This window comes from Ixodes scapularis, unplaced genomic scaffold, assembly GCF_016920785.2.
Source record: "Ixodes scapularis isolate PalLabHiFi unplaced genomic scaffold, ASM1692078v2 PGA_scaffold2__306_contigs__length_199485367, whole genome shotgun sequence".
Lineage (NCBI taxonomy): Eukaryota > Metazoa > Arthropoda > Arachnida > Ixodida > Ixodidae > Ixodes > Ixodes scapularis.
In genome coordinates this window covers 192630665-192702753 of record NW_024609857.1, presented here as the reverse complement: position 1 = coordinate 192702753, position 72089 = coordinate 192630665, and the positions used below count along the sequence as shown (strand labels likewise).

The 72089-nt window shown below is 45.2% G+C and overlaps 2 protein-coding genes, 1 long non-coding RNA gene and 1 pseudogene across 3 annotated transcripts; 2 read left to right on the top strand and 2 right to left on the bottom strand.

Moving 5' to 3' along the window:
* The first annotated feature begins 417 nt into the window (after positions 1-417).
* LOC121046340 lies at positions 418-7007 on the top strand. The gene is made up of 4 exons (XR_005798107.1): positions 418-662; positions 1365-1784; positions 2679-2922; positions 4920-7007. It is a non-coding gene; the product is annotated as an uncharacterized LOC121046340 (long non-coding RNA).
* Positions 7008-30602: 23595 nt separating this feature from the next.
* On the top strand, positions 30603-31532 carry LOC115316892 (sulfotransferase family cytosolic 1B member 1-like). The gene has a single exon (XM_029976414.2). It carries the CDS (start codon positions 30603-30605, stop codon positions 31530-31532), a length of 930 nt encoding a protein of 309 aa, XP_029832274.2.
* Positions 31533-49199: 17667 nt separating this feature from the next.
* Positions 49200-50203, bottom strand: LOC120838851 (annotated as a pseudogene).
* A 13321-nt stretch (positions 50204-63524) lies between these two features.
* On the bottom strand, positions 63525-64477 carry LOC8053635 (sulfotransferase ssu-1-like). The gene has a single exon (XM_002436251.5). The coding sequence runs from the start codon at positions 64470-64472 to the stop codon at positions 63525-63527; it is 948 nt and encodes a 315-aa protein (XP_002436296.2). The 5' UTR covers positions 64473-64477.
* Positions 64478-72089: the final 7612 nt, after the last annotated feature.

Genomic DNA, 72089 nt, shown 5'->3' with positions numbered 1-72089 from the left:
TTTGTCGACGAATATTCGAAAACGTAAGAAACATTTCCTTCAATATGTTTCGCCATAAACAACGCATAACTTTCCCGTGTCCCTTCCAGTCTGGCAACGCCGCTGCTGTAGTCTCGTTTTTGTTCCCTGCGACGCACGTTTCGACGATTCCTGCTGATCTCAACTGTTTGCCCTCTATTCCGTTTGCCCAACCGATCCACCAATTAGCCCACCGACCGACTGCGGACTTACTAACAACTGATCTGCGGAGATATATGTACTTTGATAACGGAAACGGTGTCGAACGGGACGAGGCGTCGACGTCGACGAGACCACGCGTACGCGCAGTACGCTGTCGTCATGCTGGGACGACAGCGTGTGTTCCGGGACCGCCTCCATCCGCTGGAAGAATTCGACGAGGATGTGCTGCAGCAACGATTCCGGTTTGGTCGCGCGGGAATTATGTTTCTCGCGGAGACGCTGCGCCCGGACTTGGAGCGGTCGACGCGTCGCAGCTGCGCCCTGTCCGCAGAGCAGCAGGTGATCGTCGCTCTGCAATTCTACGCCACAGGCAACTTCCTCATCACTGCAGGCGACTACGTCCACGTGCAAGTCTCTAGTGCTTGAGGTTCCGTGAGGCAGGTCACGGTAGCTCTGGCACGTCGTGCAAGGGACTTCATACGGTAAGACTTCATACGGTAAAGAGTTACTGAGCGTTCCGAGTCAAAAAAAAAGAAGAAAAGTCAGATTGTGTTGAGTTTGTTTATGAGTAAAGCTATACGCACTTCGTCGTGCACCTCGGCCGGAAAGGGCTATACGCACTACGCGAAACTGCCCTCCAGAGAAAAGGGAAAGAAGGAGCTACCCTCTTATCAGGATCCTCCTTTTTGCCTTCCGGGTTTGCACAGGCGTTGCTATTCTCCTGCCAGATGATTAGAGAGGATTAACTCGTTACTCAACATTCTTACAAAGGCAGTTTCCCTCTCCTCCTTTTACTTGGTGTTCAAAAGTATGCGATGTGACGTCAGTGCAAGGAGCCTATAACACGAATGGTTACAACGTGTTTTATAAGCGGTGGCATAGCATAGGCTTAAAAAAAAAAGAAAAAAAGAAAAAGATGGCAAAGCATAAGGGCATACACCGTGCATAGGGGGTAAGGTGTCTGCTTCATACGTAAGTGGACAGGGGTTCGATCCGGGGTGTGGGCCCACGTTCTTTTTCTCGAACATTTTGTTTTGTCGAGGCATTTGGCGATATTTACGTCATTTTTTTTACGATGAACACTGAAAATAGAAAAAAACGAATGTTGTTGGCTAAACTTTGCAGAAATGTGCATGCTCGGGTATTGTGCTGGAAATTAACTTGTGAATGTATTGGCAATGCAGGTGGCCTGACGTCGCAGAGAGTGCTGCCTTGCAGGAGCAGTTCTTTGACGTAGCCGGGTTCCCTTGTGTCGTGGGTGCTGTTGATGGCACCCACATTCGAATCCAGGGACCGCGTGTGCACGAGGAGGTGTACGTGAACCGCCACCTGTAGCATTCCATCAACGTACAGGTGGTAGTTGACGCATCCTGCCGCATACGCAATGTGGTTGCGAGATGGCCAGGAAGCACGCATGACTCCCGGATTATCACCGAGAGCACACTATCAGTCAAGCTGGCCGATGGCGTCTACGATGGCCTATTGCTCGGCGACAGCGGCTACACCTGCCAGCCGTGGCTGATGACGCCCTTCCTGTCGCCATCATCAGCAGCAGAAGTCAGGTGCAACACGGCACACACCACGACAAGGAGTATTGTTGAAAGGTAAGACAAGGTCACGCATCGTGGTGGGTTACTGGGCTGCTATATTGAAAAGAATGCCAATAGACAACGTAATGTTTGGTTGTCATAGCACAGAAGACACTGTTAATTGTAACTCCCCTACATACAGTTTTGTGTTTTCTAGACCAAGCAGAAAACAGTGGTTTCACGGAATTTAAAGAGAGAAGAAAGAAAATACTATCCCAAGAATATATATTTATTCATTGTACTTTTCCAGTGCCCCTATACAGCCCAAGGGCCTCCTGCGTAAGGGGGCACCGTAGACATATATTTGCAGTGTTGCATATAAAGCAGACACGCAAAACGCATGCATAGTATCAAGAAACAAAAACGTGAAATATTCTCCAACATATTTTTTGGAGAACATATCACATTGTTCGTTCGTTAGGGGCAGAATTTGTTACATACGTGTGGAAGGCAATATTTTGGTTCAACCTGGATACAGAAGAGCAAAAAGATACAAATGCAAAGCCGTGTTCTTTTTTTCAGGCCCCACCTTTACAGAAATTACACGCCTACTTGTCATACATTCTAAAATACTCCACACTGCTGGGACTAGCCGTAAAAATGTGACAAATTGCACCGGGCTCGGGTTGCTATAGGAAAGTCGTTGACAGACATCTTCGGACTGCTAATGTTAACGACTGTTTGTATGAAACTGTGTTTCGCTTACACTCAGCTATGAGGAACATTTGTCGAGGGAAGTTTAATATGGTGTACATGTAAACATACTGTTATATATCTGGGCAATGATAAGAAATGATTGCCGGGTTTTCGGTAGGCTACAGCATTCAGAAAGTATGAAATAGTCTCAGCCCTAATATATTAGTGTTATTTAAATAAATAATACTCATTCTGTCCATATGATGCACGCAGGACAATAGGCCAGCTGAAGCGCAGGTTCCACTGCCTGCACGCCGAGCTGCGCATGGAGCCAAGCGGATGCTGCGACATCATCATGGCATGCTGCGTGCTCCACAATCTCGCCAAGAGATACACCTGCGCGATGCCAGGGACTGCCATCCCGCCTGAGGTTCCTGTGGAGCCCATGGCAGCCGGCCGCGGAGAAAGCAACGAGGCCCGGCGTGCCCTTGTCGACCAGTTCTTCTGTTGAGCGTAGGTATGTGGGTATGTGGTCTTTCCAATTCAAACTGATTTTCTTAAATGCGAGAAGCTTACAGAGATATTGTCCTCTCTGTGTGTTTACCAGGCTCCGTAAATGGATAACCACAATAACAAGTTGAATGTGTTGCGCGATTTCATATAATAAATTTTCTTGAATGCTTCGTGGCATCTTTTGACTGTGGGTTTACCAGCAGCTAATATAAGGGGCTGAACCAACCCCAACATATTCCTTGGAGAACATAGATATTTTAAATCTTTATTAAGCACTCTTCATGCACCGTTTCAATACGAGGGTAAACACTGCAGGCTTTGCGGAATTCACTCGTTGCAAAAGAATGGAAGCGTTGGCAGATATTAGAGCAAGCAGATGTTGTGCTGCGACTGCTATCCACCTTTATTTGCAAAAGCGTCGCTTGGAGACGATGCAGCGACCGGCGTATGCCGCTCAGGCGTCCACCCTCATATTGAAGACGTCTGTACCCTTTCCTGATTCCGAACATTGTAGCAGAAAGAGTGCCTCAAGCATTGCAAACCATATTGTCTCGCAAACCCTCTTCATTGCAGCATGTTTTTTGTTGGTTGCAACAATGACATGCACTTAAGATGTAATGTGGCGGTGTCCAAACAAGGTAACTCTTCTGAACAGCATTGCAGGCACGGATCAGAATCATTCTCGCCTCATCCAGTTTCGGTATGTAGTAACAAATGCCCAAAGATTGATTGACATATCTTGCAGCGTACCTCATTGTAAAAGGTTAGAGTTGGTCAAGCAGCATAATTGCAACTGCGTTTAACAGTGAAATTGCTGCATGACCCATGGAACCACATACGCAAAAGTCCTGCAATATATTGCTGTTGTGTGCCTCGGTCAACAGTGCGTGCGACTTTTGTGCGGAAAGCTTCGGCCCACTTCTGCGTGTTGGTCATCGTGCTTGCCTTCGTACTATAGGCTACGCGATCATCAATGCCCTTAGTGCGAGTAATTATAGGGGTGTGCAAAATAATAGCCTAAAAAATAATACCATTTCATTTTTTTGCGCGTCTGTCCTATAGGTTGGTACCATTATTACCATATTTAAAAGTATTCTACAGGTGAGAGGAGTCAACCTGTATGCGTCACAGTAGTGGCCTGATTATAACAGCCACTAATGGGTCACGTACATAAGAGGAATAATTCTGTCATTGGTTATTTCACTTAGTAAAAGAGTAAAGGGTGTATAAAATCGCTGTCGAACAGCGTTGAAGTATGTTAATGCCTGTTTACTTCGGGAATTGAACAAAGAGAGTACTGAGTTCCTGAACGGTGTAAATTCCGCGACACACTCTCCTCGAACAAATCAGGCACGCCGAGTGGTCACACCAGTAACCATGCATTTAAACGTATAATCACTGTTTGCGCCGTGCAGGCACTTCCTAGGTTATTTGCTTACTTGCTGTTTTGTTTTGTGCAGGGTCGAATTGTTAGGCTTCTGTCCTTAGTGCCCAACAATGATGTGTTTGACGCGTCGACAGGCTTGCGCACATGTATGGAAACTCCGCTGGTTAGATTGTCGCTGTTGTCGGATACCAATGTGGTCCTCTGGAATACTGGGGAGGCGATAAAAATATTTCATTATTCGTTAAAATTACTTGCACCATCTTACTGGCTGTCGCATAGGGTCGAGTGTTTTTCTCCAGGGACGACTACCCCATAACATACTGAGGTTTTCACAAATCCTTGCATTTCAAAATGTACTTTATTATTTTACATCCGCCCTTGGTTCGTCAATCTAAAAAAAGAAAAATCGTAGAACTTAATGCCCCCCCCCCCCCCCCCTTGGTCTGTTCTGATTACTCCTTTCCCAATTGTTTTTTCAAAAGCTCAATTTGAAGTTCAGCCTGCAAGGTTTGTAGCCTCAGCATTTCAGTTTAATACTGTTTAGCAGTATCTGCTGCAGCGATTTGCGCATTCGAGGCATCTATGGCTCTTTTTGTTGCCTCCCTATGCAACAGGACGTTCTCCGCCTCCATCCGCTGCTGGTCCTCAGCTTGCAGCTGATACCTCTGCGCAGCTTCCCGGCACCAACGTCTCGTCTGCAAGACACGGGGAGCTGCTGCCCACTCTTCTGCTGCTGCCACCCTTTGGCCGCTTCCTGACGCCCGAGGCTGCGGCGCTGCTGTTTGCCTCAAGCTATCGCTGTGGCAAATGGATATGCAGCAAGTGATTTGCTGTAGTTATTAGAAGTGTGCAGGCAACATAGTATAACATACAGTGTTTGTAACCCCGACATGTTGCTGGAATTTTGCCACAGTGTACTTAACTGTAGAACAGAAACTCTCTGATGCTTCAAGCATCTCCGAGTGGACCACACACATGGTGCTCATGCAGAAATCCATGCTCACCGTTATATCCCGAGAAATTGCCCACCCAAAACTGAGACCACATTAGGTAAAAATAAGGGGTAGGCTAACATTCGGTGTTCACAAGGTAGCTCAACTTGAGCCATTGAAAAATAGAAAGTCCTGCTACAAATCAGGATGGGCTATCTGTTGGGGATGGGTCGTCTCTCGGGATATTACGGTAATATTCCTTGTACCGGTTGCAATTTTCAGTATTTCATTACCTTTAGCTTTCTTATAAATTTCTTAAAATTGCCGTTTATTTCACCTAAGGATGTTGTGAAACCAAACATTCAAGTCTCGTTGTTTACGAAATCCACGATGCTACAAAAGAGTTTTCGCTTGGCTATGTAGAGTCAATATCGCTATGGCTTTCGATCCTCCTGTTAAACCGATAACTGATGCCATCAACGCTACCTCTTTCCTTTTTGCGTTCCGCACTAGTTCGTCTCAGCATAAACAATGAGTTTGTTCACTCATTCAACAACTCATCAAATATCATGCGTAACAACAGGGGTGTACCTCTTTTTTCTTTAAAAGGAAGCATAGTGTCTGAGATGTTGCACCTGTTGGTTAAGCGGTTAGAACTAAATATCACCACCTTGCATTCCTTCAACCATCAAAAAGTGTACTACAACTCTTCTTTGTTCGGATATCTGGCTTTTGTAAATCGGTAGTTCTGTTGTCTGGTTGTTAGCAATATTAGTAATGAGCAGATTTCGCTGCATATCCTTCTGTGTGTGTGTTTTTGCAGGTTGTTTGTAGAGCAATTATGCTGCCCTATGAGTAAAATGAAGAGAAATTAACGATTACATGCTTGTCATAAGTGACCCAAAGGCAGTGCAGTGTGTCCGCTATCCTGGGCTTCCTATCCCTAACCTGCATCACGCAGTAGTGATACATGAAAGTGCGCTGATTTCCAATTAGATATTGTGTGTATGGCACTATGACAATTTTTACAATCTCCCTGTTTTCACGTCAGTTTCTTAGGGTCCCACCATTAATAACAGAGCTCTTCTGCATGCCTGGCACCCAGTGCTGTTGACTTGTCATACAGACTGATGTAAGAGTAATCCACTCACTCTTCCGTGTCACCCTCAATGACATCGAGCCCACACAGGTTCGGCGAGTCGACGCCGATCACGTCGAGAACTGCCTGAATTAGGGGCGTCAGTTCATGGGGGTTCGGGCCGGCACCTACCAAATGAATGCACACTATTTTCATTCCGTAGTCACCCGGGCCCCACAGGCATTGCAGAGTGGAGGGGGATCAATAACCAACTACCAAGCTAGAATATAAACAGCAGAAATCCAACGGCATTATGAAGCATGAAATGAAAGCATAGTAATTTATACTGTGTGGCAGAAATGTAACTTCTTAACATTGCAGTGGAGTGATCTCGCACAAGTGACCTTCCAACATGCACATCGCTGCGTGCAATTGTGCTGCAGTCAACTTTGTACATAGTGCTTTCTGTGTGCCTTGAGGATGCAGTAGTGTAGGGTATTCAGCGACGTGTTCGATGAACAACTATGCCCTAAGTTTTAGGACTGTTTTCTTAAAAACAACAGAAAAGGCACAGTTTAGGTGGTGTGCTTTCAACATTTTGATCTCCTCTGTCTCAGGTCTACCACAATTTTTGTTCTTTCATGCGTGTCTCGGTTACTAAAACACGGTTAAAGGAAATTTCAATAAATTGTTTTGAGATGTTGCCTCTTTTGATTTTATTAGTTTTCGAACAGGGACAGGAATGTAGTGGAAAGTTACACGTCAACACTCACTTTTATATCTGTCATCAGTCATGCCACAAAAAAAAAATTAAATGCTAACACGGCATTATAATCCATGGCAGAAAAGGTTCTGTTTATTTTATGTGTACCTGCCCCCCCCCCCCCCCACACACACACACACGCTCATCTTTAAAGCGAACAATTGCAAACTAGTTTGTTTCTCGAAATGTGCAAATTCCTGCGACTCACTTGTGCGCCCTTCATGCTTCTTGCAGGCACTGCAGACCTTTCTGCATTTTTGCAGGAGGTTTTGCCACGCCTCCTTTAGCTGCTTTGCGGTTCTCTGAGCTCCCTGCTCATTCATTGCATCGGTAATGTCGAGCAACGCCTACTATCTCGTGTGTGCAGTTACTGCAGGACCGAATTTTCCCATAATTTGTTCCCTTCTTGCCCCAACTTCCGCAATTAACTTCAATCTCTCGTCTAATGTCATAATTTTTTGCCTCTGTTCGCAAGCCCTCGATACTGACGCTTGGTCCATTTTCAACCGACGTTTGCGGACTGGACACTATCGTCTGCTACCTTGGTTTCTCTACCCGCACACCTGCGTTTTGCTATATATCGCAATAAGACGCAAGATAATCCTAATATCACTTTTAAAAACGAAAAAAAAAAAGCGAAAGGATGATCTCGTCAACTTTCTTTGTGGTAAGTGTTTGTTTATTTCTCGTTTCTGCGACCTCTGCAGATGACATCGGCAAGGTTGATTCGTATACCGCGCTTGTACCATCTTTTCCATTGGTGGATGCATCGACCGACCGTCGCGGTCAGAACCAGACGCAGCGGCACTGCTTCAGCGTATAGCTAAGGTTCTCGTCACCGTTGAATTGCTGGCCACCGGGGATATGTAGAAACCTCGATGCTGTCCGCATACTGTCGGCGCACTGCAAATAAAAAAAAAAAAAAAAAACGGTACAATGTCCCAGGTGTTCACTCGGAACGAAGACTTTATCGAAGATAATTCTCTTTCTCCGCAAAGTAATCACTGCTCGCGAGTTGGCGTGCATAGTGTAACAAATTAAACCCGTTCGTATACCAACGCTTGTTCGCAAAACATTTTTTATTCACCATAAAAACACTTGCAAGGCTGATGTACCGTCATATGTCCTGGGTCCCGGACTGGTGCAGACTGATGCGTTCGCGGAATGCTGCCGTCGGTTAGCTTAGTAGTCCCTCTGAACTACCGCTTTGCTTGATGTGCTAATAGGTTGATTGTGCGTCATTAATATAACAGCCGGATCCAAATGAATGTTCGGCAGAACCAAGCAGAACTATTAGCCCTCATTAAGCGACGTCGCGGCAAGTTTGCTTGTAGGTACTGCTTCTCCCTCGGCGCCCTGCTCGCCCAGTCACGTGACCTAAAATGCCCCGTTCTAGGGACAATAGTTAACTTTAAACCACGGTTTGCGTTCGAGAAAACGGGCCCTGATGTCGGAGAAGCGCGAGAAAATGTGGCAGTTGCGCCCACTGATCTCTATGGCAATGGACTTTTTGTGGAAATACGCGGTGCGCATTCGCGGAGTATTTGATGCGCCTGGGTTCGAGAGTATCTGGTTCTAAACAATCCGGCATCTTGCTTTTCTCGCCTTTTCGCGCCTTGGAGACCATCGAGACTCAAGTTTTGATGTTGCGAACAAGGTGAACACGAGGCATCGTATTGACGACGCCCGTTCTAGATTACGACGTGCACCACAATCATGCCGGTGAACTGTGTAGCCTTCGGCTGTCGGAACTATTATCGCCCGGGTTGTGGAACTAGTTTTTTTCGCTTCCCGTGTGCTAAGCTTCATCCCGTTAAAGGCGTACTCCGCCGATTTCTTCATGGTCCCCGATTTGCTTGAAATTTTGCTAAACTCGCCAAACAACATCGCCAAAATAGTATCCCAAATATTAGGTCAAAATAATTTTTTTTCACGAAGTTATTGAATCTACAATTTTGGTCCTCACCGTGTTTTTCAAACTGAAAGTCTCTACTGGCAACAACGAAAAAGTGACGTCGGTGGAAGTGCAGGGGTTCATTCTTTGGACTGTAGAATTTGTTCCCAACTGATTCGAAGCAGTTTCATGGTGTCAAATGAATGCTTTGGAAGCTCGCTTCAGTCCCCGCGCTCCAGCAAGGAACAAATGATTGGCATATTCTATTTTTTAGACTGCTCGCCCGACTGGCAAGCTTGCCTTCCACTGACGTCACGGCCCTGAAAAGGGCGGGTATATTTGAATGTTTGTTTTTGCATCATTTTCATTTGCCGATTTCACAATAACTATTATGAATTTCACGATACTAAATAGCATACCAGAAAGGGTAAAGGCCGGGGAGTCAGAAAATATAGTTAGTTGAGGTAGCTCAAAAATCGCCGGAGTACCCCTTTAAGCGGGCAGCCTGGATTCGTGCCGTCAGGAAAGTTGACAAGTTTGACCCCTCGAAGAACTGGAAGCCGAGTCAGCTGTCCAGACTATGTAGCGCTCATTTTATTACAGGTAAGTTGACTTGTAATTTTTGCAAGCGATAGAGCTTTGCGAAGTGCGGCGATGATCACAGCCGGCGTTAGACAAGGCACACCCGGACTATGCCCCTACACTGTTCAGCTACTCGCGTCCACGGCCGTCAGCCCTCGGTTGGTTTCAACGCAGGTCCTCCAGATCATCAACCCAAGGTGAGAACCTTTTGTTGGCAATCAGGTCAGCTGAACACGAAAAAACAAGGACGCGAAGGAAAGAACTGGACAAAGACAACGCTGATTATCAACAGAATTTTACTTTGTCTTCTTCCCGGCCTATGCCCTTTTTTTCTTTCTTTTTCTTCGTCTAACGGAAGAATAAACACTTATAAAAACCTTTTAGCCTAGTATTCAACGGGATATGGCAGACCACAATCTTCTCCTTTTTCTTCGATGGCCAAGGCCTCCAGCAATTCACGCGCGAAGGAGTTCTTGTTCCTATGAAGGACGCTTATGCTGGTGAGCCCGGCATCGCATCCACAGGCCCGGCAATGAGCTTACAAATGTCCTGCTGATGTGCTTCTCACTGAGGCTGTGTGCTCCCTTGCTCTATCATTTATACATCGGCCACTTTGGCCGATGTATAAATGCGGGCACCGAAAGAAAACTAAGAGCAGTAAAAAGAAAATGAACCGGTAGCCCACAAGAAGCCTAACGTAAACGTTGTTTTCTCTACAAATACTCTTCAACCCAGTGCGCCTCAGGTTCGTCCATCGCCCCATAGGTGGCAGCTCATATTCGCCAAAAGGTCCATTGCTGGATCGCGCTACCCCGCACCGAAAATGAAGCCACCGTCGGTTATCTAACGAGATATCCTCTAGCGCTGCAGTGCCAAGCCTGGACAGTTACCATGGTTACCGTGTGTAGGTCACGTGGCAACAGACACAACCGCGGCCTTGAAAACGCTTCCGCGGAACCGGTAAGATGGCCGACAGGTGGCTTCAATCCCGCAATGGGCTCGAAGCGGGGAAGCGCGACCCAGCAATTGTCATAGAGATCAGTGGTTGCGCCCAGAGCCGTATATGTAGAGAGTTCGGTCAATGGGAGGCGCGGGCACAGCCAGGACGTGCGGCAGACTCGGAAAGAGGGCTTGGCATGCTCTCTTGACCAACCAGAAGCAGAAAAGAGTCCCCTAGCGGTGGTAGCGAGAAACAGTTCTGATCAAAGGTATATGTTCGTATGTGGTTTTAACAAGCGCTTAAGAGTGAAGTGTAGTAACCCTTTGTGGTTGAAAATAGGGTGCACGTGTTGTTTTGAACATGATCATGCAGAAAGATGTAAGAAACGAATGCGCCGCTCAACTCTGTTTTGCGCGGACAGAGTGTGACCACTCGGACGGCAGATTCCCGGCCCTTGGTGCTTGGCGTACAGATTATGTCGATCGTTCCGCTAGTCGCACTCCCCCACCATCATTTTGGATGAGCATGATTGAAACATCACGTGTACCATATTTTCAGCCATCGAGAGTTACTTCAATGCAGTTATCAGGTTTGTTTCTCGCGACCACCGCCAGGGTATTATTTCCGGCTTCTGTTTGGTCAAATTCGAATTTCTGAAGACGCCCTGGAACACGCCCAGCCCGCTTGCGGCCAATGGCGAATCCTCATTTGTCTCCTATAGTTCCCAACGAATGGCCAAACTCTACATATACGGCTCTGGTTGAGCCTATGAGTCAAGCACCTGGAATGCGCCGGTGCCCTGGGACCGGAGATCATGCAGTGTCTCCACGCGCAGCGCGGATGCCTTGAAAGGGGAGAGGTGTTCACGTGCCAGGACAGGGAGCACGCGGGCCAATCAGCGCGGCCCTCGCGCCTGCTCGAAGCGCCAGTCGGCGTCAGCGACAACTCCGGGAACAAAAACAAAACAAAAAAATAAATAAATAAAGGGATTTGGTGCGACGGTTGGAACTTAAGGCGGTTGGGTTTTTGTTTGTGGTAGTGATGGGACGAATCTTCATCCGAATCGAGATTCAGAGCCGAATCTGAAGATTCCGAAAGATTCGAAAGAAAAGCCGAATCTCAAGCGATTCGGAAAAGTTCAGAGAGATTCGGAGCATTGCCATGGTTGCCAGATCACGTTGATCAGTGTTTCAACTTTTTGTGATTCTGCAAATTCTGCAAACTGCACAACATAATATGGTGGTATAATATCATAGTAATCAATAAAATGTTCCACTTTGTTTATATTATTTTGGATGTTTGTCGAGAACGGTAGCCAGACATCGCGGGACAATTGGTTTCGGTTCCGGATTACGAGCAAAATAGGCATGCTTGGTGCACGTGGAAATACAAGCGTATGTTTTCATCGCCGTAGGAGATTGATGCTGTACGTGCTGTTCGGCACAGACACATTTTGTGCTCATAATTACTGTAATAGTGGCACACACCACAGAAGTGAGGGGGGATCGGTGGCCGAGTGGGCTAAAGCGCGCACCCAGCTCGACGCGCGTGGAGCGAAAGCTCGTGCTGCAGAACCCAGGGACCCTGGGTTCGAGCCCCACCTCTGCCCGTTTCGATCTGGATGAGCATCCTACCGGCGTGCGGTCGCGTATCACTACTGCGTGGTGCACTTTAAAGATCCTAGGGTAGCAGTGGCTAAATTGCTCATCTACGCGAGTGACTCGTCGCAACTTTAAGTGGCAGACCAACTACACTCTGTATGAATATCCCCACAACCCACAGAAGTGAGTACGTTCGATTCGATTATCTTCAACGCGTGTCCACTGAGGTATTGTATCGAAACACGTGATACAATCTGAAACTGCTTGCGCCGTACTATTACACAGTCTCCTGTACTACATCTGTACATTTATGGTTAATGATATCCGATTGAGTGTTTGTTTCTGAACAATAAAGTTGCGTTGGACACCCGTGTGTTGAGTTTCTTTTCCATCAAATAAAGGTTCACGCACACAAAACTTGCTGCTGAGAACGGAGAAACGACAGTGCAGATTAGGGACGTTTTTCTTCGCCACCGGTGCCGGTACGCGGTCGAAGTTGCGACGAGCAACAGTTATCTCGCTGTGGCGACAGGTATACAGACATACACAGCTCTAGAGAAGGAGACGAAGCACTTCCTTGCATGAATATATTTATTGTGCGTTGCACCACATTATGTATAATACACAGCATTTCGCTACATTCTACCGATCACCGCGAAACCGCACAGAAACGGAGACCGTGCATTGGTTAGGTGTACGTGAACCACACCGATCAGCTCAGCTGGTGCCAGGGTTTAGAATGACTGTACAGTGCATATCATACATTGTTATAAACAAGACAGAATCTGGTTATATGCAGTAACAGTACCTAAAAAAACAGAACTAACCGCATTCGCCAGGCTTACGACAAGGTTCACGCTGCCATTTGCAACCAGCGACGAATCTCCGAATCTGACGAATATTCGTCGCGGGAAGTTGGGAAATTTCCGAATCTAGGCGAATCCGAATCTCCGGTGATTGGTCCCCCCGAAGAAAAAATCCATCAATTTAACGCTGTTTGGCAGTCAATGTTTTCTAGTGGACCGCTGACTGTGCCTGACTGTACGTCAAGCATGTCTGATTGGCCAACAAGTTACCCTGACCGACAGTCAAACTCCAGTCAGACCCCGCTTGTCGGCTTTCTGATGGTTTCCTGGTGGCAGTCGGCCGCCGCGAAATGCCATCAGGATGTCCTGGTGGTGATTCTGACTGTACATCGATTGTCTCTGACTGTACGTCAGAAAGCTTTGACGTGCAGACAGAAGTACTGTCAAAGGACGTAAAGTTCGTTCGGATACCACTATTTCGTCAAATCTATGAATACGAAAAGTAATCTATGCACGAGAAAACGATTTCGGGACGTGAGACCATAAAACCGCTGACGTTAGAGATGTGGCACGCAACCGACCGACAACCTTGATCAGAAGCCCGCCGAAGCCGTCGAACGCGACACTTCGCACTTCGCTTCGCCCATGGAGGCTTCGCCGAGCTTTCATGAACGATCGCTCTCGACTCGTTTTGTTTGCCCGCTTGCTCCAACCTGTCGATCCTGCCCGGGCTCTACAATGTCTTATGTTTTAGTAGAATTTCTACTCGACAAGACCCAGCCTGTTGCGAGTTCCGACGATGTAAGGGACTTTAGCGGTGTAGTTAAAGACGACAAGGTGTACCAGGTCTACTGGGCCGATGACGCGCGAACAAAAGGATCATTCTACGACGCGAAAGTACTCTACATGGCAGGTGAGTAGAACTGAAGTACGGCGAGTGATGTACGAGTGCTTTCATGACATGCTGACGGCTTAACTGCATTTGCAGCCGAAGCATCTCGTATAAAACGAATAGTCAAATCGAGTTTCTGTAGCGGTGGCGTAGCATACCGGTCAGTGTTTCCGATTTGTACGCAAGCGGTCGCGGGTTCGATCCGCGGTGGTCCTGCTTTTTTTTTTTTTTTTTCTTTTTCTCGAACATTTTGTTTTATCGAGGCATTTGGCGATATTTATGAGTGCCTATAGCTTTACTCTTATATAAATGCTGCCCTTGGTGATGAAATTCCCTTGGCAGTGGCAGTCAGACGTCATCTGATGGACCATCAGATGACGTCTGATGGTCCACCACGTTCCACCAAGGCTGCTGACTGGCAGTCAGTGTCCCAAATTACGTAGCTTGATGGAATTTTCAGGGAGGCACTCACTTGATCGAATGACGTTTTAGCGAACGCCCACGTTTCATCGAACGACACTTTAGCGAATAGTCGGACGCCGCGAAGCGGCGTTTTCGGGTGGGCCAAGTGAGTTCATATTTTTGTAATGAGTTGCCGCAGACTGTCGCCGCGAAGCGGCGTAAAGCGCAGCGCGACGGATGGGTTAACGCGCTCCCCCGTTATTCGCTAAAACGACCATTCGCTCAAATGTCGCCGTTCGCTAAAATGTCATTCGCTCTTGTGATATGGACCCGAATTTTCAATAGGGCCATCACTAGTTTGGGGCCGCTGTTCAACTTGGGGAGGTTACAAGTTGTCTTTAAGCTGTGTTTGCATAAGATAGTTTGCCTGAGCCTTGAGCGCTGCCTCTGCCGATGGTTCCTGTGACTGACGACGTCCTCCACCTGAGTTCCACTCGCTCGCGAGCTTAATGGCTGCATCGCAGAATGGCGTGTCCGGAATTCGCTCCGTCCTCATTGCGGTGTGGGCAATGGCTGCCTCTGTCTCCGCGCCAGCGAGTCAGGTAAGCAGGCTCGACAATTTGAATTCATTTTCATAATCAGGTGCATGTGCATGGCTGATCCGCATGTAACCCGAAGGAAAAATCCATCAATGTAACCCTGTTTGGCAGTCAATGTTTTCTGGTGGACCGCCGACTGTGCCTGACTGTACGTCAAGCATGTCTGATTGGCCAACAAGTTACTCTGACCGACAGACAAACTCCCGTCAGACTAGGCTTGTCGGCTTTCTGATGGTTTCCTGGTGGCAGTCGGCCGCCGCGAAATGCCATCAAGATGTCTTGGTGGTGATTCTGACTGTACATCGATCGTCTCTGACTGTACGTCAAAAAGCTTTGACGTGCAGACAGACGTACGGTCAAAGGACGTAAAGTTCGTTCGGATACCACTATTTCGTCAAATCTATGTATACAAAAAATAATCTATGCACGAGAAAACGATTTCGGGACGTGAGCCCATAAAACCGCTGATGTTAGAGATATGACACGCAACCGACCGACAACCTTGATCAGAAGCCCGCCGAACGCCCAAGACGCCACTTCGCTTCGCCCATAGAGGCTTCGCCGAGCTTTCATGAACGATCGCTCCAGACTCGTTTTGCTTGCCCGCTTGCTCCAACCTGTCGATCCTGCCCGGGCTCTACAATGTCTTATGTTTTAGTAGAATTTCTACTCGACAAGACCCAGCCTGTTGTGAGTTCCGACGATGTAAGGCACTTTAGCGGTGTTGTGTAAGACGACAAGGTGTACCAGGTCTACTGGGCCGGAGACGCGCGAACAAAAGGATCGTTCTACGACGCGAAAGTACTCTACATGGCAGGTGAGTAGAACTGAAGTACGGCGAGTGATGTATGAGTGCTTTGCATAACATGCTAAAGGCGTAACTGCATTTGCAGCCGAAGCATCTCGTATAAAATGAATGCTCAAATCGAGTTTCCAAAGCGACTGCATAGCATATGGGTTAAGGTGTCCGATTAGTACGGAAGTGGTCGCGGGTTCGATCCGCGGTGGTCTGGCTTTTTTTTTTTCTTTTTGTTTTCTCGAACATTTTGTTTTATCGAGGCATTTGGCGATATTTTTGAGTACGTATAGCTTTACTCAAATATAAATGCTGCCCTTGTCGATGAAATTCCCTTGGCAGCGGCAGTCAGACTGATGGACCATCAGATGACGTCTGATGGTTCATCACGTTCCACCAAGGCTGCTGACTGGCAGTCAGTGTCCCAAATTACGTATCTTGATGGAATTCTGAATAGGGAAGCGATTAAACGAACGACGGTGATAGCGACGAGCGACGGAAATTTCCCACGGTCGGTCGTCGCGTCGCTCGGTTTTTGAATTTCTAGAAGAGTTATCGTCGCTCATCGCCTTGGTCCCTTGCTGCCGTCGCTTTCATGCGGTTTGTCTCGTCGCTCGTCAAATCACTTACATGCGGTTTATACTTGATTGCCGCTAGACTGGCACTACATGTACGGTTGGCGCACGCTTCCATATTCCCTCTCATACTGTTAATGATAGTGCATATTTTTTATTCGTGGCATTTGTTACATACCGTTTTAGAACAGACGGGTGCAAATACACCTGCCATGACTCTAATTACTGATGTTTATTCTTATTTCAGATGCCTTGGGGTACAATGTTATCCACCATCGGAACCCCGACACTGGAGATCTGGTAAATCTCGCCGACTAGCTGGAACACATGAATAATGTGACATATTTTTTACATTGTAATTATGTTTTTATTTATTTTTTCGGTCTGAACTGTGTGTATTTTTTGTGGAAATAAAGTGAATTTTATCAGTGTACAACATGTGTTGTCAATATTACGAGTTAAAGTGGTTTAACTGCATGGAGTGGACCAGTATACACAGTTGTACAGTATTACCAAGACCGGTATGCACAGTTTCACAGTAAGACCAGTTTGCGCAGTTTCCATTCGTCCAGTTCAACCAATTTAACCAGTGGCAATAAGCCTGTTTGAACTGGCCCAGTTTGAAAAATGTTTCAATAGGGACGTATTAAACGCCACAGTAAGACAATCAAGGTGTTTTTTAGACCTGCAGCAAAACCTGTTTTATTTTTCTTCTAGGCTTTGTTCGTACATTAGCTATTTAGAACGTTATAACCAACAGCTATCAAGCCGCTCGTGAAAGTCTGTATCGCGAGCTCGACGTGAGTATGGGACAAGGGTTTTACCCCTATAACCCCCTATCCTTAAGAGTGTACCTGCTTGCAGCTTTAAAAAAATGCCTTAACGCACGCTAGGACGGACGTTCTTTTTACACGTTTCAGAGCATCTTGTCCCGAACCTGTCGAATACAAAGCTCTATATACATTCGAATTGGCCGGATAACATCAACAAGGTCCAGGTACAGTTTTTTTGCTAGTGACTTCACTCAGGTATTCCAAACAAAAGTGTGCTCTCAAGAATATGTACGCTCCCACCCCTTCGAGTATATGACCAAAAATACATACAACACCTCCAAACTCTGGCGGCATCATGAACTCAGGCGGAACATTACACAATCGCACTTTACAAAATGTGCTCAAAAACGGGTCCTTGACTTTAAGTAAGAAAAAGAACCTGTTCAAACAGCTGATTCAAATTTACCAGCTCCGAGCGTAGCAATGGTTACGCTCGTAGCTAATCTGAAACGAAGTAAAGGGAAATCCCAAGTGCTTTTGTGCGTCACTAAAGGAGGCCACCATTGGCCAGATAGTGAACCCAACTAATGTGTCAGTATCAGGCTAAGAGTCGTGTTCTCATTGATCGGACACAGACTCCTTGCCGAACGCTGACGCCGTAGTAGGGTCCAATATGTGGCCTACGGCGGCCTTCTTTGGTGACGCAGGAAAGCACTTAGGATTTCTTATTACTTCGTTTCAGCTTAGCTCCGAGCGTGTAAACTGAGATGCGGTTCAATAAAAAAAGGGTTTCCGAGAGTCAATGTGGAGTCGCTCGTGATCTGGAGGTCATCAGAGCTCAGCAGACGATATGTTCTTTCGCCTTTACCAACACATTTACATGGCTTCGGGCGCTTGTACAGAGCAGTTCTGGGCACGCCTTTGCTTTCAAGTTCAGTGAGGGCTTCTGTGATGAACTAAAACTCGGAGCGTGTCGTTCATTTGTTGAACGTGTCGTTCGTTCATTTAGCAACTGAAGCAAGGGACGTGGACAGAGCCGGAGATGCTCCGGCACATTTGATTTTCTTTTTTTTTAATGAACGTTCAAATTCTAGAAAGTTAACGATTTGATCTTCAAACACCTGATATAATAATCGAAGCACATCATAAAATACTCGGCTTCAAGCACCGCGTGCGAGCTTCAATATTCATACTTTTATGTTCTTCTCCCATAGACTTCCCTGTATTGCATGGCGTCAAGCAATGACCGTTTGTGGTGCCACTGACTGGCCCTCGATCCGTGGTACAGCCTTCTATTTTACAGATATGTGTTGCCACAACGGCCAGAGAAGCTGAAATGCGATGCGACCATCTCGCGCGTATCACGTGTGCGGAGCGTCTTCGCCGAAGACATAACGGTAACACCTTCCGCGGTTCGCGCGGTTTCGCCTTTATGTGGTCAATTTTTTTTATGTGTAACCGCCGGTGTACCCAGAAAGCGCGACAAGGTGTCACAAGAACCGCTTAAAAAACTGTCAAACGCCCACGAAATATAGCGAATCAGGTCCTGCTAAGTTTAGAGCTGCGGAATGCTTTAAAGAAATGCTAAATGTGACGGGCGAGATTGCCCACCATATTTAGCTCACGATGGTCACGTGACACCAGCGAGGTGTTACTTCATCAGCATAACGTCGTCACGTGGTACCAAAGATGTGACAACGTCGCGCGATATTACAGAATGTACTTGACTTTACACAATGGTGTGGACACTAAAATGACGATATCAAAACAGTATGACGTCACTCTACACTGCGTCACGTGACGTGGCGTCATGTGACACCACGACGCGACATTGTGACGTCACGTACCCCAACCACGTGACCATTGGACATATTGTACGTAGGAATTGGTTTAGAAAATATCATTAACAACACCCAGCGCAGCCCAAAACACGCTGCTCATTTTGTGTCTGTAGTGTGCCCAAAGAAAGCATTAAGGTTAATTTTAATCAATTATATAATGGTGATATGTAAATAACTCGTTCAAGAACGGCAAGTATATATGCATTCACTTGTAAACTTGAAAAGCAAATCATTACTATAACTGCGTCATTGAAATCCGCGTACTCATTTTTATTTTCGTGTGCGCGTTGATAGTGCTACTTGATATGATTATTTTTTTTATTTACCCTGATTCGTGAAGTAAGATGCTATATTTTATGTTCCTTACGAAGAATGATTTTACCTCGCGGCAAAATGTTCACGCTCCATCGTAAAACGAATTCGTATTTTCTTATATTTTATATTCAGGAACCCCAGGTGCTAACGCCGGGTTTTGGTAAATATGTTCTAAGAATGATAACGCACATCTATGCTGTACTATATATGATATTATTAAGTCATTTACTCTTCCTTTATGCGCGAAGAACAGCTTTTTACTGCTCCAAACTGCCCAGAATTAATTTGGAGAAACCCTCATTTTGTTCTTCAACTAACCCGGAAACTCTGTAGAATTGAGGGATCGCAAAGAAAGTAGAGCCAAGATATCGCTGAAAAGCTGGAGCTTATATGACCGCAGAAAAAAACTCGAGATACAAAGTCGCTAGTTTGTAAATTCATATTAAACGCAAATATTTCTCTGTACATCGCCGTACTCTCACAAGGATAATGAATTTTGTTCCGATTTCCAGTCGGCTCTATTCCTCTTACTCATACATTATTTTAATTTAGCAGGGCGAAAAAAAATGTATATATTAAAAAAGTCGCTAAAACAAAATAACGCAACAACAAAAATTTGTAAAAAGAAAAACAAAATATTTTGTTTCGTTGAGTCCCGCCACCCCTGCCGATAAATGGCGCAAGTAGTGTCGGCGCGCTCTAGTCTGGGAATCTTGGGTATGCCTGTCTTTTCGCTTACGAAAGTAAACGAAACATGACTATTGACAAACTTTTCGGGAAAGAACTTAGTAAATAGGTATATTACTCTGTCGCTATTATGAACTACTCACACGGTTCATAACAGTTGTAGCTTGCAGAATTGAAGTGTCAATAAATATCTATAAATGACGTGTAGAAGCATATATGGGTTTTACGTGACGAAATAAAGCATACTTTTCAGAATCACTCACTCATTGTGCTAAAATTGTTTTTTCCGTGGAATGTTTATTTCTTACATTCATATTTTACCTAAAAGATAACATTGAGGTTGAGCGTTTTTTTGCGTTTTTTTTTGTTTGTTGTTCAGTTGTTTTTTTTTCCTGGCTTTCAGCAATGGATTAGAAGGGTTGCAAGATGAACTTGTCAGGTCACAGTGAGTCATTTTCGCAATGCATCTACCTACCTTTATATTCTCTTTTAATTTTAGTATCATATGTCCCATCTGGGCGGGACTCCGATGAACTAGCTTTGGCATTTAATGTAATGCCATTACGGTAGAAAAGAAACACCTGTCGCCTCGCTTGTATTCAGATATGTTTTTTTTTATGACTTGATATTACATCCGCTCATCTGCGCGCCAGAAAAACTGATTAAGAGGTTGAGGTAGTATATCTTTGCAGCAATCTATGCCGACGTGGCTACAGTGCCTATGATGAAGACGCATTTTCATAACGGATATATACTGGCGTAAATTTCTTTCAACTCTCGTCGTGAATAATTTGCCGATCAGTGTTTTCTTGCGAGGTAAACTTTTGCGACTGTAAGTGATGAGGCAACAAATTACTGAGTAAACTGAACGTTTAATGGGGCGAACTTGTGCCCAAAAATAAAAGAAAAAAAGAAAGATAACAACAGAGCGTGGCGGGCGTCGAAGGCGGCGAAGCAGCAAGATCGAACGCTGAGGCTAAACTGACTTGACAATGTCGCGGGGGGCATCTTATCTAGAGTGAGTCACTATCTCAAGATTCGGCGGAGAAGGTTCGAGCGTAGCGCGCTCGGGGCGAGAGTGAACACGCACTTCCTAGAACAACAAAAGCAGTGGCAAACGATAGAAGTTATGTCCGGAGCAAGAATAAACGAGAAAGTTCTAGAAGTCCGTGACCCTGCGCGTGGAAATATGATATTAAGTCATTTACTCTTCCTTTATGCGCGAAGAACAGATTTTTACAGCTCTAAACAGCCCTGAATTAATTTGGAGAGACCCTCACCTTGTTCTTCAAATAACCCGGGAACTTTGTAGAATTGACGGATCGTTAAGAAAATAGTGCCATACATCGATGGAAAGCTGGAGCTTATATGACCGCAGAAAAAAACTTGAGATGCAAAGTCGTTAGTTTATAAATTCATATTAAACGCAAAGATTTCTCTGTACATCGCCGTACTCTCATAAGGATAATCAATTGTTTTTTTCGATTTCCAGTCGGCTCTATTCCTCTTGCGCATACATTATTTTAAGTTAGCAGGGCGAAAAAAGTATATATTAAAAAGTCGCTGAAACGAAATAATGCAACAACAAAAATTTGTAAAAAAGAAAAACAAAATATTTTGTTTTGTTGAGTCCCGCCACTCCTGCCGATAGATGGCGCAAGTAGTGTCGGCGCGCTCTTGTCTAGGAATTTCATTTCATTTATTTCATTTATTTATCCTTAAGGGCCCGGGTGGGGCATTACATAAGGGGGGGAGTAGACGAGAACTAAAATACACTTTGACACTTGAAAACGACAAAAATAGGAAAAGAAGAGAGTCAAAATAACAATAGTAAAAAAACACAAAGTACTGATATGGTTTAGTCGGGAATGGTTAGTGGTTGTGTAAAGAGACTTCCTGGCGAAACCTTATTGGGTCAGTGGTGACTACAATGTCGTCGGGAAGGGAGTTCCAGATGGCTATTGCATGAGGGAAAAAGGAAGTGTTGAAGGCAAGCGTTTTGCCTGCAATACGCTTGATGCATTGACTGTGATTAAGGCGTGATGATACTCGGTCTGGAGGAGCAAGAGGGGTGGTATGGGAGTATGGATAGTTATAGTAGAACTTATGCAATAAACATAACCGAGAGTTCAATCTTGGACTGGACAGTAAGGGTAGTTCTAGAGTTTCTTTAAGTTGGGTTACACTGATGTCATGAGTATAAGCTGATGCGATGAATCGGGCTGCGCGGGTTTGTATGCGTTCCAGGTTATCAGAGAGGTAAGCTTGAGAAGGGTGCCAGATGGATGACGCATATTTAAGCTTTGGTCGAACGAATGTTATGTATGCAAGTTTCTTAAGGTGACTGGGCGCGGACTTTAAATTACGTTTCAGGTATCCAAGTGTGCGTGATGCCTCAGCTATAATATTATCGACATGTAGAACCCAAGAAAGCGTTGAGGTTAAATTCACTCCTAAGTACTTATATGAAGTTGAAGTATTAATTGGGGTGCCGCCGAGTGAATATAAATACGTATCTGTAGATTTTCTCCGGGTAAACGAAACTACTTTACACTTGTCCAGGTTCAGAGGCATAAGCCATTCTTCACACCAGGTATTAATTTGTGTTAGGTCGTCCTGCAATATGAGATGATCTGAATCATTTGTGAGTGGGCGATATATCACGCAATCATCGGCGAATAGCCTAATTTTCGAAAGGATGTCATGAGGAAGGTCGTTTATGTATATTAAGAATAGTAGTGGGGAGAGTCCTGCACCCTGGGGAACTCCTGATGCTACTTTACCAAGGGGTGATTTGTGATTATTAGCCAATGTGAACTGAACTCTTGAGGTGAGAAAATCCTGAATCCAAGCGATGATGGTCGAATCAATACCAAGAAATGAAAGCTTGGTGAGTAGATGACGATGCGGAACACGGTCGAAGGCCTTCGCGAAGTCGAGAAATATTACATCTGTTTGGTAATTATTATTCATGTTAACAAGTAGGTCATGAGTAAACTCTGCAAGTTGGGTTTCACACGAGAGACCTTTACGGAAACCGTGCTGGAGTGGGTAGAAAAAATTAATCGAGTTAAGGTGACTTATTATGTTCGAGCTGAATATATGCTCTAATAGTTTGGAAGGAACGCTTGTTAAAGAAATGGGGCGATAATTAGATACAAGTGATCGATGGCCACTTTTATGGACGGGTATGATTTTTCCAATTTTCCAGTCTTTTGGGCTTTGGCGATCTGAGAGTGATTGGGAGAAAATTAGTGATAGATACTCACTTGAAACAATATTGGTGCTTTTAAGGATTTTGGTGCTGATGTTATCCATGCCAGCAGATGATGATAGTTTTAGTTTGTCAATTAAGGCACTTATTCCAGTAGATGAAATGACAATAGGTGGCATGATGGCACTAGACAATGAACAAGGAGATGCTACTTCGCCAAGGCCTCCGTCCGTGAAAACAGAAATGAAAAAGTCGTTTAAGGCTGTCGCGCTTTCGTTCTCAACGACGGGATCTTTATTGCTGTCTGTCAACGACAAAGATTGGGAGTGATATTTAGGTGACAGGAGTTGCCAGAATCGGGTTGGGTTAGAACGAAGAATGGAAGGCATGTCGGAAGATAAAAACTTTTCCTTGGCCCGTTTAATATTTTTTGCATATTCCTTTGAAAGTTGACTGTGTGTGTCCCAGTCTTGAACGTGACCAGTGCGCTTAGCTTTGCGATACATACGTTTCTTTTTGTTTCGTAGTATTTTTAGTGTCTTATCAAACCAGGGGTGGTTCCCGTCGGATTTAATAAGGACTGTTGGTATAAAAATGTTGATGAGACTGTTTATTTTATTTCGAAAAAGGTTCCAGTTTTCTTCAACAGATCTGGAATAAAAGTTCCTGCTGAAGTTTGTGTAAAAAGTTTGTAGTTCATTATTGATGGATTCAAAATCTCCTTTATTGTAATCTTTAATGAATTTTTGAGTTGGCATTTTGCGAATAATAGGTAATGACATAGTCATGCTTAAGAGTTGATGGTCGCTTAATCCTGGTGAATGAATAATGTTTCGAATATACTCGGGAGTAGTAGAAAAGACGAGGTCAAGCGTATTTTCGAGTCTTGTTGGACGACTAACTACTTGAGTGAGGGTGAAGTCGAGTGTGAGATCAAGAAATTTTTTTGATTCATTTATGGCACTTTTGTTCGTCACCGTGAGTGAGGACCAGTTAATGCTTGGAAAGTTAAAATCACCAAAGAGAAAAAAGACTGCTCTGGGGTGACTGGTTTGAAGCTCGTGAAGAGCATCCCGCATCTTATCAACAAAAGTATTATCGCTCTCGGGCGCCCTGTAACATACTCCGATTATAATGTTTGAGTGAGGGGAGCTAATGCGAACCCAGATTAGTTCCAGATTGTTGTTCCGACTGATACAAAGCGATGAGATGTTGTTTTTTATGGCAATGAGGACGCCGCCTCCCCTTCTTGAGCAACGATCATGACGATATACATTATAGTTCATGTGAGGAGGGAATATTTCAGTATCATGCACGTCATTCGTTAACCAAGTTTCTGTTAGAATGATAATGTCGGCTGTGCTATCATCAATAATACTATGTAGGTCATCTCGTTTGGACATGACACTGCGTATGTTAGTAAAGATTATAGAAAGTTGTAGAAACTTTTCCGGTTTATTTACAGGAACTATGGGGCTTGTGACAGTCAAGCAATGGCCTAGTTAGCTGCGAGTTTCAATGACTTTTCCTGATTTAGCATCGTACACATAGCAGAGATTACCTACAAAAAGTTTATCGAGTCGTAGTTTAAACAAACATTTCTGAGGTTTGACAAATTCGAGCAGTTTGTTGCGGGCTAATCGCGTCGCTGGTGCAAAGTCTTCGCGGATTGCAAAGTCTGTTCCTTTCAGTTTTCGTCCGCATGCTAAGATGGATTCCTTGTCCTTAAATTGATTTAGTTTAATTATGATTGGGCGATTTTTATTTGCAGTGAACGTCCCTATGCGGTGTGCTCGTTCGATGTTGTTTGAGTCAAGATTGAAATCTAAATATTGCGCACAAAAAGCAATCAGTGTTTCTTCCGATTGCTGCCAAGATTCAGACTGCGAGTCAGCAATTCCTAGGAACAGAAGATTATTCCTACGCAATCTGTTATTTAAGTCCTCGTTAGCCGCTTGGAGGACGGCAATATCCTCCGAGATTGCGTGAGTGTTAACTATTGGTTCTGTGCCCCCTGAATCTGCTGAGGTGTTTTCCAGCACCGTAAGTCTTTGCTTAAGTTCCTCCGTAGTTTTATCTGCAGAGTTGTTTTCCAGCACCGCAACTCTTTGCTTAAGTTCCTTTACGGTTTTATCTGTAGTCTCTTGTCGCTCTTTCACTGTCTTAATTTCTGCAAGTAGGGCTGCTTGTCCCTGCTCGATCCTTTGTACAATGGCTAGAACAGTTTGTTCTATTTCTGTGGGACCAGGGTTCGTTTCTATGTCACCGGACAGTAACAACACCATGTGCGATAAAAGGACGTTGGCATACGAATTTAGGCACAAACACAAAAAACTACGCCATCTCAAGTCGTAGGGGCACGACATCGCAAGTAAACAATAATCACTACTACTATATTCTTTAGTACAGTCGAGGTAACTAACCTGTAGTAGAAGTAGAGGTGAGTGCATTGCGTCGTTGGCGATGTCGTGCCCCGACGAGTGGGCGTATACTGGTCGTTTATATAGCGGGCACAGTGTGTTCCCGCCGAAAAGCATCGACGATCCAGGTTGCCATCCGTGTTGGAAGGGTGGCTCCACTTTTGGCCAAGTTTGCGATGGAGCAGGCGGCCGGGCTTGTTGGATCCCGTGCAGATCTTGCGGTGTCCATCGTTGGCATGCGCGACCGTAGTCAGTGGGCTCAGTGGGGCTGCCGGCGAGCGACAGCACCTGTAGTAGAAGTAGAGGTGAGTGCATTGCGTCGTTGGCGATGTCGTGCCCCGACGAGTGGGCGTATACTGGTCGTTTATATAGCGGGCACAGTGTGTTCCCGCCGAAAAGCGTCGACGATCCAGGTTGCCATCCGTGTTGGAAGGGTGGCTCCACTTTTGGCCAAGTTTGCGATGGAGCAGGCGGCCGGGCTTGTTGGTTCCCGTGCAGATCTTGCGGTGTCCATCGTTGGCATGCGCGACCGTAGTCAGTGGGCTCAGTGGGGCTGCCGGCGAGCGACAGCACCTGTAGTAGAAGTAGAGGTGAGTGCATTGCGTCGTTGGCGATGTCGTGCCCCCTTGGGAATCTTGGGTATGCCTGGCTTTTGGCTTACGAAAGTAAACGAAACATGACTATTGACAAAATTCTCGGCAAAGAACTTAGTAAATATATATATTACTCTGTCGCTATTATGGACTACTCACACGGTTCATAACAGTTGTAGCTTTGCTGAAATGAAGTGTCAATAAATATCTATAAATGACGTGTAGAAGCATATATGGGTTTTACGTGCCGAAATAAAGCATACTTTTCAGAATCACTCACTCATTGTGCTAAAATTGTTTTTTCCGTGGAAAGTTTATTTTTTACATCCATATTTTACCTAAAAGATAACATTGAGGTTGAGCGTTTTTTTGCGTTTTTTTTTTGTTTGTTGTTCCGTTTTTTTTTTCCTGGCTTTCAGCAATGGATTAGAAGGGTTGCAAGATGAACTTGTCAGGTCACAGTGAGTCATTTTCGCAATGCATCTACTTCTACCTTTATATTCCCTTTTCATTGTAGTATCATATGTCCCATCCGCGCGGGAGTCCGATGAACTAGCTTTTGCAGTTAATGTAATGCCATTACAACAGAAAAGAAACACCTGTCGTCTCGCTTGTGTTCAAATAATTTTTTTATGACTTGATATTACATCCGCTTATCTGCGCGCCAGACAAAATGATTAAGAGCTTGAGCTAGTATATCTTTGCAGCAATCTACGCCGACGTGGCTACAGTGCCTGTGATGAAGACGCATTTTCATAACGGATATGGACTGGCGTAAATTTCTTTTCAACTCTCGTCGTGAATAATTTGCCGATCAGTGTTTTCTTTCGAGGTAAACTTTTGCGACTGTATTTGCATGCCGGAATTTGCTACGACTGATATAAGTGTTCTCCGCTCCGGAAAACGTTTTCAAATTCCTCGGCATCCAAACTCAAAAGGCAAAGAACTTGAGGTAGGTTTAATACGACTCTCTCTGCAAAGCTCTTTGTGTTGGACCAGTTCAATATTTGGGGCATCGAACGCTGATATATTTTTCTGGTTGCAAAAATAGAGTAGGTTAAAGCAAAAATTAAAAATTTGTTTATGTTATGTCAAAGGTAAAGGCTAATAATGTATTATCTTTATTATTGTATTCTTACATATCTCAACATATATCGCGTATCCAAAAGTTTACAATAGAACACCGATTACGCGTCCATCAAAACCAAGAAGAAATTTCCGATAAAAGTAGCAGATCAAAGCTCTCAAGTGAAATGAAATTTATGGCATGTACAAAGTTAAACGACGCCAAAACGAATAGGTGATTGTTAGTTTATTTAATTTTCTGCCTTGAATGCGAGGCGTCCCTCAAAACTACGAGTTTGTTGGAATACACTGACCTGGTGCAAGCCGTCAGAAGCCAAAATTCCATGTTAGATAGTGGCATTTTGTAAATAGGATGCAAGTAAATTTTATGGGCTGCTATTCGAGAAGAAATCGCCCTTTGATTCTGGCGCACATACACATTCAGTAACCCCGTAAAATTTGTTCATGCATCCGTTTTGATCCTTCGTTTTTTGTAAATCATTAGACTTCCTCCCAAGTGGCACAGTAAAAATAAACGTGCCGATTTTTTTTTTAAAGAAACTTGTTGTGGCATATAGAAGAAGAGATACAACATTTTGTTGAAAAAGATAGGCTAGGGCTATCTAACCTCACAGGAGCACCTGAATCTAGTGTATAAAAATTGAAAAGCGCGAACACCAAGGAAAAAAATAGGGGACAAGACAGGGCGCTTAATCCAACTGGAAGTTTAATGCATTACCCGAGGAGGACATAAGATAAGAATCAGGCATGTGAAGGTAAAAATGAAGAAGAAAAACTATTGTTATAGTTTATAGATGCATTAAAAAATTTTAAACTATATCTGACTTCACCCCTTGACACTAGCGAAAAAATTCAGAAGTATAAACCAAATCAGCAGGTCAAAGATAAGGTTAAAAACATTAAAGCGACCCGCGTTAAGAAAAAAGGTCGAGGTATCTCATCTCTTTCTCGGACAGCGCTATTGATGGTGCGCTTATGCAAGCTCCCCCGAGTGACAATATGGTCTTCGCTTCATAGAGTTCTCCCGATCTTTTTTATGGTAATGCTTGAGGATCTTAGTCTGTTGGAATATGGGTGTGCAGTGGCAGTCCCGGATATGTATGGCGAGATGTCCCGATGGTGATGACTTCAGAGAAAGGTGATGCTCTCGAAATCCCCTGTAACTAAGTGCCTGCATGCTGAACATCCGCTTGGACCCCAACTGCAGCTGCAACCCAATAAAAGCCGCGTAACCAGTTATGGCTGCGTAACAGCCAGCCCAGCGGCCCAGCAGCTAGGCCCGGTTCGTTAGAGCGAGACCTCTTCCTCTGGCCGTCGTATCGGCGCGGCCACGGAGGAGGGTTTCGCGACATGATTCCCGGTTGAACTGTAATCACAAGTGTCGGACAAAATCACTAATACAAGCACATCAACGCGAACAAAGACTCAATAATTTTCCGACGCAGCTCTGCAGGCGACGTCTCCGTTGGCAAGATGTCGCGCGTCCTCCGCTGTGTGTCCCCTGTTCCGTGCCAACCATTGCTCCCAGCGCTCAAGACAAACCGTTAGCGCAAGCACAACAGGAAAGATGAGAGCTGTGAAAGGCGCGTCAAGGCTGAGCCTCCCTCCCCTCCTGAACTCTAAGAAGGGCGAGGGAGCGCTGACGTTTCGGCCGCCAATCAGACAGCGCGTGATATACGAGGGGTGATCAGAAAGTCTAGTAAGTCGCATATAACGAAAGCTATCAGGTCTTTGAAAAGAAAATATTTTAACATAATCCCCCCTCACACTAATGCACTTCTCGTCAAGCCACTGCTCTGTGGCACTGCGCAGTGCGCTCGAGTCTTCGAACCTTGTTCCTTTTAGGGTTTTTTTCATATTCGGGAATAAAAAAAAGTAACTATAGTGGCCAGATCAGGCCTTTAGGGTGTTTGGTCTAGCTCTTTGAAAACACACTCTCGAATGACAGCCTGGGCAACGCGAGACTTGTGAACGGGGGCGTAGTCATGCAGGAGGAGGACGCTTCTTGTCACCAATCCTCATCGTTTTTCCACAATAGCCTTACGCAGTTCGCGGAGAACGCTGGCATAGTATTCACTGTTATTGTCGCGGTGTTTTTCATAAAATCAATCAGTAGGATCCCCTTTTGCCTCCCCCAAAACTGTCGCCATCACTTTCTTCCCCGAGCGTTGCGTCTTGAATATTTTCGGAGGGGGGACCCTGGATGCCTCCACTGCATACACTGCTTTTTTTGTTTACGGGTTCCACTGGTAAAGCCACGTTTCATCCCCAGTCACAAGGCACGCGAGAAAATATTCTGGGTCGCTTTTATAGATGCTCAAAAGCTCCCTTGAGAAATACAAGCGGTGCTGTCGATCTTGCGTAGAGAGGTTTCGTGGCACCCATTGTTCCGAGACCTTAGACATACCCAAAACGCCATGGATGGTCGTGAAAGCACTGCCATATAAAATGATCAGTTCTGTAGCAACTTGGGATACCTTAATTCGGTAATTCTTTATGACGAGGCTCTTAGTCCAGGCTGAATGATCCAAATCAGTTCAAGTGCTGGGCCGTCCTGACCTGGGGTCGTCTTGCACGTGAACACGTCATCCCAGCTGCTCGTTATCAGGCAAAATGTGACTTTACGTCACGTTAATACTATCCGGGAACTTCATTGAAGATGCCAGGTACGAATAAGTAATTTGTAGTACAAATTACATATTTTTTAAAGTAACTTCAACACAAAGCATTCAAAAATGCTTTCTTCCACTTCTTTATTTTCATGCTAGATATGTGGTGCAAAGCGTCATCCTCATAAATTTCGTGTCTGAAGAAAAAATAAAAAAAGCCCGTGACAATATATTCAATAATTATATAATTTAATAACTTACACTTAAATATTCTAGCTTTCCCTGGAGTTCCTGAGCATCATGGGGTAATGTTGAAAAGCTAATCATGAGTATGCACTTTCGAGTTATTTTACTAAGTTACAACTATCGTCTTTTAGCCATTCAAGATTAGCTCCATGAGTCCGGAGGGCTAACATGCCCAACAATAATTTATCACGCGTCAATCAAGTCAGAACACCAAAGGGGGAGGGGGCGGGAGAGATTACTAAAGCGTGGCTGCGGGATCGGGTGAGCTAGGAAATCCGGCAGCCATAACCAAGTTGTCTTAAATTCTGAAGTAAAATAAAATCAACACCTGATTGATGGAAAAAAAACATAATATTTCTTGTGTGCCACGGAGATTATCATCATGTGTGCCACAGAGATTATCAAGTGAAATATTGACAGTGAAATACGTGCCACGGAGATTAACAACTAAAATATTGCTAGTAAATTTGAAGTGTTTTGTACTTATCATTTGGAAAGCGTGAACTGTGAAGCGAGGTTTCGTCACCTGAGTAGAGATATTCACTATATATTCATTTTTTTTACCCCATATTCACAGAGGATCGTGGGCGGAGTCGCAAGACGTACTAAAGAAAAAGTGACAGGCTGGTCGCGGATGAAAGTAATTTTACAGGATGGAAGTCTGCGTCAAACTTTCCAACGGCCCTTCGTATGTGGACGTGGACGGCGTCAGAGTGCATTCAGGGTACAGCCCAGAAGCTGTCCGCTCGGCCATTCTGTACGAACCTTCACCCGAGGACGTGTTTGTGGTTACTTATCCAAAGGCAGGAACCACATGGGTTCAGCAAATCGGATATCTTATCTTAAATAAGGGAGTTCCCGCTTGCAACGCTTTGGATTTCCTCAGAAGTAGCCCCTTCCTCGAGATGTCTGGAGCAACTGTCATGAAACAATGGACAAGACGTGGTTTTATCAAGACGCACCTTCCGTACAGTCTCCTTCGGAAACATGCCAAAGCGAAGTACATATATGTCTGCAGAAATCCAAAGGACGTCTGCATCTCCCTGTTCCATCACACACGTCTCTTTAACGCTTACGAGTTCGCCGATGGAATGTTTGAAGATTTTTTTGAGGCGTTCTTAAAGGGAGACACCGACTACGGGGACTTCTTCGAGCACGTACTGTCTTGGTACAAGCACCGCAACGACCCGAACGTCCTGTTTCTTCACTACGAAGAGATCAAACTAAACCTCAGGCAATGTGTCGTGAAGATCGCAAAGTTCATGGGTGAAGAACATCTCGAGTTGCTTCTGAATAATGAGGCAACTCTGGAAAACGTGTTGCGCTACAGCGGCATTGAATACATGAGGTGGCAGGTTGAACATCTCTTCTCCCATCTCTATAAGAAGGATCTTGTTTCTGAGAAGCGTTCAGTTGGTTCGCAAGATTGCGACAAAAGGCGTGCTTTTGTAAGAAAAGGAATTGTCGGCGACTGGAAAAATTATTTCAACGCCGATATGAACGCAAGAATGGAAGAGAAGATAAACCGAATGTTGTCGAGCACTGATTTAGTCGATTTCTGGAGAGACAATGGCGTTCTGTAATGTGACCTGTTGAAACACTGGGACACCAATAAAATATTCTCATCGCTCGTTCGGTTGAAACTACTTACTTATCGAACCGCGCTGTATTCTCCCTACACCAGCTAGAAAAGTAAAGGCCTGTGAACAAAAATTGTGTCTTCATCACAATGAAATCGGGCGAACACAGTGACTGGACACGAGTGCTGCGTCAGCGTTTGGCTGGGTCTCGTGTCCAATGAACGCGTCGAAGGATGCTCGGCATCGTGCTCGGGTCCAGTAAGTGAGTTTGTGTCGTCCAACTACGACGGCATTTCATGGAGGAAGAGGAGGATTTTGTTAGACCTCGATTATTCTAGGTGGTGTTGTCTCTCCTCTGGGCAGTTCGTGTTCTTAAAAACTTAATCCTGGGTCAAGTTATTGTTACGTAAAATCTGTTAATGTAGTGTCCCGCGTTTTCTGACAAAACTGAAAACAGCGAAAAAAAATGCGCCGGTAAAGTGTTTAATTTGGATTTATTCGATAAACTCCGAATTGTAATGATGAAGAACTAAGAAGAAAGAAGAAAAACTCGGTATTTTACATTGAAGTTTGATGAGCGCGCACGGTCAGCGGTCCTGGGAAAATTTCATCAGTTATCTTTGAAATCTCGGACCATTCTTAAAATGGGTCTTACCGCTTATCTCGTCAAGCTTTATTCAGGAAAGCAGGTCGCTGGACTTTCGGGCCACGACAAAAGCCTTTGTTTGGGTTTTCCAGTTGGGCCATACTATTTTTGCTTTAAATGTAAGATAGGTTGTGTTTTCGTAACAGTGAAAGCTATGGTCCACAAAGATTGCATCAAATAGGAAAGAGGGGCATTTGAAACTCCTCAAGTACATCCGTTATCGCCTCGCGCGGCCGCGGGGTAGGGTAATAGGATGGGATGATATGAAAACAAGCTTTCCGATATTCACCTCCAGGAGTTCATTGATTTTTATGTATCGACATATGTATCGAAGCAAATATTTTCTGCAACTTTTGTCGTGTAACAAATTAGTATTGCCAATGGCTAACGGCACCAACGCCATAGCCAGCTGAATAAAAATAATTTGATACAAGGGCTTATATCTCTTTTTATCTAGCACATGTTTCCCGGCTATCATTACTTTTATTTTAATAGAAAGCAATGCAAAATAAAACTCCTTATTTCAGAGAATTGTGAAGGAAACAAAAATAAGCTGCGGTAAACTATTAACGTTCGGTTAAACACAAACTTCGAAAAGCACCTTCGAAATTTGACAAAAAATGCACTCCGAAGACACGGCATCCTAGTTAGTATGGCATCTAACTGTATCCGCTTTGACGCTTCAGTGGCGGATGGAACCATACGAGTATTGTGTAAGCGTTCGGCTGGAACTCGCGTCCTCCCTGACTGAATTCGAGCGCGGAATGACACGAGCGCTGACGCGGCCCTCGAGTCTTCAATAAGTGTACACGAGCCCCATCCGTACGCTGCCACAAAATGGGCGTCCAAGTTCTGTACCGCGCTGGTCACTGATAACTGCCCTACACCTTAAAAAAAACTGGTTCATGAAAGGTTTACGACGCCCCAAGAGCATTTTCATCTCGTGAGGAAAGGTCTCGTCCACAAGCACTATCGCCCACTGGTGCACCAGAAGGCAAGGTGGCGTTGAAGAACTATTTGCATCTTCAAAGGAGCTAAAAAGAACCCCTTATAGGTTTCTTACGAGGGACCCTTTTAGAGGTGTTTAAAAGAAGGTTTTAGGGTCCAAACATTGCACAAGCCGAAAACAGCTAAGAGTTCTTTTACGACCAGATTTGTTTTTAAAATTGTACATCCTAAAAATATCTACTGGTTGTTCAGATACTATGTTCTCAATCCTTTAGGATACTTACTGTAGCTGAGTTTCATTTAGCCTCGTTTTACCCTGCCTTCACTGAGCTTGTTTTCGTTCGGGCGTGTCAAATTTAATCTTAATTCTCTTGTGGTGACTTCCTAGACTCTACTTTCATTCCTTCTAATTTGTTGCACAGACTGTGCGACGTTGGAGAATAGTCAATGTATCGACTAAGAATTGTTTCCCCACATCTTTATCTGCCCATCGGATATTACTTGGGCATTAACAAACACTAGATCCAGGGCATCGCAGAACTCTTCTCACGTATTTCCTATTCCATTCGTAAATCCGCCAAAATGTTCTAAGTGGGTATTCATATCTTCTATAATAATTATTTCCTGATTGAGCCCATTTTCTTTGACGTCGATGGACCTGTGCTGAAGGAAGGGCTTTCGTTTCGGCGTACCGCGTGAGATAATCTGTGGCGACGATGATCCAGCATTTTCGTACTCTCTAGTACACTTTCGATCCCTTTTCGTACTCTCTAGTACACGAGAGCCAAGTGCCTCAATGCTGCTGGACTAGCACCCGTCTCAAAGGGGGGACAACTCTGTCATTCATAGAGCCCTGCATATTATGCATAACTGCGGATTATCCGTGAATCATGCGAGGATATCTGCAGTCAACTGGCGGATGGGGAAAAACATTAATCAGATTTGGCGGAATGGGGATTGGATGTGGATTTTGGGGGTTGCGGACGCGCGTCGGATGCGGATATCCGCGGGTGCGGTTATACATCTTTGCTGAGGAGGTCCACACACGCTGAATGAGTTGGCCCACAATGTTTAGTGTGAATAAATAAGTGAAACTGTGAAGTGGGTCATCGAATGTTTCGCGCAAGCAAATTACTGACTCAGAAAAAAGGAGCCAGTCGGTGAGAAAAGTGTTCTTTACGCCGAAAAAAGAACTGTTTCTTGTCAAAAACCGATTTATACCATTCTATTTCGGCCTAAGTGCTTGGGCTATCTTGGGCCTAATTTTACTCAAAATGTTATCCACTGTAAAAGTAAAGCCTGCAGGGGCATCAATCGTCCTGGGAAAGCGTGTTCCTTTTCTTTGGCATATAAAGAGCGGAAAGCGTTCTTTGTCAAAGGAAACCCAAATTGTACTAGAAAAGAAAAACGCGGTCTGTCTGCTTTTTTTTTTGTAGTTGGAGATTTGTTGATAATTATGTGGTTCGGGGTTGTGGTTAAAATGTTAACCTATAATAGGTGTTCTCATTATTGAATATTGTAATATTTTCAAAGTGGTGTACACGCGTCTTGCCACGTATTTACGAGTACTTCGCTGCTCACTTTTTTATTGCTTGACCTAAATGATATGACAACGTTATTAGACTGTTCTTTATTAATGTTCATGGTTAAAATATACGCGTCTGTTTGGAGTAAGTGTCACAAGAAAAGAAAATAGATGAAAGTGTCCATCCATTTGAGCATATCTTCCGGGCAGAATGCCGTAGACTCCGAGGACGACTTAATAACTGCGATCATCTTTCCAGCGACGCGAAGTATCTCTGCAAAATTGATCGATTATAATACAAATACATTAAAATAATATACGATGAAATGACTCTCACCATAATCTCACTCGAAGAGTTCTTGTACATTGTCAAGCAGATGGCGTAACCGCCATCTGCGCTGCCTCTAATGGTGATCCGGTGACATTGCCAGTAGAGATAATTACCTTTGCAATTAATGCTTCATTTTATTACCGATTCAAGGCAGTTGATTCAGGAAGCATCTTCTTCAAATAAATTATCCCAACAACGGCGAGAACTTCCCAATGCTGCATTTTTACGGGTGCAAGCCGATCCAGTGTAATCCCGTCTACGAGGTCAACACCAACGTTTTGAGATCAACCGTTGAACTTGTAGCCTTGTTCAAGACATTGCGGGAGGGGAATGGTGGCCGCAGCCGAAGAGGCGGCATTTACCCTCCCAATCATGTCGCCAATCTAGCAAAGCACAACCAGCAAGCAACACTGGTAAACTCTGCACGAGGTAATGTGGCGCCTAGACAGATTGTCTTCGTGCTAAAAACGGGCTTGAGGGGGGCCCCATTTCTCGTGCGAAATATAAAAATGTAAATATAAATAAAATATAGCTCATTGATATTGCTTACTGTAGGAACGCACACCACGCTCAATTTAGTACAATCAAAACAATATGTAGATCGCATGTCAATTGCCTACTAAACTGAAACCCAACTCGGAGCTCCCTGCGGGAACTGGTGAACCTCGGCGCACCTTCGACGCTTCCTCCATCTGTCGGCATTACGTGCAGACAGATAGGATCGCACCGCCGGCTAGATTATGCTGTAGATCGCCCAAAAGAGGTCCCTTTTATTTCATGAATTAGAAAAATTCATATTTTTATATTTGCACACTAATGACTTACCACCTACCCGCAACTCCCGCACCTCAATACAAGGTCAATCCGAAGCACACTACGGTCGGTTTGTTTACGGTCAGTTGAGGTCAGTTTAGAATAAGTTTAATCCATTGAAACCACACTGCAGATGAGTTCATTAGTGCCAGAGCAGCGATTCGGATATATTAGAGCCTGGCTGTAATAAAGCTTTCTGCGCTACGGGAGGACCTACCGTAGAAAAGGCGCTTTGTTACACTTTACAAGGGGGATCTGACTAGGCCATGCCGCCACGGCCCATCCTCTAAAAGTTTTTCCTACCCGTTGATAAACGTGTTAAAATATTAATATGTTACAATATATTAATTCAGGCTGTGATGTTTGTGCCGGTATTAATCCACTCGGTCTTGTAAATCAAAAGGCATAATACAGGACCACAAGTAATTCATTTGGCTGCCTAACCTTAGCTTTGGCCGAAAACCCTGATTTAATTTTGGTGTCGGGTTGAAAGAGAGACCTTCACTGAGGAGTCTGTTTAATAATTATTTGCCCTTGCTGCGGGTGCCCATGAACACTGCTGACTTCTATGTAGGCAATTTCGAGTGGCTTATGTGATGTCAAAACTATCGGGGTTTAATGCCTTCTTTCCTGGACAATTGGAGGGACCAAGTTTTGTTTACATTTTAGTATCAGGAATTGAGGGCCGATCGCAGTTCGCTTGCTCTCTACTTTTAGCCTTCATGTCCTTTGAGTATTTTTCTAGACACTGGTGTCGGCATAGGTATTGTAGTTTAGCCACCCTAGTGAAAAAGACATTCTTATGAGAATTCTATTGTGTCAAATAAACTTATATGAATCATACAAGATATATAAGAACATATAAGAACAATATAAGAACTATATAAGTCATACAAAAACATATAAGAAGCATAAAGGAAACTTCTCACAAGTTTCTAATATGGTTGTTATATGTTCTGATGTATATTTTATGATTCATATGCGTTTATTGGACACAAAAATGTCTCATACAAGTGAGATATTTCAATTGGGGATGCTGTCGCAATTACGTTCTCCAACCGTTCATGACGAACACCTGCCAACATTACATAAATTCGAAAAAAAAACCTTCGGCCTTGCGGGCTTCACTGAATAGTAAATAGAGGCTTGGGTTAATGAACTAACCATGAATAAATAATGAAAGGCATGAAGATAACGGTTTTTATTCCTATCACAAATGATAAATTCCAACAACAAGAAAAAAGGATCAAATCGGTAGCAATTGAATCCGTATGTCCTGTATGGAGCATCAGCGTATTTTAACACGCAAAAAATAGTTTCACCTGTTCAAGTAATTTGACTCTGAATAGTTGAATATTTTATAGCCTTCTATTTACACCAGCATGTAAATGCGATTTTACAGAAATTCAGTTGAAAGCTTCACAAAGTTTTAAGAACGTATACAGACTATAGTGTACTTATAAGCGTGTATCGCATTTCAATCGCATTTTGTTTTGTTCAGTGTAGTGTTATGTCCAGATAACTCAGCACACTCTTCTCTTTTTTTTTTGCAAACGGTACTTCTTTACTTAAGGGTATTAGGTATTTAATTCAAAAATCACTTCAAGGACACCGCTCTCCTACAGTTATAGTTACATTGTTCCAAATTGAAATCACAGAAGGCCGAAAAACGTAATAAAAGAGCAAGAATAATAGATCGGAAAAGTGGTGAACGCTCCAAAGTTTCTCGTCTATTTTCACGCGTTTCTTTTTAAAGCTTTATAGATTTGTTAAAAAAGCCGTAAAAGCTACACGCATGCGGTTTGTGCAGGGCGACAGAGTTTAGGGGGATATTGTAACCATCAGTCAAATAATTAAGTACAGTTTGTTAATTAACTTTTTAATTAGTTAAAATATACTTATGGTTCTAATTAGAAACCTGCTGAGCCTCATCAAAAACCTTTAAATAACCCTTTTAGAAAGATATAATGCAGGTGCAACATTTTACGGCGTTCCTTAAAAACGCTTCATGTGGACACTTTTCTAGGTTTCGTTTTTTCATGGGAGCACATTTCTGCGCCCGTGGTACTGCTTCCCAGTGACTGAAACGGGCAACACACGTGCGCGCTACCTCCCTCCATCCTACGAGGGGAGGCCAGGGAGTGGCTTTGCGCCACGGTCACCGGGGAGCAGGACCGCGTGCGCAACGATGTGCTCCGATAAGAAACCGATACCTAGAAACGCGTCCAAACTGAGTGTTTTTCAGAACGCTGTAAAATTCTGCCCCTGCCCTATACCTGCCTAGAAATAGATGATTTAATGGTTCTTGAATATGCTTAGTAAGTTTTTAATTGGAACCATATATTCATTTTCACTAATTAAAAGGTGAATTAACAAATTATAGTGTGACGAGCCGCAAAAGACGACTCGTGCGGCTCGTCCGAGCTCCGGTGCCTCGCGTGCGAGCGCGAGGAATGGAGATATAAACATAAAAAGAAAACGAAGTTCCACGTGGAATATCGGAGGTTGACGTGTCTTTCCTGAGCTCGGAGCCCTTTTCTCTTGACGACCACAACAAATCGTCACATATGGCGCCCGAGCGGGGACCCGTGTCTTCAGAAATTCACGCTAACAACCTATGTGGGGACGGCGCTCACTTCGATCAGGTCTCCACCAATCACTGTCGCTTGGGCAGCCAAGGTTTCAATGTAAATTCAAGATGGCGGAACGTTAAATAAAAGCTTTTCGAAGGCTGGATGACGACGCCAAGGACGCCGCATACCAATCAGTCGTCAGCGATACGGAGATCCTGAAAGCCGAGGTGGATCAGCTACGCCTACAGCTAGCAGAGCTCAAGAACGCTACCTCTGCACAACCGATTGACCGGCTGGAGGACAAATCGCGCCCTTGCGACGACGCCACCAACAGACAGCTACAGGCAACAGAGAATTTGATCTGCGGACTGCTGGCACCTGTCGTGGGTAGTCTTGATGAGCTCGAGGCAAAGTTGAGGAGTACTTCGTCGGCAGAATCACTGTGCAGCGCAATCACTATCGAAGACCTTTCCGAAAGCGAGTTCGCCAAGAAAAAGAGGCCCAAGGCACTCAAGAAAAAAAAAAACTCCTGTTCAAGCTGAGTCAGCCGCAGATACTGCAGTCGCACCAGATCGGCCGACAAAGTTGCTGACCAACGTGGCTGTCAGCTCGGTTCCTCAGCTAGGCAAGGACATCATCGCGTGGTTTCACCAGATGGATTTCTAGTTCCAGACGTTTAAAGTCGCACTAAATGAGGCCATCCCATTGATTGAATCCAAGCTGCCATCTAAGAACTTCATGTGGGTGAGGTACCACCTGACGACAACCAAGGTAACGACGTGGGAGCAAATGAAGACCGCTTTCCGTTGTCGTTACAACCTGGACAGCGAAGTTGCAGCGAAACAGAAGATGTTCGGCGCAAGTCAGCGTTCGGGAGAGTCCTGCACAGACTTCGCCTTCCGCAAACTGGAGCTCATCGACGAGTGCAGCTACACAGAGACGGAGGCGGAGAAATGCAGGGTTATCCTGGCAACACTGTCTGACAAACCACGAAAGCATTACTTCGACAGACTCTTTGCTTCGTTAGATGAGTTGCTGGACTCATTCCTCCACATCGACCATGTAGTCTTCAGCCAACCAAAGACACCGGCATTGACGGTAGCTGCAGGGCCAGCTCAGGCTGCAAAAGTAACCAACAAAGCGTCCACCTTCCCGCTGTTGAAGCAGGGCCGATCGCCGCCTCGTCAGAACGCAGGCGACGGCCATTGTCTCCAGTGTGATTCAACGTCAGTTCATGCAAGGATAGTCCGGGTCATAATTTAGATTTTTTTTTTAAAACATATATGAAAGCCATGTTCTTGGGAGGAACGTTCAGCTATAGATGTAAGCCGTAACATTTTTTTTTGCCAAGATATAAAATATAGAAGCTCGAGGCGTGGAAATTGAGAAGTTTCACGATGCTACATTGCACAGTCGTCATTTCCTCATCGAAGCTTTCGCCTCACCATAACGTTTTTAATACACTTGACAAAAGAAATGCAACACATACACAATAAATGAAAAATACCAATGAATATTTCTATGGAAACAAAAAAAAATCAAACATGGCATAAAAACGCGTTTTAGAGACATATTCACAATTTGTTTGCAAATAAACCATCTTTCATATTACTTCACAAACCATGTCAAAATGCGCCTCTTTAAATATTCTTTACGAATATGTAAAAAGTACGTGTCCACCATTAATTGTCTTTTAGTTATTAACATGGAAACGCAGCTGATTTCTCAAATTGTGGCAAGATTGGGCGTCGATATTCAAAACACTCCATCTTTTATTTTTTTTCAAACTTCCCTGGGCACTTTGCAGTGACTTTAACCATCTTTTGGTGGCAAAACATTGAGTAAAATATGACCTCCAAACGTGGAAACCTACGACAAACCTTCACTCGAGCGAGCCGACGTCTTGGACATAGCGGTATTGCCGCACAGCACCAACCATTTTGAACCTTAGTATTGGCATGTATTTCATATTTATTACTTCTTTTTTCAAAGGGGGTGAGTATAACGACGCGGAAAGTGACTTTGAGGTCGGACATCCGACCTTTCGGCATATGATGACTTCCACAGGTGTAATGCCTGGATTCCTCTCACAGGTTTTACGGTGGTCCACTCTGCTTGCTTCAGCGCACGAAACTCTCGAACCCGCTCCGCAGACAGGTGGAACATGCAGGCATTTGCTACTTTTTCACGTAGCACTTCCACAAAGTCTCTAGCGGTGACAACTGTTGAGTTGAGCGAAGAACTCAAGGTGGTGAGCGTTGCGTGGTGTTTAAAAGCACCATCTATACTCCATCACAAGCGCTTTTTCTGTGTCCAGTGACTGAAAACATCCATTTTGCCGAAGAGTACGGCTTCCGAAATTGTTCGTGCAATTGGAAGCGATTCTTGTAATGGCCTCTATGGCTAGAAGAGCGTGAGCTGTGTAAGAGGTCGTGTCATCGCTGACAACGGCACAGCTTTGCGTTCCTTTTGTGGACCTAAACATACATGTGAAGAGAGGCACTTGAGTTTGTTTTTCAATGAAAACTCTGCACTTCGGTTGGGAAGATTACTGTCCAATTTTCCGCAAAATTGAAGTAGAACATCACTGCTTTGGATGGTAAGGCGGTTCTTGTGTCACGTATCAGGCTTTGTTGAAGATCTTAGAAGTACGAATGCCTCATACACTCATATACTTTTCGCTCCATGACTCCCATTCCCGCACGAAAGCGGAAGTGTCCATAACCTTTTTGACGAGTTCGCCGGCCTCCCATAAAGCGAAACAGATCTCTTCGTCCTCGTCGAGATGGGGTGACCGGAGCGAGATGCTCTTCATTTTTGGGCACTTTTTGCAACGGCGCAGGAAGCAGCCCTTCTGTGGACCGCTGCAGAGGTAGATGCGCTTGAGGTCGTCTTCAGTAAATGCCTTCTTTGAGGCGTTTGCAATTGCCGTTAAAAGCATCTGAAAACTGACGCAACATATTCATGCGCACACCTCGTGCTCAAGACTTTTTCTTAACCATTTTGGTCGTAGAGAATAAAATTTAGAGATGCCTGGCTCTCGGTTGGGATGTTCCTTCCTAGACAGCTGGTAAGCTTCCTTAATAGAGCGGGTCATGAACCCTTTTTCGACTTTGGTCTTGTTCTCGTTGATCATGGCTTTGACGACGTCCTTTTTGTTGATGCTTTGAACAGAGCATGCAAGGTCATCGCGTGTGTAGTACTCAAGTGCAAGTCTCACGTCTTCGGCATTGCGTTTGTTGCCATTTAGGGATCAGGAGTTCCTCATACACCACCTTTACGCTTCAATTTTTTTTGTTTGATCATTCCTGTTGGCCGTCGCTTCCGGTACCAGAAGCAATATTTTCTTCTTCAAAATGCTTGGTGGCATAAGCGTGTACCATCGCTTGTGTTCCTGGCGGAAACTGCATGCCTTCAGCGCTTCGCGGAACGCGTCAAACCACTCCGCGCAGTGCTCACAACTGTCTTCGCCGGTTTTCAAGTCTATAAACGCTTGATAGCTTTCTTCTATTCGAAGAACTCACTTGAGCTTTTTTTTTTTTCAAATACACTTCGCGTTTTTTAATGGTTTTACGTGGTTTCAATGGGGTTACCGATGGTCTAGCAGCACACAGGTCTTGACTCACTTCAGCCAAATTTTCATCAGAGTCCCGGAAAGGGAGTTTGATGTACTCACTTTCCGTGGAGCCAGTAGCTTTTCCAACCGTACTTGGCTGAGTGCGGTTGGGAAAGCCGGATGCATACATGGCCACTGCGCAACAGAGAGGTTTAAGCTTATTTACGCATAGCTAGCGAAATCGCAGATTGGGGCCGTTTTGTTTTTGTGAATTGTAAGCTAAATAATGGTATTCCAGCTCAAAGTCCGCTTTCCGCGTCAGTTCTATTCACCCCTTTTGAAAAGAAAGAATTAATAAATATAAAATGCATGCCAGAACTAACGCTCAAAATGTTTGGTGCTGTGCGGCAAAGCCGCTATGACGAAGACGTCGGCTCACTCCAAGTGAAGGTTTGTCGTAGCTTTCCCCGTTCGGAGGTCATATGTTACTCGATGTTTTGCCACCACAGCTTAGCTCAAGTCACTGAAAAGTGCCAAGCGGAGTTAAAAAAAAATAGAAGATAGAATTGTTTCTAAATATCGACGCCCAATCTTGCCACAATTTGAGAAATCAGCTGCATTTCCGCGTTAATAACAAAAAGTCAATTAATGGTGGGCATATACTTTTTACATATTCGTAAAGAATATTTAAGGACGCAAATTCTGATATGTTTTGTGAAGTATTATGAAAAATGGCTTATTTGCAAAACAATTGTGAATATATCTCTAAAACGCGTTTGATTTTTATTTAAACGCGCGATGTTCGATTGATTTATTTGCACAGAACTGTTTTGCCGATACGTTTCATTTTTTTGTGTATGTGTTGTATATTGTGTTTAAAATGTATTACAAAAGTTGTGGTGACGTGAAAACTTTGAGGAGGAAATTACGACTGTGCAAAGTAGCTTCGTGAAATCTAAATTTCCACGTTTTCAGCTTCTCTACTTAATACCTTAGCGAAACAAAATGTTAAGGCGTATACCTTAATTTTCCTCCCAAGAACATGGCTTTCATATATATTTTTATTTATAGATATTGATACACAAATATCAGAATTACGACCCCGACCATCATTGCATGAGCTGACGTGGAATCACCCAGGAGCCTCTTTCTTCACGCGAGAAACAAGAGAAGAAGCGCGTGTCGCCTCAACGCCCCGTCAAAAGCTTCTCAGAATTTTCGACATTCTTCGTTTCGTCACCCGGAAGTTCGTCCGCTGTGCCTCAACTGTAAGACGAGCGGCTACTTCGTCACCTGGTGTCGGCAGGAGCTCACACCATAATTTTTGGAGTGGCAACAGCGCTTTAAGTTTACGGCATTACCGACGCAGGGAAACGACAAGATGATGCCTCTGACGCCTGCGAGAGGTCATCAGGAGTTCGGCGCATCCCATGTGGCGCAACAGTGGGCACCAGAACAATTCAAGTTCCACTGAACAGACAGCCTCTGACAGCTTTCTCTGATTCGGGGGTAATGAGAAGTCTCATCAACGATTCCATCGCCGACCAGTTGCACCTTCTTATTCAACCTTCTTCCATCCGTCTCCATGATGCAAGTGGTCAATCCCTCACGAACCTCGGCGAAGCGACTGCTACAGTGGCAGGTGACGGACAGACGCTGAACCAGGCATTCATCCTGGTTCCACATCTGGAGGAAGAAAAGTTGCTCCTTGGTGACCACTTCCTGACAGCGTGCAAGGCCACGATCGATTGGGGTGCAAATATCTTCTTGATCCCTCCGTCTACGACATGCCATACGGTCATCTCGGTTACGGAGCAGCTGATACCTCCGCGGTCACGAAAGCTTGTTCAAGCATGCCTCAAGAATCCTGTCCGAAGACAATCAACGAAGATAGAGGTGAGCGGTATTATCCATAACCAATGGTTATGGATAATACGTAGCCCTGGCCAACCCGTCATCTCGACGAGTGGTTCAACTCTCTCATGCTACTGTCGGAGTCACTAGGGGGTCACAAGTGTTGAAGATATCGAGCTTAGCGACGACGAAACTGCGTCCTTAAGTTGTTGAAGCGTGCCTTCGCCGTAAGACCTGGATCGCCCGAATCCTTTGGAAATCGTTGGCCGTCAGCATCAATCGCGATCAGTTGAGGGTGTCACGTTCAACATCGGTTCAGAGCTGGCGCCTGAAGAGCTTAAAAAAGTTCAAGAGTTTCTAGCGAAAAACATGGCTTGCTTCGCTCGAACCACCACTGACGTTGGAAACTGTCGGCTTGAGCAGCACTTCATTCTAACGGGTAATGAGAGACCTACCTCCCAGAGACCACGTCGAGTGTCGCCGGCGCAGCGCGATCTCGTCAAGGCGGTGATCAACGATGTCATTAATGCCAAGATTGTGCAACCATCGCGCAGTCCGTGGGCATCCCCCTCGGTCTTTGTCACGTTACAGGGAGCCGTTTACAACTCCCTGTAACGCCGAATTGGAGCGCAGCTCTTGGGGAGGAGGAGTGAAGGGTACTGAGGGGAGGGCAGACCCCTCCTCCTTCTCCTCCTCCTCCCCTTATTCTTTATTACGCTCCGGGGGATCACGTGACCGCGGTGGGGGGGGGGGGGGTGTCACGTGACTTCGGGGAGGGGGTCACGTGACCTCGGGGAGGCGTGACATGGGGGTCACGTGACCTGGGGGGTCACGTGATTTTGGGGGGACACGTGACCTTGGGGTGCCACGTGGGATCACCTTGGGGTCACGTGACCTTGAGGAGACCTTGGGAGGGGTCACGTGACCTTGGAGGGTCACGTGGGGGTCACCTCAAGGTCACGTGACCCCCAAGGTGACCTTGAGAGGGGTCACGTGACCTTGGGGGTCACGTGACTTGGGACTGACGTGACCTTGGGAGGGGTCACGTGACCTTGGGAGGGGTCACGTGATTTCGGGGGTCACGTGACCTTGGGGTAACCTGGGGGTTACGTGACCTTGGGGTGACCTTGGGAGGGTCACGTGACCTTGTGGTGACCTTCGTTACGCCGACGGCGACGCCAACGGCGACGGCGACGCCGCTCAAGCCGGAAAAGGGCGCCTAAGAGCTGCGCTCTAAAAAGTGAAAGCCGTTTACAACTCCCTGTAACGCCGAATTGGAGCGCAGCTCTTGAGGAGGAGGAGGGAAGGGTGCTGAGGGGAGGGTAGACCCCTCCTCCTACTCCTCCTTCTCCTCCTCCTCCTCTCATTTTGTAATATGCTCCGGGGGTCACCTGACCTTGGGGGGGGGGTCACGTGACCTCGGGGAGGGGGGCCACGTGACGGGGGTCACGTGACCTTGGGGGGCCACGGGGGTCACGTGGGGGTCAGCTTGGGGGTCACGTGACCTGGAGGTGACCTTGGGAGGGGTGACGTGACCTTGGAGTAACCTGGGGGTCATGTGACCTTGGGGTGACCTTGGAGGGCCACGTGACCTTGGTTACGCCGACGGCGACGGCGACGCCGCTCAAGCCGGAAACGGGCGCCTAAGAGCTGCGCTCTAAAAGGACGGTTCAACTCGAATGTGCGTCGACTACAGAAGGATCAGCGCGGTCACTGAAGACACTTTCTACCCCTTTCCGCGAATTGTGGACGCCTTGCAGACTCTGACGGGGAGCAAGTTTTCCTCTGTCATGGACCTGGTTTCTGGTGTTTGGCAAATTGCCATGCGGCCAGAAGATGTCGAGAAAACGGCATTTGTTACTCCGTGGGGCCTGTATGAGTTCTTGAGAATGCCATTTGGACTCAAGGGTGCTCCGTTTACTGGTCAGCGTGCGGTAGACACTATCATCAAGAATGCCAAGTACGACCACGCACTTGTCTACATGGACGAATGTGTTGTGTGCAGCAAGACATTTGACGAGGATGTGACGCAGCTGCAGAACATTTTTTCCAGGCTCCACGAAGCGAACCTGAAGTTCAAGCTACAAAAGTGGTTTTTTAGAGCGCAGCTCTTAGGGGACCGTTTCCAGCCTGAGCGGCGTCGGCGTCGCCGTCGGCGTCGGCGTAACCGCGCCCCTCCCTCTCCTCCTCCTCCCCTCCTCCTCCTCCCCCTCCTTCTCCTCCTCCCCTCATTGTGTAGTATGGTCCGGGCGGGTCACGTGACCTCGGGGGGAGGAGGTCACATGACCCGTTTCCAGCCTGTGCGGCGTCGGCGTCGGCGTTGGCGTCGGCGTCGGCGTCGGCCCTCCCCCTCCTTCTCCTCCCCCTCCGCTCCTCCTCCTCCCCCCTCCTCCCCCGCCAAGGTCACGTGACCCCGGGGGGTGACTCCTCTCCCCCCGCCGAAGTCACGTGACGGCCCGCCCAAGGTCATGTGATCCCGTCCCCTCGAGGTCACGTGACCCCCCGGACCTCTGCCCTCCTCCTCCCCCTCTCCTCCACCTCCCCTCATTGTCTAGTATGGTCCGGGGGGGTCACGTGACCCCCCGCTGAAGTCATGTGACTTATTTTCAGGAAACAAGATACACAAGTACTCGGTAGAGAGGGAGGGGGAGCAGGAGGGGAGAAGGACTAGCAGGCATGATCACGAGGGAGGAGGAGGAATATACCCTCCACTCCTCCTCCTGAAGAGCTGCGCTCCAATTCGGCGTTACATGTAGTTGTAAACGGCTTTCACTTTTTTTTCTTCTGTACGTCCGTCAAGTACCTTGGACACATTGTCACGAAGCATTGAGGTTCACCAGACGCTTCCAAGTTGGCAGCTGTCCATAGGTTTCCGGCTCCCCGGAACATCCGGGAACTGCAATCCTTCATGTACCTGGCATCTTAATTCCGGAAGTTTATCCCGAATGAAAGAGTTCTTGCTGCTCCTTTGCGCGAACTTCTCAAGAAAGAAACAAACTTTCTCTGGAATGAAGAACAGGATGCAGCGTTTGGAGCCCTCAAGGTTGCCCTATGTGAACCACCTCTTCTTAGGCTTTTTTTGGAAGACGTACACTTTGGCGTCCAAGTTCACATCGACGCTTCCAAGCTTGGTCTTGGAGCATTCCTATTGCAAAAGGCCGAAGACTGGAACTTCAGACCTGTAGTGTACTTGAGCCGCTCCCTCAAGTGTTCCGAGTCCAGCTACACATCAACATAGATGGAAGCTCTTGCCGTCAAGAGGGCTCCGGATGACCTTCGCCCGTACCTCATGGGTCGTAAGGTTCAAGTTGTTACCGAGCACCATGCTCTTTGCTGGATGATGCGGTGCAAGGAGGGGAACAAACGCTTACTGCGCTGGTCAATCATCCTGCAGGAGTTCCATTTCTAGGTCATCTACAACCCAGGAGCTCTACACAAAGCGCCAGATTGCCTCTCCAGTACTACGCAGTCAACACGGGAGCTAGGTGACAAAGTTCTCTGTGTCATATCTCCGGCCCTCATGCCGCGGGCTGAGGATCTTTCACGTGACCAACATGAGGATTCGTATTGCCAGGACGTTTTCAAACTTCTGCACGGAAGTGCTGGCACACGTAAACAGCAGAGGCGAGCACAGCACAAGTTCGTCGTTAGTGACGGAGTCTTTTACAGGAGGGATCAAAGCCCTATCAATCAACGTTTCTTGGTCTGCCGTCCTGACTCAAAGAGAGCCGAAGTTTTGCGCAAATTCTACGGAGGAAAGTACGGCGCACACATGGGCATCAGACACACCTTCGAAGCTATTCGCACAAACTATTTCTGGCCGAAACACTCCAGGGACGTAAAGAAATTTGTCACGCATTGCGATCTCTGCCAAGATATAAAGATGTCATCTATGGCACCTCTTGGACTGCTGCAATCGGTTGAAGTCCACTCCCCGTTTCACGCGGTAGGGCTAGATATTGTTGGACCATCTAAGACATCTCGAGGCTACAAATGCATCATCTTCGCCATCGACTACGTCATGAAATTAGTTGAGGCCAAACCTGTCCGGAACATTGACGTGGTTACAGTACAGATATTTATTGAGCGTCGAATCATTTTAAAGCACGCTTGCCCAGCAGTGATTATCACTGATCGTGGCACCCAGATGATGGCACGATCCCCTTCAACGTTTCTTTCAGCACCGTGGCATCCAGCACTGACGTACGACAGCCTAACATCCTGCGAACGGCCTTTGCGAACGGGCGAACAAGACGCTCAAGCAGATGATCAATTAGACAACAGCCGGAGGCGACAAGTGGACTGACGTCCTTGCCTACGTTGTCTCCTGCTATAATACCGGATTCCAGGACATCGCTTGTCAGTCACCTTTTTTCCTAGTCTACTGCCGTGGCCCTGTGCTCCTCCTTGATGTCGTTTATGGACGCCAGGAGCTTGCTGAACTACGTGATGCATCGGACTATTCAGTATTTGTTCATGAGAGACTGACCCAAGCTCGGAAACTGGCCGCCAAGCACATGAAGCTCGCTCAACAAAAACAAAAGAGCTACTTCGACAGGGGACGTAAGGGCATCACCTTCGAGAAGGGCCAGCTCGTGTTCTTAAAGACACCACCCGTGGGGCTCAAGGCAACACGACGGTTCACTCGCCCCCACCGAATTTCGAACCGGCTCGCTCCTGTGAACTACGAGATTGAACTCATGAATGGTAAATGGCCTCGAGGTAGTGCACGTGAAGAAACTGAAGCCGTATCTTACACCAATCGCTGAATTTGCACAGCCTGTACCCGATGACTGAAATTTTGGAATTCATAGTGTGTGCACTTGTTTATAGCATGCCCTCTCATTTAGCATTTTGTATGTACATACTTATTCACTCGCGTGCATATCTCAGAGCGCGGTATTTGTTTAATGCTGTTTTGTTTTTGTCTCATAAAAGCGCACTGTCGGGTCGACAGTTTCTAAAATCCCGGCACGTGACGAACCACAAAAGACGACTCGTGCGGATCGTGCGAGCTCCAGTGCCTCACGTGCGAGCGCGAGGAAAGGAAATATAAAAAGAAAAAGAAAAACAAGTTCTGCATGGAATTTCGGAGGTTGACGTGTCTTTCCTAAGCTCGGATCCCTTTTCTCTTGACGACCACAACGAATCGCCACATATACTTAATTAGATGACTGATTGTTACGATTAGCCTTCTATGCTATGTCCGCCTAGCCGAATAATTCACCTGCACAAACCGCATAAATGTAGCTTATACGAATCGAAATATTCTGGCGGGCTAGTTGCTTATACATACTAAATTACAGCGCTATTTGTAATTTAATTGCTTATACAGCTTTTTTAAAACAAATATGTAAAGCTTAAAAAAACACCCTTTACTTTGAAAGAAGTGCTTGCACAAAAAGTAATCTTTCACAGCATGAACTATTTTCTCCAGATTTCCAGCCACTCAATTCCTTCTAGCTTGCTCAAGATCTTTCTGTTCAAGATGTCATTCCTACCGGCAGAAAATTATTCTCATAATCGTGAACAATTTCTTTGCCCACCAGTTTAGCCTCTACCGGCGTCGCCTGGGAGAAATGGTGAAAACGTTGGAACCCTTCGGGTATCTCTCCCTCTGCTAGGTTAAGCGAATGGCAGAAAAACTCAGCGAGCATGTCGTTCGTTTACTACACCGTAGCCGACGCATCGCTCTGTTTGACCAGAGTTTAGCGGTACTCCGGATCATTGATAATTCCTTGTGACTTTTTTCTCGCACGAACCTACCAATTTTGAGCATCTCCTCGCGCAGGTTATCCTTCATATTTTTATAGTGCAGAAAGAAAACGTTTGGGTCATTACGGTGCGCGTACCATGAAAGGATATGCTCGAAGTAGTCGCCAAAATCTGTCTCTACGTGGCAGAAGGGCTCGAAGAAAACATCGAACATACCGTTGGTAAACTCGTGTAGAGGAAAACCTTCTGTGTGGTTGTAAAAAGAGAAACAGCAATCTTCGGGGTTCCGACTGATGTAGACGAATTTTGATTCTTTCGAGTAAGACATCATCGAGAAAAGCAGGCAGGATTTTATTGCCCCTGGACGTTTCATGCTCAGGGTACAGTCGGCGCCCAGCATCTTGATGAAAGGACTGTCCTTGAGGAAGTCAAAGCCACTCTTGTGTGCCTGTGCCTTGTTGAATATGAGGTACAGGATGTGCTGTACCCGGGTGGTGCCGCATATGGGACACGTCACCATAAATATGTCCTCAGAAATTAGCTCTTACTCCAGAGTTGACTTCACCTGCACCGCCGAAGGCCGCCGACTGTCAATAACCGTAAAAATCTTCGTAGTGAGGGCGGGTTTCGCTGACATTCATTGCTCTTTTGCCCCATGCATTTATATTTATACACGTCTGTTTTAACAGCTGGATAATGTTATACAGGTGCATTATTTTTATAATATCGGAATCGCGATAAAGAATGAACAACTTAAAGGGGTACTCCGGCGATTTTTCGAGCTACCTCAATTAACTATATTTTCTCACTCCCCGGCCTTTACCCTTTCCGGTATGCTATTTAGTATCGCGAAATTCATAATAGTTAGTGCAAAATCGGCAAATGAAAATGATGCAAAAGCAAACAGTCAAATATACCCACACTTTTCAGTGCCGTGACGTCAGTGTCGGGCAGGCTTGCCAGTCGAGTGAGCAATCTAAAAAATAAAATATGCCAATCATTTGTTCCGCGCTGGAGCGCGAGGACTGGAGCGAGCTTCCAAAGCATTCATTTGACACTATGAAACTGCTTCGAATCAGTTGGGAACAAATTCTACAGTCTAAAGAGTGAACCCCCGCACTTCCACTGACGTTACATTTTCGTTGTTGCCAGTACAGACTTTCAGTTTGAAAAACACGGTGAGGACCAAAATTGTAAATTCAATAACTTCGTGAAAAAAAAAATTATTTTAACCTAATATTTAGGATACTATTTTAGCAATATTGTTTGGCCAGTTTAGCAAAATTTCAAGCAAATCGGGGACCATGAAGAAATCGCCGGAGTACCCCTTCAAAGGCTTTCGTGCGTTTCACATTGGCTGATCTGTGCAACCATACATTGTAATTGCTCGTATCAACATTACGCTCAATTTGGCTCGAACAGTTCAGCGCGATAGTTTTTAGCATCTGCAATGAATAATGTATGCAAAAACAAAGATAGAAATGTTCCGTCTGTGTTTTTTTTTTTTGTATGCTAGAATGCGAAGTAGTATAAGGGGTTTCGCCGCTTGCATTAGGTCGTGGTAGCTTGGCAGAGATTATAACTTTCATATTTTGTTGCATTAATTTACACTAACCCTCTGTAAATTTAAGCCAATACTCCAGTCGCAAAATAATGTTTTGTGCACACAGGATCGGATGCCGAAAGCCCCCAGGCAACTCGATGTTTTTTTTTTTTTTTTTTTCTTATAAGGCTTAGACAGAACTACAGTAAATTGTTTCAAACGTAATTCATGCCGTCCACAACAAATATTTGTATTGAACCCGATATCTTTTTTTTCATAAATGGGCCGCGATCTGCTAACTTTTCTTTGTCGCACATCCTTCATTGTCTTCGGTGGCTTTTTGGGGTTTCTCTCCCACAATATAAAAATTGAATGTGAAATGATGTTGCAGTTACAAGAATTGATAGCGCCAACTGGTAAGGAATAATACATTTCTTAACCACTGCCTGTAAGGAACCTTCATATATTTACATGTTTACTTCAAGCGAACCTGAAATGACTGCATTATGCACTTACCGCCTTGTTTTTAATATTAGAATTTTAGATGTATATTTTGGCAGGTTTTCGCACAATATTTTGTATATTATTTTACAATCTAAGATAAACAAAAATGTTTTGATTAATGCTGCCAGCAAATTCAGTGCTCTCCTTCTATAAATAAAAATGTTGTAGCATAAATGCAGCGCAATTTCTGGACCATGCCCACGTTCATACTATTAGGCAAAAAGGATATCACAACTTAAATTTTATATCGTGGCTGTTTTTCACAATAATCTTGTAAATGTATGTTAGAAGCAGAAAAGTGCAAAGAGCATTTATGTCGTAAGGTCTCTTCAGTGGAATGGGCCAGAATAGAGGCACGAGAGACATGTAAAAAAATGCGAGATTTTATGGGCAATTTATGCGAGGTGGACCAACGTCTTCAAAATGACAAAATGCTTGCGGCGCAGCCTGCTGCCCACCAATGTTTCAGGCACTTAACATAGCGACGTTCACTTTTAGAGATCAGTGTGTAATTACTCGTTTTCTATTCTTGCGTGAGATTATGCGATTTTGTTGCGTGGTAACGGCATGAATGGTGGTTTCATTTCATCAATTTTTCTAAATGACCGAGACATAAATGGTGTTTTTTTTAATGCTGTAACCAAGTGCCAGTCACATCAAGGAACAGCTGGGACACCCTGCCACCAAAAATATTTCGCGTTCCTGCCATTGCAGAGATAATATAGACCCTTTTATTAAGTCAATCAAGCAACGTTGGTTGTCGCCATTGCTTGGGAACGACGCTTGCATGGAGCTTCTGGAGGCAGGAAGCTTCGGGCGGCGACATGACACCACCAGAGGTAAGCCGGGGGAGATTTCCGGTTTGGAAGGACACGCCCCCGACGATGACCAAAACCAGAAGACGCCATTGGAAAGAGAGGAGAGTTGTTTTGGCGCCTAGAGCGGTTCTGTTCACCCTTGGGGGCATTCCCACCGCCTGCTACTACAACTTCCAAATTCGCTTGGGATTTTCTCGTTGTGCTCCCTTGAGCCGGTATGTCGCCTCCGCTTCATTCCATCTCTATGACCGCGTCTGATTGGATCTTGGTCCTTGCCAAACGTTGACGCGCCACTTGTTTTTGATATCAACTGAGCCGAGTTCATACCAAACGCTAACTACTAGTCTTTTTTTGCTCAGTTTCTTTCTGGAAAATATGTTGGACAGAATTTGTTTTGTTTTTGACATGCTAATAAGCCACGTAAGTGTTCATGTGGCGCCTTGTTTTAATATCAGTTGCAGTAAAACTTTCTGATCATCGACAATAGACCTCCTGTCCATGCTGAGCAGAGAGAGTAATGCAGGGACTGAACGTGACTTTGGTGCGTGGTTGGACACTAACGTAGAACATGGTTTCAATTAATATGCTGTTTGCGTGGCTAAATTCGGGTGTATACGAGTATGAGGACTCGGCTGACGCTCCCTTTGACCCACAAAACCTTCATCTTACCGTGTGTATACAAATACATTTTACAAAATGTTTTATTTTTTTTTATTTGAAAATACTATTAGTCCTTAAAACGGGGACCATGATAGGGGCGAGCAACAATAGTGAACATGAAATAGCAACGCAGAATACGGTGTGCAAGATAACATTACCAGCGTACTTTTTGGTTATATTATCAAACACAGAGGAAACACGCTTACAAAACAGAAATACACAAAGCACTGTGAGCAACAGATTTAGATACATAAATTTTACAACAACTTTTGCAGACCTCTTATAAAAACAAAAAACGGTGTTGGCTGCGACAGTGCTTTCTGGCAGCGCATTCCACTCCTTTATCGTTCGGGCGAAATATTAATTTTTAAAGCAATTTTTGGCGTAACGATATTAGTCTAGCGTTCTAGTGTGTTTATTTCGCGTAATGCTAGAAGTATGGTCTCGTATTAATCTATTTTTGTCTCGCAGAAGTGTCCTGTTTAAAATCATGTAAAGCATTTTCAAACATCTGTTCCTCCGCCTCTCTTCCAGTAGCTTGAATCCTGCCCTAGAATACCGTTCCGTGGGTGAATCTAGCATCCTATACTTCGAAAAAATAAAGCGCAACGCCAATTTCTGAATCCTTTCTAGTTTTAATACTAACTGTTTTGTATACGGATACCACACTTCACTGGCATATTCAATACTTGGTCTTATCGCTCTTTAAAAGCTAACAGTTTTGTCTCCGGAGTGGCCATTTTTAACGACCTTCTTAATGACCAAAATTGACCTGTAGCTTTGTTACTTATATTATTAAGGTGCTTGTCCCATCGATGATTGTTGGTTAATGTTACCCCTAAGTATTTAAATTCGTTTACTCTTGACAAAGGCTTTCCTTTTAGGTGGTAGTTATGCACCGCAGGAGTTTTCTTATGTGTCATTGAGATGCAAACGGTCTTTTCCAGGTTCAAAGACATCTGACAGCTTTCACACCACATGCTAATTTTGTGTAAGAAGTGCAGAACAAACGTATGGCCGTATAAAAGTATCGTTAGCGGCGGAGTAGATACACCAAGCTCGATATGCTGCGTGTGTTGGCAATGATTTCGCCTTTGCAGCGCCCTGCGAAGGGCTCGATTTCTTTGGATCGCTTCGAGCAGCTACTGAACGCGCCCTTGGTATCACGTGATAACGATGCGTACCGTCAGGTTACACGACATTATGACGTCAGGTTACATAAATACGTCGCGAGATGCCAGGTCAAGGAATGTGTATCAGGGTCTTTTAGTAGATGGTTTTCGCCGTCCCGGAACGCTCTCCACCCCCCCCCCCCCCCCCCAACCCGCAACGGTACCCGCAACTCTACAGTCAAGGCCATCGGCCCGCAGGCGCAGTAGCGGCTTCTTCGTTGTGGAAGCCTTAGGGGGGGAGGAAACACGGGGGAGTTTTCCAAGACCGCGCTTCCCCCTCCGCTAAGCCCTCCGCAACGGAGAAGCCGCTACTGCACCTGCGCGCCGATGGCCTTGACTGTACAGTTCAGGGTATCGTAGCGGGCTGTCGAGGGCGTTGCGGGACGGTAGAAACGATCTACTAAAACTCCCTACTGCCTACGAAAACTCCCTATTGTTTCGCTAAATTTAGCGGAAAAATTGACGTCACGTGCCGTCAAATGGCATCACGGGATGTGGTCACGTGGCGTAAATATCCCAGATGTATTTAGCCGGGAAATTCATACACATTATGTTCTTCACGCTCCTATATGCAACGGTTTCTAGACACATTTAAATAATCACCCCTAAACATCCTTTCAAAAATGTCATTCTTCTAAACAAATTTAAATGGTCGCTCTGAGCATTAGATGACTTTGAAGATAAAGTATTGCTCTTTGGGTTTTGTTTTTGTTGCTGCAGATACCGGTCTTTTAGATGTCAGTGTGGTATGTAATGTTCCAAAGCAAAGACGAGAACAAAGAGAAAGCTAAAAAGGGGAACAAAGATGAGGAAGGTGATCAAATAAAAACGCCATTTAATCCTGTTACCTACTTTTGAGCTTTATACTTGGCGCAGCCGTCAGGATTCTTTGAAGAATGTGAATCCAAATATGTTTGACCCATGGAGAAAAAGGACGGCTTATCGTGGAGAGCTACCAAACAGACGGTGAGGAACCAGGTCATCTATACCAGCAATCTAGCAGCTCGGAGCTCATCACTTTCATTTCCGGTGAGGCGAAATTGTCGCCAGATGACCTTGTCAAAGAAAAACAGTAAAACTGAATATCAAAATGGACGACTTCCAAGAGTGATTCTACAAGCCGACCGCCACTCCACTTCAAGTGACTCCGGCCGAAGAGAACCTCTCATCAGTTGTTGCTCAGCTGTTGAAAATGCAGGCCTCAATCCATGAACAGCAAAGGCAGTTTATGACGACAATGACTGAGACTATGAGAGTTCCCGACCGAAGACCGAAGGAGACGGTGAATTCAGATATTTTCGATGGCGAAACTTCAGCTGCGGCTACTTGGTTAGATTTCTACGAGCACGCCTGCGAGAACAATCGTTGGATAGAAGACACGGAGAGAATAAAAAATTCGCCGCTATTCTTGACAGGGAATGCCAAGAAGTGGTATGAACTCCGCGTTCGTGAGTTATTCTTGGGGATGTTGTAAACAGTGTTTTACTACTTCATTCGAGGTGAATGCTGTTGAACGCTGGGACAAGGCAATCTACAACATACATCGAGGAGGCAGCTTGCTGGACTACTTCTATGAGAAGAGATGACTTTTACAGCTCGCTGACCCTGCATTGCCGGAAACATCCATCATCGCACCGGTCATCCATGGCATGAACAAAGACGTTCAAAAGCAAGTACAAGCAAAGTCTGGAAACACAACTGAAGACCTCCTGCACTCACTAAAGGACGTATGTGTGGACTTCCCAACTGCTCATGGGCAACAACGATCAGTGACCAACCCCAAAAGTGCGACTTCCGACGTTCGCAGTGGGAACCAGCTTCCCGCGTACCAGGCAATTAATAAGCCGCGGTTGAATATGTCGGGACACAATTCACTCAACCACATCGCAGAGAGCGCTGCTGACGAGCAACCAAAAAACGAATAAAGAAGGGTGTACAGTCCCACCCGATGCCAAAGAATGCGACTGTCTATCTTATTAGGTACAACATTCTCTACACCCCTGTTATCGTCAATGGTAGGCAGGTCGATGCCTTAGTTGACACCGGAGCATATATCAGTCTTGTTAAAAAGACGATCGTGCAAGACAAGAAGATACGAGCTGGAAAGCCCATCGAAGTTCACAGCTATGACAACACTATTAAGCTGATGGAAAACTGGGTGACACTGGAAGTGGACTTCCAGGGAAAGAAGCTCACAGTTGAAGCACTCGTCGTAGAGGAGGTCAAGTTCATGTTCATCCTATCACGACCTGATATGAATCGTTTTCGGATGAACATTTTTTGGAAGGACGAAGTGACACTGGACCAGGACGTGGACATTGAGCCTATAGACGCACTGAAAGAGCTCCGTATTGTGAAGAATTCAGATGACGTATACCTACATTGTACCCGGACCCAGTATGTTTCAGATCACATCCCCCAGCAACCTCAGTCATTAAGGTTTCTTTTGAGCTACGAGATACTTCCGTAGTACGAAGAAAACCTTACAGTATGTCGCACGAAAAAAAGCTGTAACTAAAATGGGAGCTGCAAGGAATGCTAGACGCCGGGATTATAAGACCATCGGCATCAACATTTGCATCTCCAATCACCATCGTGCCTAAAGAAGATGACACGTTCCGTTTATGCACAAATTACCGCCAAGTTAATTGCCAGACCGAGCTCTTTCCGTTCCCAATGCCACGCGTGGATGACATCATCAACGAGACGGGAGGATGATCATGGTTTTCCGGATTGACCTCTGCAAAGGATATTGGCAAGTCCCCCTAGGAGAAGAAACCAAGAGATTTACTGCCTTCGTGACGCCATTTGATGTCTACTAGTATAATCAGGTACCATTTGGATGGAAGAACTCAGGAGCCTGATTTCAGAAGATGATGAATGAAGTGCTCAAGAACTTCTTCGGTGATTTCTGTAACGTCTATGTCGACGACATTATCATTTATTCCCGGACAAGGGAAGAGCACGTCAACCATCTGTCCCGGGTTCTCGAAGCACTGAGCACAGCCAAGTTGAAGTTTAACATGAAGAAAAGCGAATTCTTCTAAAAAACTGTAGAGTTCCTCGGAAGAGTTTTTGACGGTCAAACGAAAAGCACAAAGGAGGAATCTGTGCAGAAAATTTTCAGGCTGACAAAACCTGATGACTTGCACTCAGTTTGTGGTTTTCTCGGGCTCGTTGGACATTTTCGAGCATTCATAAAAGATTATGCCACGAAGACGAAGCGCCTAACCACTTTGACTCAGAAGGATCCTCCATTTTTCTGGCCAGATGAGTGCTAAAAGGTGTACAACTACCTGGTCAAGGTAATTTCTTCTGACCCAGTCCTTGTGCTACCCGACTTTGAACTGCCTTTTAAACTTTGTACGGACGCTTCACACTAAGGCACGAGAGCCGTCCTCTACCAGAGACACTTAACAGAACCGCCCAACTGCCAGTTAAAAGTAGTTATGTACTACTCAAACATGTTTTCCAAGAGCCAGGAGAACTATGCCAGCACAAAGAAAGAAGCTCTGGCGGTGGGGTCATGGCGTTGAAAATTTTCCGAAGTTACCTTGAAGGCCGGCATTTTAAACTTTTCACGGACAACCAAGCTCTCACTTATCTCTTAAGCTTAACTCAACCGAAGGGACGGCTGGCCAAGTGGATCAGCGAGATACAGCAGTTCTCGTTTGACGTAACCCACCGACCCAGAGAAAAGCTTCCTGATGATGGTGCCCTCTCCAGGCTACACATTCCTAAAGATACCTTCACCGAGAGCATTAACCATGCTCGAATTCGGGGATGCACCCAAGACACGGAAGTGCGAGGTGCAAAGGTTCTTACAATCCTACAGTGTTCTTACAATCCTACAGTTTTAGCATGACAGTCCGGGATCAGGAGGCCATGACGGATTTTGGAGAACCTATTGGAAACTGAAGCGAAGGTTCACATAAGAGAACATGAAGCACGACGTCACCAATTATATGCTCACTTGCCACGCGTACCAAATGAATAAGGCTAAATACCGACCTCGGGGAGATGGAATGGTCACGCCCGAATACTCTAACGTCCCCTTTGAGATCATTCATCTTAACTCTGCCGAAATCAAAAAAGAAGGAAGACGGGATCAAGAAAACACAAGCGTTCCTCATCGCCATTGATGAATGCACGCAAGTAGTGGCTGCTAAGGCGGGCAAAGAAGACGCCAACTCCGTCATTCGCACATGGAACGAGAAGCATTTAAGAATACGAAGGTCATTGTCTCAGAAAATGAACCGGCCTTTCTCAGCAAAACGTTGCAAAGATGGGCACAGGAAAGGGGAATCAAATTTCGATTTACTGCTCTGTATTACCCAGAAGCAAATTCGTTAGCTGAGCGGGTGATACGAGGCACCAAACAATTCATGGCAATGTACCCTAACTTCACGGGCGGATAGAAGTGCCCCCTTGAAGCAGCCGTTGCGCACCACAACAACTCCAATAGAGCTGGACTGGGATATAACCCACACTTCGCCGCGAGCGGAGAGAGCCCATGACTACCTGCAGATCACGTTCGGGGCTTAAGCAACTAAATCAAATTGCAGGAACAGAAACGACTCCCACGGCAACAAGAAAAATATCGGTCAGCAATTGAAAATAATTACGACAAACGACAGCAAAGTACAGTACCAGAAATCCAACCAGGCGACATGATTTTAGTCCGAAAAGGATTACAAGGCTCTAAGGCGGCATTTTCTGGGCCTTATGTGGTCACCAAAACATGCAGGCAACAAGGAATTATCAAGACTCTGTACTACTTGGGACCGAATGGCACCACTGAAATTCCTGCTCTTAGGAACGTGGTTCCATATCACCCCAGGAGGGTTGAGGACAAAAGGCCCGGCGTGTTGAATGTTCCAAGGCAAAGACGAGAACAAAGAGAAAGCTAAAAAGGAAAACAAAGAGGAGGAAGGCGATCAAATAAAAACGCCGTTTCATCATGTTACGTACTTTGGACCTTTATATAATATATCTTACGTTTTTCACATATTAGGCTTGAAGCCAAATACACTTGAGTCCTACGGAAGGAATCTTTTTCATGCCCTGTCAGAACAACCTTTTGGAAGTGCATCGCACACACGCCAAGCCAGTGGTCATTACCTGCTTGGGGCCACAAACAAACGCCTGCTAGGACGCCAGTCCGCGGTCATGAATGAGCTGGAAGCAGCCGTTTTGGCCTGGGAGCGATTCCCTTCCAAAACGTGGTTCCAACAGGGTATGACAATTCAGCCACACAGATACTGCAAATGCATTTGGCTCGAGGAGTGGATGTGAAGAAGGTCGACGTATCTACTGACCTCTAAATGGCTGGAAACTGAAGGGGGCGAAAACCGTAAATAAGGTCGGCACGCCTCTCTTATCGTTCACTGGCGAGGGGAGTTTTAATGGCCGGCCTCAGCCGATCTGAGCCAACTGATGAGGCCGTCTACGAACCTGCCGAAATACGAGCTAGAGAATGCACAAATGTCTCAGCTAGAAACGTGTAGATCTTTTGGAGCTTTATGATATTGGTACAACCTTCTGATTAAAAGTATATTACACGATATTACTGTTCAATTATTTTTATCTGGCCTCATGGCGTAACAAAAACTTTTTATTATTTTTTTATTTATTTGAGAACAATTATTCACAAATAGTTTAAAAATATATTTGATGTTACGACCAAAAAATCCACGATTACACGTGAAAAATAAAAGTTGTATATTTGACGAAAAGAATCCCTGAAGAAGGGGAACAAGAGAAACAAAGGACAAACACAAATCTCCAAACACAGCTGGTTTGGAGATTATTGTTTGTTCTTTGTTTCTCTTGTTCCCCTTCTCAAGGGATTATTTTCGTCATTGTTGTCCAGCTCGCTTGCACCTTTGCCTTTACTTACATTCAAATATTAAATTTAGCTTTTTTTTGTAACCAAGCTATTTGAAACGCTTGACGTTCTTTGGAGACTGTCCTGCGGTGCAGAGATACTTATGTTTTCCTTCTGAAGCGTTGAACTCATCTTGGACATAATAATGCTCCAAGAATGATAGACTAAATTCTGCGCAAAAAATGATCCCTTAAATTGTGCACTTGGCAGTTGCCGAGGGACCATCTCCGCGCACTACGTCACCTACTCTTTGTGGGCTATCGCCGAGGAAAACATTCTACCGCTGTTTCTGTTACTTCTCACCTTATAGTGTGGCGCTTAAATTATACGTAATGCCAAAGTACAAAATTGTAAGGCAGGTGCTAACTTTTTGTTCGGGTTATACTAGATGCCTTCATAAAGCCTTGGTTCCAAAAAGCTGCACCTATAGATGCTCACTGGTGACGTCGTTTTAGACCCGTTTCAAAACGACTGGCTAGGGGTTATGAAACAGTGGCAGCGACGTTTATGTTCAAAGTCCTCTAACACATAAAATTCAGTATTTAGGAGCAATTCTTTCAATTGTTTGCAAGACAATAAAGACTCGTTCTGTAAGTTAAGAACCAATATTTTTATCATAGGGAAACCGAATTCGTGTGCCACGTAACCAGAGAAGGGGAGGGGAAGGAAGGCAAGTGGTGAGGGAGAGAGCGCGCTGTAGGAGGGTGAGCAGAGACATTCACAGAGGAAGGGAGAGGGAAGGAAGAAGAAAGAAATGGGGAGAGGGACTTCGTGTGTCGCGTGACGTAAATTTCTCTGCTAAATTTAGTGGGGAAAGTGAATTGGTGTGTCCCATGACCAAGGAGGGAGGGGGGAGGGTTAAGGTAGAATAGCGTAGGAGAACGGAGGGAGGGAAGAGAAAAAGGAAGGAAGGGGCAAATAGGCAGAGAGGAGAAGGGGAATGTAGAAAGGGGAAGGGAGCAGATGGTGTGGACACTTTGTTTCCAGGTTCCGAGGAGGTGACTTTGGACTGTGTTGTTTGAGAGGTGGAGCTAGTTTTCTGATAGTACTCCAGGGCCAGGTCTTTCGGTAGGGCCTTGAAGGATGTCTTACATCATCGAAGTATAAGTCTCTGCTCTGATCCCAAGTGCCTTCAGACCATGGATGTTTATTTTGGAAGGGTTAGTACATACGGTGAAGGCCCTCGTTGTTTGACGAAATGAGTTAAAGTAGCATTCCCAATTTCGCAGATAATCTCGAACAATACGTCGTCTCTCCCCTAATCGACCACAAAGGGTCTCCATGGCGTCATCTTAAGGAGTCGGTGAAATGTAGACAAGCAATCACTGCAGTGCCGCTGATGCGGAAACAAGAGCCCGCAGGTAGCTGAAGTTCTGGTATCGAGGTACGCTCTCGTTCTAACGTACAACGGTTCAGCACGGCTGCTAGAACCACTGCTATCCGCATATCTCGCCGCCGAAGCTCCGTAGCTCTAGCTTGGGTAGCTTGACCCCACCTGTTTTGGGAGCTCCTGCACTGTTCAAACTTCTCAGCTGCGTCGTCATCGTCATTGTTAATGGCCGCAGTTTTCTTTGCCGCAACGTCGATGTCTTACTATCCAGAAAAGCGAGCATGCGGGTGGTGTCGTCATCGTACTCGACCACGGCGGTGTATTGTGCGACGAAGTCTCACCAGCGACGTGCTCTTCGATCTCAGCGTGAATCTGACGAAGCTCGTTGTAATTCGTAGTCAGTCTTTTGACGAAATGTCAAGGCGGTCGAGTATGCACTTTAAATAACTGCACTAGTCTCATTATTGGCTCGTATATTTTTAACTAATTTGACGGCACGCTTCCCTTTCAGTCGGTCCATGTCTCACTTCAGTAGAAGATCCTGGAGAAGTGTTATGGTCGACAAGTTACGTTCAGGATTCCGCTTACGCCTGTTCGTTCTGTCTCTGGTTGCGGCACCATCTGTTACAGTTTTGGCGGAATTTATTATTTTCTCTCAGGTGGCCCAAACAAAACGCTTCTATTCAAGAACTGCTAGATATTTACATATGTGCACAAAATGTGGTTGGTACGGCGGTGGTCCTCGCGCTTCAAGCTCTCGACGGGAAAATTTTACCCTCGTGACGTCACGTAAAATTTATCGAAAAAGATCACCCTCTTGACTTCACACGTGACGTCACGTGTGACGTGATCATGGGAACAATTCCATGATGCTACGCGCAGTGACGCCGACGGCGACGCAGCTCAACGCGGAAACGGACGCCTGAGAGCAGCGCTCTATTATATATTTTAAAGTTTTAGTACTCCTTGTATTCGCCAATGCAATTTTGCTGTGTAGTATCTGTAAAGATAATGCATTTTATATGCGAACTATTTGTAAAAGCAATATATTAAGTTTCGGGCATTTTCTTGCGCAACTAATGAGGGTGATAAGTTATTATGGCAAAATTTTAAGATGCATTGAATGTCCTGTTTTAAGTTCTTCAAAAAATATTTTGTCTCAAATTCTTAGTATACACATATCAGAGCAACGGCGATATGTGCCATATGAATAGATGAAACCTAATAAATCTTCAACTTAGAAACTCTAACCAAGCTTTATTAAAAAGCAAAAATCCCGACGTTTCGGAACCAACTCGGTGGTTCCGAAACGTCGGGATTTTTGCTTTTTAATAAAGCTTGGTTAGAGTTTCTAAGTTGAAGATTTATTAATCATTCCTAACCAGACGGATGCCCGTCGAAAATGTTTACATTTAGATGAAACCTTGTTTCGACATCTTCTGTTTACTTGACTAAATGGCCTGGAAAAGTGGGAAATTAATTTAGGGCCGTTAAACAGCAACCTTCTGTTTTTGTAGACGCAACGCGTGATTAGAACCGCCTTCTGTTACGCCGGGAGACTACGAAGTACGTAGTACCTGTATAAGGAATCAAGAAAGTAATTGACGCTACTATCTTAGATTCCATAATATGAAATAATTGGCAATGGGTTTTCTTGTCCGTAGAGTATCACCGTTATGTTTGCAATGCAATGGGTTGCATTGTTGTTTGTTGCAATGGGTTTTCTTGCCCGTAGAGTATCACCGTTATGTTTGAATCGATTCTAATTCATATTGGGAATGTTCGAGGGTCACAAAAAATGTTCCAGAAATCGTTGGAGTTAACTGACAGCTTAAGAAAAGCAATAAGTGGCCTATTATGTTCACGCTTCTTGCATGGTGTTTGGTCTGCGCCGTTCTTATCGGCCAATGGCGCAATCTGATTGGCTGCGAATCAATATTAAGATAACAGGGACTTGCCACGCCCCGTGTTTCGTAGACTGTCAGTCATCATTATATGCATGTTCTTGGTGCTGTTCAGTTCCGTTTGAAGCTATTCTGACGACCCGTCCACTGGTTTTACCTTGCATACTAACACATTTATTAGTCGTTGCATTACAAGGTAACAACTGATTGGCTTCCTCAAAAGACGCCATATTTCCTCCAGACGTCGAGAAACTCAGTTCCTTGAAACTTGTCCAAGATTATCTGATCCAGCGAATCGTTCATCTCCGGTGTGAACAGGTTTTTGTAGTCTCCAACGACACCTTTGCGCACGAGCTGAGCACCCAACGGAACATCCTGACTGACCCTGTGCCACCGCTTCAAGCCTTCCGGAACCTCCTCACCAGCCGTGCTGAGGGGACGGCAAAAGAAATCAGCTATCCCGCGGTTCGTGTACTCCTTCATTGCAGACACGTCGCTATCCTTGAGAACCTTCTCGAGGTACACTGGGTCTTCGAGCATTTTCTTCTGGTATTTCTCTCCCAGAAATTTCGCTATCTTCAGGATATGCCTGCGAGGGTTACACTTCATGTCTTCATAGTGCATGAAGAGGACGTTTGGGTCATCGTGATGCTCGTACCAGGATAGCAGGTGATCGAAGTAGCTGCCAAAGTCAGTTTCACCTTTGCAGAAGAGACCAAAGAATACCTCGAACGTGCCGTTCGTGAACTCGTAACCAGAAAATGTTTTCGTGTGGTAGAAGAACGAAGCGCAACAGTCCTTAGGGTTGCGACTGACGTAGATGTACTTTGCTTCATTTGAGTAAGGCACCATTGAAAAAGGCAGGTGGGACTTTATAATTCCCGGCCGTTTCATTGCGCGGACCGCGTCGGCGCCAAGCATTTCGATGAAAGGACTCTTTTTCAGGAAATCGAGGCCATTTCTAGGCCTCTCGCCTCCGTTGAAGATGAGATAGGCAATGTGCTGCACCCACGTCGTTCCGCATTTCGGGAATGTCACCACGAATACGTCTTCCGGTGTCGGCACGTAGTCTAAAGCTGACTTGAGGAGTGTACCGTTGAACGCCGCAGACAGACGATAACCATCGAAGTCCAGATACAGCGGGCGTGCGCAAGCGTTCTCCATTCTATTCTTGCAACTGCAAAACATAATAACAACATAGGGTCAATGATGTGGGTATGCGCCCAGAAAGTGAGGGAGAGGAGGAAACTAGAGCACTCGGAGACATCAAAACGCCGAGCTCTGATTGAAATGATTGCTGGGAAGACGGAAAGGTCTTTGTCTCTACTCACACTTCGAATGCGTCTGAACGCGAAAGCGTAACACTGGGCGCCGACGTTTGGTAATCGAGTGCGTTCGAAGTGTGTGTAGATACTAAGGCAGTTATCGTTGGGTTGATAACAGCCAAAACTCGCGCTACGTACACTTATAGCGCGAGTACTGGTTGTGCGGAAGAACGCTTCAAGGCTGCGATCTCGAGCTGTCGTGCTTGTGCATAGACTCCTATATACTGACGAAGCCTGGCAGATCGCCATGAGAAGTTCCCGCCGAAATGAGAAAGGTCAAGCGGCAGACAACGAATGAGAAAAGAGCCACGCGACTTGCGCCGCGCTGCGGCGAGACGTCGAAGCACACTTCTCCCGAGCGAACAAGATGGTTTCGGGTCCTCGGGGCTGCAAAAGCTGTGCGCTGACGTCCCGGTTCCCAGAGAAATGGCTCTTTGATGCTCTGTGCTACCAGATTCACGCGCTCTAAATCAGTGACCGGACACTCTATCGCTCCGTCGTCGAACTGCCAGGCTTTGTGAGTATAGAGGTGGCTACGGTAGGACAAATGCTCGAATGCCCTGGGAAGCAAATGGCGGCGCAGCACTTGCTGAAGGCACGTATTTTGCGTGCCCCCACAACTATGGTTTTCGGTGCATTGAAGAAACGAAATGTGTAAATTATATCAAGCGGTTTATAATATCTTAAAGCCCATTGACAAAATTCACGCTTGGCTTTCCTTGCAAGTACCGCCAATCATTCTTGTTAGAAAGCGCAGCACACGTTTACAAGCCCAATTCCTCCGCCGACATTCGCTTCCAAGGGCCGCTAACTCGAGTGCACTGCTGTTATTTTCTTCCAGCGGCTGTACAAGGCATATGCCCCTGGCGTAGCGGCGCATTCGAAACTACGAACACAAGCAAAGCAAGTGGCTTGATGCGCTTGCGTTTTCTTACGTTACGTTATGAATGGCCGAGGCATCCGTTCTTCGTATGTTGCGTGCAGAGCTACCTCTTCAAGTGGTTGCCATTCTTCAAACGAAGCACTGATGTCACGGTGACTCTCCACGTAAACGGACGTAAGCTCTCGCAACATAACGTAACGTAAGCAAACAAAGTTCTGTGAACCAGCCTGTAAAGGAACACTGACACCCTCCAAAAGTTTCTTCTTTTTTTTTTGCCGAGTGTTTTATGATGGGTATGGCCGGCAGCGCGGTGACGTGGCAAAAGAGACGCGTATGACTGGTCTAAAGAAAACGTAGTTTCAACCGCAGTCACAACTTAGAGGTGAACGGGCTATGGTAGCTGCAGCACCATTTATTGAAGTTGACCATTATTGGGGCATATACTCAGGGCATGCATCGGACACGAGGGCTGTGCAAGCATCCGGCGTGATATCGGTGTGCCTTGTATCGAGAATGAATTCTGTGTCAGAGGTTCGGCAAGAACTCTGATGCAAGTGCAGGCTTCGTGCCCAAGAAATGGTGACCACCATTGTTGCTTCATGGGATCATGAAAGGGTCTATTACAGAAAAAGTTTGCCTCATCTTAATAGGCCTTGTCTGAAATTGCTTGCTGGTAGGACAACACTAAAAGCTACGCTATTTTAATGTCGGCAAGCTTCGTCGGTGCTGAAGCACGGTGGAGGCATCGAAACAGCCGTACGGGCAGTGTGCGATGGCGCGGCACCTGTGTTTTCCGCCTTCCCACCATGAAATGTGGAAGAACAGTTTAAAGAACCTACCGTAACTGCCTGACGAAACCCTCAAAGGCCTGTGCGCACGCTGGCGACAACCCGCAGTGTGTACGCTTTCACAGCGAAGGCGAAGGACTTGCTCCGCTGCTTCGACGAGGTTGTCGCCAGCGTGCACAGGCCTCCGAGAGTTTCGTCAGACAGTTGCGGTGGGTTGTTTAAACTGTTCATGCACATTCCATGGACGAAAGTTGGAAAACACAGCTGCCGCGTCATCGCCCACAGCCCGTGCGGTTGCCACCAATGCCTCCACCGTGCTTCGCTACCGACGACGCTTGACAACATTGAAATGGCGACGCAGTCTGTGCTGTGACTGCTGCCAGACCACGAAGCGCTTTCGCAAAGGTGTATCGAAATTTACTGGTTTCCATCTTCTTTTCTTTCTTTCTTTTAACATGCCATATATCGACAGCTTCTGGCCCAGTGAATCATACGAGGGGGAACGCAAAAAATAACCGGAATGAATTTCTGAAGGGCGGGCCGTTTGTAGTACCTGCTTCCGCCACTAGCAGCGCTTAGCAGCACCGCTTCCGAGTGGGGTTTCCGGGCGGCATCGTCTGCTATGCATTTTTTTTCCCAAACGCCTCAAAAGCATTCGTCGTTTTTTTTTTTTTGCAATGTCTGATATGGCGGAACAGCCTGTGGCCGTGATAGTTTGTTTTCATTTAGAGAAGACGGCGGCGGAAACTTCTGTAATGCTTCCGAGAGCGCGCAAAGGAAATGCCAATAAGAAATCGCAAGTCTATGAGTGTTTTTCTCGCTTTAAGGCCGTTGAATTATTAGTCGATGGCCAACCTAGCTCAAGGCAATTGTCAACCTTTTCAACTGATGAAAACATTAAAAAATGTGGGCATTGTTCACTCCGAGTTTTTCCTCTTAGTGAAACTGCTAATCAGGTGTTTTATCTGGGATTTTTGCGACGCTTACGAAACTCCGTGAGCCAGAAACGCTCTGATGTAAAGGAAAGGGGAAATGGTAGTTTTATCAGGACAATACTTCATTTTGTGAATGTGAAAGATCCTTTCAATCAGACTACGAAAAACGAGGAATGATCTTGAAGCGCTTGGGGAAAAAATTCACAACATGCCGCTAGATCTATGGCAGATGAAGCCGCTCGGCAACCTGACTCAGAAAGGGTGCCGCTAAGCGCTGGTAGAGGCGGACACTGGTACTTACGAACGCCCCATATGAAAGTCATTCCGCTTACTTTTGGGCCCCCTTCATACTTTTTTGATTGTTTAAACTTTGGTTCTTCGGCCCAGTGTCTTGCTAGGTGTAATTCATATCTCTTTTCGTGTTATACATATTTTCAGACTTTTTTTTTGTTAGAATGGTGAAATGACTGCAGTGTTGCATGTTTTGATTATTTAATATGCTTGTAATGCACACATCACATTGTTTTTGTTGAATTGTTTTCTGTTTTCATATAATTTTATTGATTTGTGTCATATTCTAATGTGCCAATAAGAAGGCTGCAAGGCAGTTTCTGGCTTCAGAAAGTATCACTACAAAAATTAGTATTGTTTGATAGTCCCGTGATGGAAAAAGACTTATTTTCAAAGTTCCGTTTCCTATGTTTGAAAAGTACCTACAAGTTTGTTTTAAAAGGCTTTAGATATTTTATAGAGAAAAGTATTTTAAAAAACAAAACTTTATATATGGCTTGGAAAATAACATAATACAAGCAATTGCTACCTGAATACTTTGTCGCCTTTAGAGCCATTTTATGGGTGATTTTATCTCAACTCAGGCACATATTTTGAGTCAAATTTCTAATTTTTAAAATACATGTTATCGGGCAATTCCTATAATAAAATAAGACGCAAACGGCAAGTTCGTCAGATTTTTCGTTCTCAAGTTATGGACAGTTGAAGCGGCCAAGGTGGAAACTGTCGTTTTTCAAGCTTATCGGGGGTGCCATATTTCACTCCATCTCTTTTCCTCACTTTTTACGCTAGATCAATATAAATGTTTGGGAACACTCGCGAGATATGCTTTTTTATGCTAATCAAGTGCCTAGGTCATAACATTCTCAATGTATGTTCTTTATTCGTCAAACCACCTCTCTGCGACGATATTTGACATAATCCACATATTTTTATGATCTTTACATCACCGTAAAGATCCCATTAAGTTATTTTAAAGTATAATTTCAATATTGCGAAAGAAATGCATAACGCGCTACATGTGCCTGAAAAACGGATATTTCGAAAACCTAGCAAGTTTGGAGTCGATTTTCTAAAAAAACGTTTTATTTCTTTTATCTTTTATTCACAGTTAGGTAATACAGTAGTCTATCAGGAACTGCCAACAGCAATTGTAATATATTGTTTGTGTGGCCACTATTAAGGCTAGAATCTCGTGCCATGAGCGTTTTGAACGGGACTTCGCACAGGCACTCTGCTTAGCAGAATTTCGGCCTACGTAAGGTTTTCTACTTACCGCTAGCAGTTACCTCAATATCCAACCATAAACATTAATACAATTTGGAGTAGTGTACTTAAAAAAACAGTTACTTAGAAGTCCGTATCCACAAGTGCGGGCACCCTGCGCTTGTTTCCTCTCAATACGGAGAAATGCGGATCGTTAGAGAATTCCACTGGGGCATTTTCCTTTCGGCTTTAAGTTTGAAATACCGAACTTTATACGATTCGCGTCGGTAGGGTGTTTAGCGTAGAGTCGTGGAGGTGTTGTGTTGGAGTTGTTTGTGCTTTTTTTTTTACTGCTGGACACATGTGTGACTGTAAAAGTGTTCGGTACATTGGTTGGTGTTTGTCCTGTGTGTGTAAGTGGTTGCCTCGTGCAACCTAAATTTAAAAAAAAAACAAGACAAAACAAAAAGCATTTCTGTTGCGTTATATAGCGGTTTCTAGACCACTTTCTGGGTGGCACAAACTGCCGCCTGCTTCAATAAGGTAGGTGCTGAGCAGTATTGTATATTTTGATTTACAAACAGCTGGTCTGCGGTCCACTGGACACTACGCTCTTACTTGTCAGTTTGATAACAAGCGTAATAGTTCTGCCAATCAGCCAGCTAAATGCTCGTTCTCCGTCCAAGGGCTCCGAAGTGCAGGCACACATGAGCACGAATGGATAACCACGTCGGTAGAGGTAGGTACCAGGAAAGAGATCGAAAAAAGGAAATATCGATAGCGTTGGTGCGAGTTGAATGACTCGTTGGTATCGACGAAGGTACCCAGCGATTCACTGGCGCACACGGCAAGCATACGTAGCGTTCAAAGAATTCAGCCTACTCCCCCCCCCCCCCCCCCCTCCGATTCCTCGCATCACGATTTACTATTGCAAAAGCATTAACTGTGCCATGGAGCGGAGCGGGCCGTGTTTGTAACCACGAAAAACTTGCAAAAATCCGGGGGCGTCTGCAACTGCTCAAAACATGCGCGCAAAGCCTGCAAAAAATCTACAGGAGTCGGTAGCGTCCGTAGGCGCTTTCGTAACCGCAAAAAACGTGAACGAAATTCCGAGCGAAACGGCTTCTAGATAGCCATTGGCTGAGAGGTGTCATAGTTCCAAGGAACGCCACCCCACAGAGAAGTCCTCAGCATGGCGCTCCGGCCCTCACGGCAGGAAGGAGCACTATCGGCCGTAGCTCTCGTGTCCACGACCACCTCTATATATACGACCATGTCACACGGAGCGCGCCTATGGGGAGCGCTGACCCCTGAGCTGCCGATGAAATTTCGCGCCGTCCCACTAGATGGCGACACATCTCTGCTCTTCAAGGCATGCAAGAAATGCTTGTGGTAGTTGGATTGTACGTACGTGCCCGGCGCGGTAGTAAATTGTTTATGAATGGTGTGCTTTCGCCCCATTATTTAACACGAATTCACCGAAGGAACGATACCATTATCCTAGCGCCATTAAAATAAATAGGAAAAAAACCAGGACATCAACTGAGTTCTGTTTTACTCTGCAGGGCGTCGTAAGAACAAATAGCATAAACAAGCCAATGAACAGAGTTCCGAGAAAATGTTCACAAAGGGGCCTTTAGGTAGTGCCGCTATTAAACTAAAATTTTGTGAGCGTGGACTGTTGGGGAGAAGTTCAAGAAAAGAAAAGCCTGTTTTTTTTCCGATGCTCGAGAGAAAAACAGGAAAAAAAAAGTTGACGCTTTTATTCGTGTGTGGTACCAAACACACTCGGATCTTCTGAATCTGCTTTAGGGTGTTCACCTCTAAGAATCTTTTGAGCGTTTGGTATCGTGTGGTGCCATACGTAAGTAGCAGCGTCAATTCGACGGTTTGCTTTCATTTTTTCCATCGCGCATGGGAAAAAAAAGAAGTTCTTATTTTCTTCCATTTTTTTTAGACATTTATACTCACTCATTTTGAGTATGATCAACGCACCACCTAAAAGCACCTTTCTGAAAAGTTCCATGGCACTCGGTTCACTCGCTTACTTATATATTTTCTTTCGTACTGATCTCAAAAACAACCTGTCCAAGCAAAAAGAAAAACACACGTTTTTATAGGATTGCGTCGAATTAAAATTTTATTAAATCAATGTTCTAGAGATTCTGCAATGAAAACAGACGCTCGCCATTGATGAAGTGACGAGAGACCATATCACACTTTAGCAGCGAGACGCCCATGTCAGTCAGCGCTCGTAGTGCACGCGCATTCTCTGCCCAAACACCTCAAACAGGTGATTTCTTAATAAAGTGTGAACGACTTCGAAATTTATCAGTCATCGGTCTACAATGACAGTCTGGTGGACTCAGCCTAATGAGCTCAGCTGATGAACTGGGCATCTGTGCGTTTGGAGGGGGGGGGGGGGGGGGGGGATAAATTACCGATTACATTTGTACAGTATGACCTCCAACTTTTGAGGTGTACAATAAATGCAATATTTACAGCGTTCTCCAGATTCATGACAAACCCGACGAAAGGCAGACGCAGGTATGAAACCCTTGACGGTATATGTGGAAAGACAACAGTGTTTAAGTTGTCACCGGAAAATAGACTACGCGCTAGCGGTTAGAACCAGATTCCAAAACCTATGAATTCACGTTTACCTAAATTTTATGTTATCAGCATTTTTTTCTTTTTTTTAATTTTCCATTGTGATAATTGGAGCGCGTTCCCGTGTCAGATGCATCACACCAATGTTTGTGGGAACTTCGTTAGCCGCCAGTTCCACGTGCAATATGTACGAACATTGCTTATAACCTTTGGATTATATAACGACAAGTTCTGAAACACTGCCGTCTGTTCCCAACGGGGAACGAGCGTTCCGCCACGCGTACGTTATTTTTACAGTAAGGAAACTACGGTTCACTTCTCTCCCTAACACACGCTATGTTCACAATAAGTGCCGTTGTAGGAGGATGCTTTTGCTTTAAGAGTATTAAAGCAATACGCGAATTGATAAAACGAAGGCTAAATCGGAAGAGAACGCAGCCTACGATGCGTGTAAAAGGGATCCGACGAGCAAGCAACATCCGATGACAGCAGCGGAGGAGAAGCTGAGATGCACCGCCATCTCTCGGGAGGAGTGCACATAGCTATGGTACTCGCTGGTGAAGTGGTCGTAAGTAAAATAGAGTTGGTCGTGGCCATGGGCAACCGCGACGATTCTGGCACAGATACTGCAGTTCTTACAGGATATAGGTGCGGTACCGGTGTCTGGGGACGGATGTTTAGAGTGTCTGATGGCGCTTGGAAAACGTCGAATAGGCGTATGTGCTCTATTCTCTCAGTCGGCC

Excerpts from the sequence above, each read along its gene's own strand:
- LOC115316892 (XM_029976414.2), top strand. The coding sequence starts at position 30,603 with ATGGAAGTCTGCGTCAAACTTTCCAACGGCCCTTCGTATGTGGACGTG.
- LOC8053635 (XM_002436251.5), bottom strand. The coding sequence starts at position 64,472 with ATGGAGAACGCTTGCGCACGCCCGCTGTATCTGGACTTCGATGGTTAT.